This window comes from Salmo trutta, chromosome 8 (genome assembly GCF_901001165.1).
Source record: "Salmo trutta chromosome 8, fSalTru1.1, whole genome shotgun sequence".
In the NCBI taxonomy this organism is placed as follows: Eukaryota; Metazoa; Chordata; class Actinopteri; order Salmoniformes; family Salmonidae; genus Salmo; species Salmo trutta.
This window is the reverse complement of record NC_042964.1, coordinates 43,515,460-43,587,548: the sequence shown is the minus strand read 5'-3', so window position 1 is coordinate 43,587,548 and position 72,089 is coordinate 43,515,460. Positions and strand designations below refer to the sequence as shown.

General features: G+C 42.4%; 2 protein-coding genes across 5 annotated transcripts in view; both read left to right on the top strand.

The window, feature by feature from the left end:
• The window catches only part of LOC115199036 (anoctamin-4), a 45,074-nt gene extending 44,236 nt beyond the window's left edge, over window positions 1-838 (top strand). For both annotated transcript variants that reach the window (XM_029761549.1, XM_029761548.1), the window contains exon 29: window positions 172-838. The gene's annotated coding sequence lies outside the window, so the exon portion shown is untranslated. The remainder of the gene's footprint in view (window positions 1-171) is intronic.
• A 36,929-nt stretch (window positions 839-37,767) lies between these two features.
• Window positions 37,768-71,574, top strand: LOC115199035 (sodium-coupled neutral amino acid transporter 4). Of its 3 annotated transcripts, none has more exons than XM_029761547.1 (16): window positions 37,768-37,927; window positions 54,928-55,152; window positions 55,571-55,667; window positions 55,939-56,054; window positions 57,488-57,561; window positions 57,702-57,794; window positions 57,876-57,957; window positions 58,183-58,265; window positions 58,427-58,485; window positions 59,355-59,591; window positions 59,883-59,962; window positions 60,073-60,173; window positions 60,422-60,546; window positions 66,934-67,078; window positions 67,357-67,454; window positions 67,828-71,574. In XM_029761547.1, the coding sequence occupies exons 2-16, from the start codon at window positions 55,040-55,042 to the stop codon at window positions 67,930-67,932; spliced, it is 1,608 nt and encodes a 535-aa protein (XP_029617407.1). In that variant the 5' UTR covers window positions 37,768-37,927; window positions 54,928-55,039; the 3' UTR covers window positions 67,933-71,574. The 3 variants fall into 3 exon arrangements, with proteins under 3 accessions (XP_029617407.1, XP_029617406.1, XP_029617404.1); XM_029761546.1 differs by having other exon boundaries at window positions 37,768-37,931; XM_029761544.1 differs by lacking the exon at window positions 37,768-37,927 and adding an exon at window positions 51,198-51,304.
• The last annotated feature ends 515 nt before the right edge of the window (window positions 71,575-72,089 follow it).

Here is a 72,089-nt window from a genome sequence, read left to right as displayed (position 1 = left end):
AGCTATCGAAGTAAGATTTGCCAATTGAAGCACCGGACGACAAGGGACCCGGTTGTGCGTGGAAGGGAAATAAGGAAATAAAATAAAAAGTAATGTCCCTTTTGTTCCTGTTGTCTAGAAGTTCCACTACTGTTGTGATTATCTACTGACACGCTGTCTATGACTCCACAGGTCATACTGGTGTCCATTTTTGCTCGGTGGTGTTGTGTGGGAATGACAGAGAACTGGCTGCATGCACGCCAGGGACTGTCCTGCCTGTCTGCGTCTCTCACTGGACCAGGTGAGCGCTCCCAAGAGGACCATCCAACAAACCTGCATTCAGCATGCTCCTCGCCATGGTGTTCAAACGTACTGTATGTCATTCTGAAACCGAGAGGCCAGTGGGCGAGGGGGAAAAAGAGGACATACATTGGAACATTTGACAATGGGTTTACTAATTTTTTTCCAGATTGTTCCTTCCACTTTGGACTCACAACTGTACATTTCTTGAAAACCTGAATGTAGATTTCAAAGAAACACAAAAAAACTAACTTTTGCAGTTCTATTGTCACAACTTAAAAAAAGATTCTGTCATCCGTGCGGTTGAATGACAAACCCTGTTTACAATCCTAGCCTTTTTATTTTCAGGACAAACTCATGAGGAATCATGATCAATTGTTTTTACAAGGCTGTAAACCTTCGGCCATGTTCTCTGCTTACGTTGTGTGCTGCTTACAATGTTATTTTGAAATGTTCCATCAGATCTGTGTTAGTGGACGCAGACTGCTCAAACATCCAATGCCTTCCTTTACAATGGATACTAATTACAAGAGTAATAAAAATTCATAGTTGTTACAAACCGGTTTTGTAATTGTCCCATTTGCACTTTGATGTGATTTTAAAACTGTCTCAACATGTTTCCATCTGACAGAATGTGCCACTATGAGAATCTCCATGGAGGTTAGCACGTCCTTAGCGGGTAGGTCAGGTTGTCAGAACACAGTATGCATCACTAACACTGATGTCTCCTCCAGCTCGTTTAGAGGCTGCCCAGTAAGTAACTGTAGCTGCAGCTACTGTCTGCCTCTAGTGTCTAGTGTGGTAACGCCTGATTCCCCCTCTGCAGTTCCCTACTTGGCCACCAAGGGGTGCCAATACACCTATCTTCTGATGCAGTCACAGACCTCAACAATGAGAGAGAGAAGGGAATAGGTGGGTGTACAGTTAGTTCTCACATTTTTTTGACAAGTGTCCAAAGATAAACACAGTCATGTTCTGATACTTTGAAGATGAGAAGTATCTTTATGTTTATTGTAGGGTGGGGGGTTTTTGTGCCCCTGGAGGAATTCTTGTTCGATTTACACCATTATTGGTGTAAAATATCTGTCAAATCCTTAAAGCTTTATGTTTATTTGAATGCTCTCTACTGTTGGCAGCTTTCTCCTGTACATTTATATAATTCCTAGTGTCTACATGTCTATGTAATAGTAATACACATTTTGCCAAGGGCAACAGTTGGTTCCCCAAGCACCGCCTCAATATCGACCACTTTCTTTCATATCCGTAGGAATTGTCAGGCTTGTTTCACACATTTGGCACTACAACAGCCTATCAAGGTGAACTAGCTTGTTATCCTTTTCTCTGATAGGTAACAGTTACATTGAGGATAAGATGTCATTTAAAACTGTTACAGCTCCTATTCATGATTGACGTTCAGGGGTCTAATAAGACAAAACAAGAAGATGGCTGAAGTGGCCAGTCAAGGTCATGTTGGCAGACAGAGCACACTGAAAGGCCTTTTCAGCAGCAACCACAGGGCTGGATTCAAGCAGAAATTGGATGTTCCTGTTTGAGCACAAAATACACAAATGTTGGGGGGACATTTCTTGGCTGAATGTCATTGAAGAGAGACAGCATTTTGGTTGGAAGTTGATTGTCTTGACAACGGAATCACACCCATCTTGCAACTGTCTTGACCCTGGAAGCCTGAGAAAATGCCTTTGTAATGCCACTGGGAAGTTCCAAACCATTCTGTATGTTTTATGAAAACCGCTTTTACAGTATTTTGTCTATGGTCATATTGTGTTATCATTATAAAGCCATTCTGAGGTCACATAAAGTATCCCTCCTTAGTCTGTCTGACCTTGACTGGAACTGTTACATGTGGAGCTGGAAGCTGTTGGAAATCACATTAGCATCTGAGTCGTTGAGATGTAGCTTACGTAATAATACATGGATGTACTAATCATCTAATAACCACCGTATCCATAAGGGTGTCTTTCTATATTGTTTTTAGCTTCATAACTTTTACATATTGTTCCATTTTATATATTCAAAATGCTTAATCCTCCTGACCCTTGCAAAATGCTTGTAATCTGCTGTTCAGATTTTTAACTTTCGCTTGTAAATGATGCACATCACTACAAATTGGAGGCTACAAGTTCTATGTAGTCCAGTGCCATGTCCTTCAGGGTGGATTACTGTGGTGTGATGGAGTTAGCGTAGGGTGCCCATCCACACACACTCTCCATTTTCAGAATTAAAAACAGGAGGGGAAACATGGCATGTTTGTTTCCTATTAAGGCACATTTTCACCTCTAAGAGGATTATCTCTGACACCGGCTTTGAGTTGCGTAAGGCTATCCTGGGAATCTGCGATCATATCAGCCATTGCCTCATATCCTGTATTTTTTCAGAACTGTCTAATACGAAGTGGTAGGGACCTGGGAACATAGAATGAATGAATGAATGAATGAATGAATGAATGAATGAATAGATTATATTTATATGTCCAGGCTCCTGTTTGATGGGACGTAAGCTTCATTTGAGTTTTCATCCATTTCGTTCAGACCAGTGACCAGTGTTCCTTGACCCGTCTGGTGTTTTTTTTCTTCAAATTTGTATCCCTTGCTAGTCTTTCTAATTTATCCATTCTAACTAATTTTCTAATACTTATTCATGCAGGACTACTCAGTCTACCTCTCCAGTCTGTCTCAGCCACGATTCAGACATCAAACACAGGGTCCCATGTTATACCCAGACTTATTGGTGTTCAATAACGTTTAATGAGTTCTCAAATATAGACTTTCAGATTTGAATTGAAGAGACCCCCTGCTTTGTGTGGTTCCTTGAATGTTGCTTGCCTAATGATCAACCATGCCTGATACCTGAAAACCCATGTCAGCTCCTAGAGCTAATTCTAAGGCTTTAGCTCGGTGGGCTACCACAGACAACTTGGATTTGATACTGGTCAAATTTGTATACCCCAAGATCAAGGCTCACGGGTAAAAGCTATTTTGTCAGGATCCGTAACTTCAATGTGAGGGTGAAAAAGCTCCAGCACACCTGAATCACACAGTGATGGTCCCTCAGACATTTCCCAACCCCAGTGAGAGCTTTGCCAGAATAATGCATAGGCCCTTTGAGCAACAGAAAGCTTCAACACACAACTGATGTTGTATTTTTATCATACGTCATAAATGATTTCAGCACTCCTGTTGCGACAGTGCCATGGTGCATGTCCTTGAATGTCAGGGCCCCAGCTGTCGGCCCTAATGTTGCTGATAAAGAGCCCTCCTCGCAGGCTGTTTGCACAAACAGATTAGATGTATGATTGTCTTCCTCTGTCCCTGCTACAGGGAGAGAAAGAACCACTGGTGAAAGTTGCAATTATGTCAACAGTGCACCATTCTTCACCTTCCCCACACAAGAAACTGTGTCAAAGGTACCACATTCTATTTATTGACTTGTCCATGGAACCCATTTCTGTTTATATGAAATGTTATGTCACCATTCACCAGTCTGTTCTAGGAAATAGTGCCACAACACAAGAATCTCATTCCCCTCACTTGAATAAGTCCACCAACCATACAAATGAATTCATTCTGAAAGAACACATAGCATTGTTATAAATTGATGCAAAAAACTAATTACGATATTAGTTCCATATTTAATAAATCAACAATTTAGTGTGTGCTGCGTGTGTGCTGCTTAATAGTTTCATAGCCAATCATGTTCGACCTTTTCTTGCACATGTAACTGAATATCATTTAGAGATTATGGTCAAATGTCAAACGTGAAAGCTTTCAGAGGAGGCATGTAAGAAATCTAAGTGAATAAATGTATAGATCTGGCTAAATTTGCTAATGCAGACCCATCATGACAACTCTTTAATGTATTTGTCTACATCTGTTTCACAAGCTCCTGCTAAACGAACCTGTTAATTTACTTGTTTACTTTCCTTCTTGCTGAATGTTTTTTGTATTATTATTATTATTATTTTTACCTTTATTTTAATAGAGAAGATGTGCCCTGTATAATACAACATAAATATACACATTATACACACACAATAAAATACAAAAAAACTGTAATGGGAAGCACAAATAAAACATCACAAATCAACCAGAAAAACAGTTACATTCATCCGCAAATAAGTCCAGTCCCATGTCAGGTGCATTGTACAGATGTCACAGGTCTCTCCTCTCACTGTCACCCCATACAGTGGCAAGAAAAAGTATGTGATCCCTTTGGAAATACCTGGATAGCTGCATAAATTGGTCATAAAATTTTATCTGAACTTCATCTAGGTCACAGCAATAGACAAACACAGTCTTCTTAAACTAATAACACACAAACAATTATACATTTTCATGTCTTTATTGAACACACCGTATAAACATTCACACTGCAGGGTGGGAAAAGTATGTGAACCCTTGGATTTAATAACTGGTTGACCCTCCTTTGGCAGCAATAACCTCAACCAAATGTTTTCTGTAGTTGCGGATCAGACCTGCACAACGGTCAGGAGGAATTTTGGACCATTCCTTTACAAAACTGTTTCAGTTCAGCAATATTCTTGGGATGTCTGGTGTGAACTGCTCTCTTGAGGTCATGCCACAGCATTTCAATCGGGTTGAGGTCAGGACTCTGACTGGGCCACTCCAGAAGGCGTATTGTCTTCTATTGAAGCCATTCTGTTGTTGATTTACTTCTGTGTTTTGGGTCGTTGTCCTGTTGCATCACTCAACTTCTGTTGAGCTTCAATTGGTGGACAGATAGCCTAACATTCTCCTGCAAAATGTCTTGATAAACTTGGGAATTCATTTTCCGTCCATGATAGCAAGCTGTCCAGGCTCTGAGGCAGCAAAGCAGCCCCAAACCATGATGTTCCCTCCACCATACATTAGTTGGGATGAGGTTTTGATGTTGGTGTGCTGTGCCTTTTTTTCTCTACACATATTCTTGTGTGTTCCTACCAAACAACTCAACTGTAGTTTCATCTGTCCACAGAATATTTTTCCAGTAGCGCTGTGGAACATCCAGGTGCACTTTTGCAAACTTCAGACGTGCAGCAATATTTGTTTTGGACAGCAGTGGCTTCTTCTGTGGTGCCCTCCCATGAACACCATTCTTGTTTAGTGTTTTACATATCGTAGACTCATCAACAGAGATGTTAGCATGTTCCAGAGATTTATGTAAGTCTTTAGCTGACACTCTAGGATTCTTCTTAACCTCATTGAGCATTCTGCGCTGTGCTCTTGCAGTCATCTTTGCAGGATGGCCACTCCTAGGGAGAGTAGCAACAGTGCTTAGCTTTCTCGATTTATAGACAATTTGTCTTACCGTGGACTGATGGACATCAAGGCTTTTAGAGATACTTTTGTAACCCTTTCCAGCTTTATGCAAGTCAGCAATTCTTAATCTTAGGTCTTCTGAGATCTCTTTTGTTCAAGGCATGGTTCACATCAGGCAATGCTTCTTGTGAATAGCAAACTCAAATGTGAGTGTTTTTTATGGGGCAAGGCAGCTCTAACCAACATCTCCAATCTTGTCTCATTGATTGGACCCCAGGTTAGCTGACTACTAACTCAAATTAGCTTTTGGAGAAGTCATTAGTCTAGGGGTTCACATACTCTTTCCAACCTACACTGTGAATGTGTAAATGATGTATTCAATATAGACAAGAAAAATACAATCATTTGTGTCTTATTAGTTTAAGCACACTATGTTTGCCTATTGTTGTGACTTAGATGAAGGTCAGATCAAATTTGATGACCAATTTATGCAGAAATTCAGGTATTTCCAAAGGGTTCACATACTTTTTCTTGCCACTGTAGGTCGTAAACAAAGTTGGATGGGAACTTTGAAGGGTGGGCTAAAGTTACACCTCTAATGTCGTAGCCTTGGTGACCCCTGACCTGCAGGAGATGAGGGGATGTATGAAATACCAATGACCCAGTACCACATCCCCTTACAGCCGTGACCTGCAGAAGACACTACTTACAAGACCCAATGTATTATGAACACTAACACATACAAATACACACGCATAGAAGTGCGCACACACAAGCACTTAGTCCAGCATCTACCTTAGGGGTTTGTACACGTGCAGTCAGCTGTTTAACATAATCTGCCAGTATTTCTCTCTGTGTTTTCAAAATCTCCCATGTGTTTTTCTATGGTAATTCACCCATGTAAACTTTATTTTTGTATTTCACTTAACCTTTATTTAACTAGTCAATTCAGAACAGAACTAGAACAAATTCTTATTTACAATGACAGCCCGGCCAAACCCTAATGATGCTGGGCCAATTGTGCGCTGCCCTATGGGACTCCCAATCACAGCCGGTTGTGATACAGCCTGGAATCAAACCAGGGTCTGTAGTGACGCCTCTAGCACTGAGATGCAGTGCTTTAGACCGCTGCGCCACTCGGGAGCCCAAAGGTGCTGCATGGAAAAAGTTGACAGTGTTGCAATTCATAACAGTAACCGCGTTTCCATCCACAGTTTTTATGCGCGGAAAGACATACCATATATAAGAAAATCATAACAGCTGTGTTGGAAACAGGAGGTTTTGGTACATTTTTATAACTGTTAACAGATCATTTGTTCTTTTTGTGTCGGTAAAATTAATTATGCGAGAAATGGCGGTGGAAACTCCTTTATGCGCAAATATTGATATAATAACCATCATATGGAAGTAAACTTGGAGTCACGCGATGACATGGTGTGTGGTCCTCCCACTACGACTCATGAAACCATGCCGTTTATTAGGCTACAGATGAAGTAAGTTATGATGAACTTCACAGGGTGGTGAAAGTGCACGGTATGAGCTTGATGCTCCTTTCCAATAAATGTTGGTCTTATTCTGTTGACATGATTATCAATGCTTGACTGCCATTTGACAAATACAAATATTATCGCTCTTATCCAAAATAATCTCATGTATTGCAGACTAACATACCCGCAGAGCCTACCCGCACTGTATCTGCTAGCTGTTGGCTAGAGCGCACGTGCCTAGACCAGAGTAGGATCATTTGCTATTTAACGCAACACATTTTGTGACAAAACTATTGGTGGAGTTGAAAATGTGATGGAATACATTGAACATTAGATTTTTATTTGGTACATAAAAACTAAGGCGAAAAAGTACAGGATTGGTTGACGTTTGGTTTCTTTGGCACGGAAGATAAAGTGTTACACAGGAAGGGGAAGAAGAAGGAGAGCCAGGTGGGAAAGATGGCGGGCAGTTTGATTTAGGGAAGTAGTATTTGGGCACAAGTGTTTAAAGACGGAAAACTTGGGAGACCATAAACATCAGAAGAGTTAGTAGCATAAACCAAATACATTTTTTTTCATCACATGCTTCATAAACTAACAGTGAAATGCTTACTTACAGACCCTTCCCAACAATGCAGAGAGAAAGAAAATCAGAGAAATAATAAAAGTTCAAGTTAAAAAATAATAGAAAAGTAAAACACGTAATAATAATTACACAGTGAGTAACAATAACTTGGGCTATATACAATGTACTCAAAGCATGCACGGGTCAACTGTCTTCACAGACATTTTCAACCTCTCCCTGACCAAGTCTGTAATACCTACATGTTTCAAGCGGACCACCATAGTACCTGTGCCCAAGGAAGCGAAGGTAACCTGCCTAAATGATTATCGCCCCGTAGCACTCACGTTGGTGGCCATGAAGTGCTTTGAAAGGCTGGTCATGGCTCACCTCAACAGCATCCTCCCGGATACCCTAGATCCACTCCAATCAGCATACCACCCCAACAGATCCACAGATGACGCAATCGCACTCCACACTGCCCTTTCTCACCTGGACAAAAGGAACACCTATGTGAGAATGCTGTTAATTGACTACAGTTCAGCGTTCAACACCATAGTGCCCACGAAGCTCATCACTAAGCTAAGGATTCTGGGACTAAACACCTCCCTCTGCAACTGGATCCTGGACTTCCTGATGGGCCACCCCCAGGTGGTAAGAGTAGACAACAAAACGTCTGCCACGCTGATCCTTAACACTGGAGCCCCTCAGGGGTGTGTACTTAGTCCCCTCCTGTCATCCCTGTTCACCCACGACCGCATGGCCAAACACGACTCCAACACCATCATTAAGTTTACTGACGACACGGCAGTGGTAGTCCTGATCACCGACAACGATGAGACGGCCTATAGAGAGGAGGTCAGAGAACTGCCAGTGTGGTGCCAGGACAACAACCTCTCCCTCAATGTGGTACCGGGACACCAAGTCTAGGACCAAAAGGCTCCTCAACATCTTCTACCCCCAAGCCATAAGACTGCTGAACAAGTAATAGAATCGCCACCGGACAATTTACATTGACCCCCCCCCCCCCCCTTTTGTACACTGCTGCTACTCTCTGTTTATTATCTATGCATAGTCACTTCACCCCCACCTACATGTACAAATTACCTCAACTAGCCTGTACCCCTGCACACTGACTCGGTACCGGTGCCCCCTGCATATAGCCTCGTTATTGTTATTCTTATTATGTTACTTTTATTATTACTTTTTATTTTAGTCTACTTGGTAAATATTTTCTTAACTCTTCTTGAACTGCACTGTTGATTAAGGGCTTGTAAGTAAGCATTTCACGGTAAAGTCTACACTTGTTATATTTGGCGCATGTAACAAATAAAGTTTGATTTGATACACAGGGCACCAGTACCAAGTCGATGTACAGGGGTACGAGGTAGATATGTACATATAGTATAACTAGGAATAAGTGACAGATAATGGGGGTGGCAGGTAGCCTAGTGTTTAGAGTGTTGGACTTGTAACCAAAAGGTTGCAAGATCGAATCCCCAAGCTGACAAGGTAAAAATGTATGTTCTGCCCCTGAACAAGGCACTTCCTAGGCCGTCATTTAAAATAAGAATTTGTTCTTAGCTGACTTGCCTAGTTAAATAAAGGTTAAAAAAATTATTATAATAATAAACGTTAGTAGCAGCTTATGTAATGAGTCAAAGTCATTTAAAAAAGGGTCAATGCAGATAGTCTGGGTAGCTATTTGGCTAACTATTTAGCAGTCTTATGGCTTGGGGGTGCAGCTGTAGGACTTTTTGAGGATCTGCGGACCCATGCCAAATCTTTTCAGCCTCTTGAGAGGGAAGAGGCGTTGTCGTGCCCTCTTCATAACTGTGTTGGTGTGTGTGGACCATGATCGATCTTTAGTGATGTGGACACCAAGGAGCTTGAAGCTCTCGACCCGCTCCACTACAGCCCATCAATGTGAACGGGGTGTGCTGGGCCCTCCGTTTCCTGTAGTCCACGATCATCTCCTTTGTCTTGTTGACGTTGAGGGAGAGGTTGTTGTCCTGGCACCACACTGCCAGGTCTCTGACCTCCTCCCTATAGTAGTCAATGAACAGCATTCTCACATAGGTGTTGCTCTTGTCCAGGTGGGAAAGGGCAGTGTGGAGTGCAATAAAGTTTGCGTCTTCTGTAGATCTGTTGGGGCAGTATGCGAATTGGAGTGGGTTCAGGGTGTCTGGGATGATGGTGTTGATGTGAGCAATGATGGAAAACCCATGTTTTACTGTAGCTAGTACGGTTCCTTTGGAGGAACTCCTAACAACTAATTCCACTTCATTGACTTTTCCATGTACATGTACATACTCTGTGGATTTTCTGAAGGAAGAACATTTTATATGCCATTGTTACTTGTTTTTAAAGGCCCACTACTGCAGCCACAGAGCTCACCCAGCCTGAGGATTCATCCATAAGAGTCTGGTCATCAGTTGGTGAGTCCATGTGCCAAGACTTTTGTTTAGTTTGTTGACAGTTGTAATAACAGGTATATGAACCCAAGTACTCATTGTTGCCAAGATAGTGAGTGAGGTGGAAACCAAGGCTGAATGCCTCTTGACACTCAGAATAATTTTTCATTGGGCAACTGAGAAACAGATTTAATGAATCTGTCCTGTCAAAAATGAGGATTTCCCTGAAATTCTATCATATTGGTACAGTTAGCATCACCAAAGTTTTGAAGTTCTGAAAAACAAAAGATAAAACTTCATCTGAAATAGCAAGGCTTCCAAAAAGCTGTTATATCTAACAAAAGATAAGCTATACAGGTTCAGATCAGTGAGACGCCCCTCGGCGTGACCAGAAGGTAAATGCAGCAAGGTGTCTGGGGTAAATCAGCCCATTTCTATCATTCAACCCTTAATGTGTCGTGGTGGTTGGACACTTTTGCAGCGCTCTTGACACCATCTCTTTTGATGATGATTGCCATGGCAACCGTCCCTAAGGCAGAGTGTGTCTGTCACAGTGTCCGGGATGGGAAACTCATAATTACAAGTGCATTGTGATTATAGAGGAAGTCTGGATTACGCTGTAGGCCTCCCATTCAATTCCTGTATGGCTAATGGAATTGGCTTCACTTTGGGTGTGGGAATTAAAAACTTCTCTGTAGTTTCATCAGGTACTATTGTCACTGCTTACTAAAGCATCACTTGTGATTCTATAACGGTGTCAGGTGCGCCAGTGCACATGCAATGGATGTCGTGACTAAATTTGTCTTTATCCAAAATAGAGGCCTGCTATCAAAAATGTTGTTTCCCAGTTTACCTATATAGTAGGACCTGTTTTGCTATTGATCTAAATGAATATCTGATCTGATTGCCAGCAACTATTTGGATGTATGCTGCATTCAAGTTTACAGCGGGCAAGGAGTTCACACTTAACTCTTTTTGTAACATTGTCCAGCACCTCAGAAAAGTTAAGACAATCATTATGGAAAGCAATGAAAGCTACCAAGTTAATTGTAAATTTTAAAGGCTATGTGATGGATTAAACAAAGCTATATGATATAACTTCACACATGGAGATATTATCTTGGCTGTTACAGTAAAATAAACCTACAGTCAGTGGTGTAGTGGAGGGTATACGCAGGTATACCCCGTATACCCACTTATTTTTCAGTGGGCATTACGTATACTCACTTTTGAATCCCCACGATGCATATCAAAGTAGGCCTAGTGTAGTGGAGGTACAGTATACACCGTATCAATTAATAAGGCTGATGGAACAGACCATTTTATCTTAAAATGTTGATAAACTATTATTTCTTCACATTTTAAGCGCACCAATGTGCACACAGAGTTTAACCTAATGTAGCAGGGGGAAAAGAAACGCCTGAAACTAGATCCCCTACATACTGCTCTTGACGAGAAGGGAAAAAAGCTGTCGGGGGAGGTTCTCTTCTGCACTGTTCAACCAATCCAGTACATGTGGAGGAGGAGTTAAGCTGGAGCGTCACCTTGCTAAAATCCAATAGAAAAAGTTGCATCACAGGCTCTATTTCCCTCAAAACTAAACATCTGGTTGTTGGGGACTCAGCAGAGGCTACATGGTGGTAGGCCTACTCGCAAATGTTCCAAAATGCAATTTGCGGGAAAACATTGTTCTGAAATGCCCACCGCACATGCGAGCAGTTTAATGGACAGAGATCTAAATATCCGTTCGACATTTTAAAAGAGGGGAGATCTAAAGATGCAGCATCATGGGTTGCTAATATGACTAGGATTATGCCTTTGGTTGCTAGACAATGAAAGAAAGTTTAAAGAAAACCAATAAAACAGGAGAATGCATATGAGGAAGTATTTTATAATGTAATTGCTGCCAATTGATGGGACTAACTGCCTTCTAGTAGATGGAAAGGCTTTCCCAAAACCTTCTCAATTAAATGTTAACCAGCTACAAAGTAGCCTACCTGGCTGAATGATATCATGATTATTTGCATCAATCCAGTGGCCATTTGTTTTGAAAACTCCATCTCATGTGCTACAGAAACACCGCTAACCAAACAACAGTGCTATGTGCTTGCACACTTGAATCAAAGGGTAACTACAATAAAAAATACATGTATTTGATTTTTCCCAGACCTCAAAAGTGGTCTCCTGATGTGGTTTAAGCATTGTTGTTGTGGACTTAGAAGAGGAGGATCAAAAGCATTCAATGGAGGGCCGAGTGTCAGCAGGTTTTTGTTTTTTCCTTTCAATTAAGACCTAGACAACCAGGTGAGGGGAGTTCCTTACTATTGAAATTAGTGACCTTAATTCAACAATCAGGTACAAGGGTGGAGCGAAATCCCACAGACACTCGGTCCTCCGTGGAATGAGTTTGCCAAGTGTGACTTAGAACTTCCAATTTAAAAAAAATATATATATATTAAAAAAGTGACTTAAAAACATTAAAAAAATATATAAATAAGAAACCTGTGAATTTCTGATTCAGTTGACAGACTCATTTATCTGTTTCAATTGAAGGCCTACTATTATCCTTCTTGCACAATACTGCTTGGGTAGGCCTGACTGTGAAAAACCAATATGGGATTTATCATTTTAGGTCATTCAGAGTCTCACCATTTCTCAGACGTTTTCACACAGGGTGCCTTTCCGTTGCCGGGTGGGCCATTTGGATTTTTTTCTTCTCACAATTAGAGTATATCCACTTCTCCAGGCACCACTATACCACTACACCACTGCCTACAGCGATTCACATCATGTCCTATTTAGGGAGGGAATCTGTGTAGGATGGGTTGTATCATTCAAGCTAATCAGATATTTTATATTCAATGCTAAAAGCTGTTAGGTGGGTGAGAAGTGTTTCATATTGGTTATGCTGATCAAACCCTTCAAAGTTAGATTTATACCATGCACTGAATTTGTTAATATAACGTTATTCCTAATAGGATATGTGGGTAATACTACCCCTGTGGGAGGCATATAACATCAATATAACACCACCAGGCATTGGTCATGTCAGCGGGACCTTTTCGAAGCACACAGTCACAGGAAATGAGGTACATGAGTCAGGGGTATGGGCTGAATTTAAAGCTCCATGGTCTTTAGATTGTCCCAAAAGACTTGAAACGTTGCCAGATAGGCCTAATAACTGCTGTTCAATAGGCATGGCATACACTATGTCCTTTGTTGTGACAATAAGAGTACCTCATATTCAATTATGAAATATATAATTTTTTATCCAAAGTAGACAAGTTCAAGCGTTGATTATTTTGTATAAATATATACTGTAGGCCTATAATTATCTTCTTATACAATCAATCTATTGTTCCCTTTTCCAGGTGCTAAATCCAGTTCAATGCACCAGTTTGTTACAGTGGATGTCTGTTGAAATACTTCTCCACTAAAGACTGTGGTAGAAGACATATGGTGATTTCCACAACCATGCTACTCTCTATTCTGATTTAAATAGGCCACTGTCTTCGTATGACTTAAAGGGAAAGGGGGATGCCTAGTCAGTTGTACAACTGAATGCATTCAACTTAAATGTGTCTTATGCATTCAACCCAACCCCTCTGAATCAGAGAGGTGCGGGGGGGCTGCCTTAATCGACATCCACGTCATCGGCGCCCGGGGAACAGTGGGTTAACTGCCTTGCTCAGGGACAGAATGAGGGTCAAACTGCAGTTGCTACATCCATTTTTGGATTTATTAATTAACTATATATACCCATTCTTGAAAGATATAACATAATGCCTCATGAGCTTAGTTCGAACTGTCACACCCCATCTGAACCCAAAATATAAGCTGGTTTTACTACAATGATTGTAAACATTGTAAATGTATAGCCTCAACACTGTATAGCCTCAAAACATAGTTAAAACCTGGTATTAATGGTTAAAACAACACCTTTGATATAATGTATGGTCAGTCCTCTGTCAATGAATTTAAATGGTTACATTTCTCAAGGCCCATCCCTCAGCTTTTTGCCAAAACAGAGGCAGGGTGGACGTTTTGTTATTGTTTCAACAGCGGATTGGCCCTTTAAGTGGAGATTTGAGAGATATGGGATAGGCCACCTAATTGTGTCTGCGCAGGATCCTTTCAATGATTTTATAATATGAACAACAGAGAATGCAATGCAATAACATGTTTGGTAAAAGAAACATCCCACTGGGCAAAAACTGGTTGAGTTGACTCAACGTTGATGACGTTGAATCAATTTGGAAAACTGATTGGATTTTTCAAAAATCATCAACATATCGGGGTGTTTTCACCCAACTTTTAACCTAAATCCAATGACATGGTGAATTTTTTGTTGCTGAATTCACTTTAGTTGACAACAAATGTAAATCAAAACTAGACGTTGAACTGACATCTGTGTCCAGTGGAATGTAGCCTACATAATTTAAGAAAAAACCTTTGATTGCACTTACTGATTATGGATTTGATCAATATCTGTGATTTCTCTTCGCTTTCATAGCCTACATTTCTTGATTAGACTTGTATATTACAAATGGCATTTGATTAGCCTTTAGCAACTAACTGTAACTCGTGTAGTAGTACCCACCCACTTGGAAGCCATGTCCACCCACAGGGAAGCCAGGCGCAGCCAATCAGAATTCGTTTTTGGGTTACACGTGGTCTGCGGTTGTGAGGCCTGTTGGATGAACTGCCAAATTCTCTAAAATGACTGGGCGTCTTATGGTAGAGAAATGAACATCCAATTCTCTTGCAACAGCTCTGTTGGACATTCCTACAGTGAGCATGCCAATTGCATGCTCCCTCAACTTGAGACTTCTGTGGCATTGTGTTGTGTGACAAAACATTCTGATCAGTGTCTGGGAACTTGCCAGCTCTAGCCCCAAGCCTCCCATGATCTATATACTATTGTTGTTCTCGGTTATTTTTGCAGGTGTGACTGTGAATAGAGTTTTTCAAGGTGAGGAAGGGACTGATATGTTACTGCTGGTATTAATATATTGAACTAACTTGGATATTGACATTCATTTAGAAGAACTAAATTCCATTGTCTCAATGTTGTATCTTTTCAGTATATATGCATTCCAGATGAGTAGGCTTTTTTTCTGTCAATGATCTCGAAACAGTGCAGGAGACCTGCTATATCTTGCAGACCCCATTTTTAGAAAGAAATCACTTAATTTTATATTAGCGTTAGGCTGTAATGGAATAAAGCTTTACAAAGTGTTTTCACATCCTTAGAGGTAATGGAGTGGACAGGAACTGATTGCCGAGATCTCTTGGCTGTCATTACCATAACTGTATGGGAGTTAGCGGAACATGTAGGATGAAACTCCGCCTCCATGACAGTTATATCATTGATGAAGGGGCAAGACACGGCAAGCATTTGTGTACAGCAACTCACAAATTATTTTCTCATGCAATTACATAGTTTAGATTAGAGCACAGTATGGCCACCGGGTACTATATTCTGAACTGTGTCGTTTTGAAGTACTCCCTAAAACACACATTGCCCGCAAACTGATGTGAAAACAACAATTCATGTCTGGGCTTTCTTCTCCTAAGAAGAAAAGGGAACATTTTCCCAGCAATGGCAGGGAGCTACCACCACACGGACTATAGACCTGTCTTCTGTAATAATGACAACTCAGAGGTTTAGTATGTGTGCCTATTGGTCAATGACTGGATGTTATGATGAGCCTGTGAGATCTATTAGCATATTGTATGATATACTACAATCACACACACAAAAAAGCAATTTTTGTAAAATACATACAAACGTTACAACACGTACATGTGTTAAATTGGCATGTTGACAGGTGATTTGTAAGTGTTAATATGTAATAACTAAGTAATACATGTGTTACGGATACAGGTATCCTGTGTGTGTATCCTGTGTGTGTATTTTCCTTCTGCCCTATTCACAGGTGCCGCCAATCAGTCACCAATCGGTCGCTAATCTGAAGACAGACCTGCTCCTTTTCTCTTACCCAATCACATCCCCTTTCCCTTAGTTTAAAAGTATCCCAATCAGTTCCCTCTGGAGATCTCTTTTTTGTTTTTGCAACTACATGTCACTTTGTCCGTTATCCTGTGAGTTTTGTTATGGTGTTTGACTGTTTGTTTGATGGTGGGAAAAGGGGGTACCAAGACAAGTCGCCAATGGGCATACACTACACGTAGGTAAATATTGTCTAAAGAACACCAGTTAGAACTGGGCGGACCACCCACTGTATTTTATTGGTTAGTGAGCTAGCTGTTGTTGAAGCAGGTAGACTAGCTTAGGGGTGTTTTTGGATACTTATTATTTCTTTCCTTGGGTCCAGCTCAGCTTTTCTTCCCGACCCCCTTTACCGTGTGTTTAAAAATAAACCTGAAGTGTTTGACGGTAAATTAAAGTTGTCTGTGGTTTTTGTTCTCACTGTTCCTTTTCACTGTTATAATTTGCATGAGTTATGTTACGGGTCTCGTTTCCATCCCCCTTAGACTGCAGGGCCAAAGGGATTCGTAACAGATGTAACTGTTGAAGCCAACTTTTCGCTCAGTCAGTCCAAGGTTCTCAACATTAGCAGTGTAGCAGCACATTAGCTATGTAACCATAAGTAAGTGAAAATTGAAAACTGACGCATTGAGTCACTGACACTTCATATGCTTGGAGTAAATGTCCTTATAAAGTAATTGATAGAAAACAGAAATATTAAATTGTAAAGGAGGAAATATTTCCATAACAAATGTATGAATGGCCTCCCGAGTGGCGCAGCAGGGTAAGGCCCTGCATCGCAGTGCTAGAAGCATCACTACAGACCCGGGCTTGATCCCAGGCTGTATCACAACCGGCCGTGATCGGGAGTCCCATAAGGCGGCATGCAATTGGCCCAGTGTGGTCCGGTTGTGATACAGCCTGGAATCGAACCAGGGTCTGTAGTGATGCCTCTAGCACTGAGATGCAGTGCGCCAATCGGGAGTCGTCATTGTAAATAAGAATGTGTTCTTAACTGACTTGCCTAGTTAAATAAAACAATTTTTGAATCATTGAAATAGTTGTTGGAAGCCCATTTGACGCAATCTTCCTGGGAAAACACTGATGTCATGTAATCTAAATATATAGTGGTGCATTTCTAAGAATTACAAGTGATGAAATTTCCATTCGCAGAAACTGAAAATAACTTTGGAGTGCTGTTTCTGCAGAAAGCTTACTTGAGTCTAGGTGGATCTGGAGCCCAAACACATCTGGAGCCCAAATGCATATAACAGAGAAGGTAGTTATTCCAGAATACCTACGTTTCATTTCAAAGCAATTTAAAATGTTTTATCATTCAAAATATCCAGGGGTGCAACTTTCATTGGGAGGGGGAGGGGGACATGTTTCCCCCACATTCTGAAATTGCATTTTTGTCCCCCCCATGTTTGTCATTGGAATGTGATACAAAACGAGGCAACAGTGTGCTTTAGAACCATGCGGACACCTGCGAGCGGTCGGGTAGGCTGTTTGGAGAGTCTGTCTGACTGGATTTTTAAAAAAAGTTGTCCCCCCCACTTCTAAAACCAAAGTTGTGCCCATGAAAATAACTACCACTGAATTTCCATTCTATTAAAACACTACAAAAGAGTGAATTGACAACACTTCCGAATATCCAGTACATTCCATTTCATAGAACACTCCCCGTTCTCTATTTTCAGCTAATGCATGTCTGTGGTGTGACCTACCTGAGCTCCTCTTAACAGAACTGGGTTTCTTGATGTTTACTACATGAAAGTTTGCCCTTTACAATGCCCACTGGGCACAGACATCAATTCAACGTCTATTCCACGTTGGTTCAACCTAAGTTCATTGAAATGATGTGGAAACAACGTTGATTCAACCAGTGTGTGCTCTGTGGGTGGTTTGCTATCTCCCTCTGTTTTGTTCATACTTGGAAGGTTTTACACTCCTGTGTAACTCTGTCATGTCACACTGCTTAGTGTACTATTCAATCCCAACTTGAGATATGCAAATCTGAAATGACACATTTCCTGTTGATATCAATGAATTATTAGCGCTTGAGTAATGAGTGCATCATATCTCAATGATTCTACCTTCTGTATGTGTACGGTAGGCATATTTTCTCTGTAGCACAAAAAAATGAACAGTACTGTTTTGCAGTGGTGTAAAGTTCTACTTTAGTCGTTTTTGGGGTTATCTGTACTTTACTATTTATATTTTTGACCACTTTCACGTTTTACTCCATATATTTTCCCTGAAACCCAAAAGTACTTGTTACATTTTGAATGTTTGGCAGAACAGGAAAATGGTCTAATTCACGCACTTATCAAGAGAACATCCCTGGTCATCCCTACTGCCTCTGATCTGACAGACTCACTAAACACACATGCTTTGTTTGTAAATTATGTCTGAGTGTTGGAGTGTGCCCCTGGCTCTCTGTAAGTAAATAAAAAAACACAAGGTACAGTCTGGTTTGCATAATATAAGGAATTTTAAATTATTTATACTTTTACTTTTGATACTTAAGTATATTTAAAACCAAATACTTTTTTTCACCCAGTACTATTGTACTGGGTGACTTTCCCTTTTACTTGAGTCATTTTCTATTAAGCTATCTCAAATCAAAGTTTATTTGTCACGTGCGCTGAATACAACAGGTGTAGACCTTACAGTGAAATTCTTACTTACAGGCTCTAACCAATAGTGCAAAAAAGGTATTAGGTGAACAATAGGTAGGTAAAGAAATAAAACAACAGTAAAAAACAGGCTATATACAGTAACGAGGCTATAAAAGTAGCGAGGCTACATACAGACAGGCTGATTGAGGTAGTATGTACATGTAGATATGGTTAAAGTGACTATGCATATATGATGAACAGAGAGTAGCAGTAGCGTAAAAGAGGGGCCGGCGGGTGGTGGGTGGGACACAATGCAGATAGTCCGGGTAGCCATTTCATTACCTGTTCAGGAGTCTTAAGGCTTGGGGGTAAAAACTGTTGAGAAGCCTTTTTTGTCCTAGACTTGGCACTTCGGTATCGCTTGCCATGCGGTAGTAGAGAGAACAGTCTATGACTGGGGTGGCTGGGGTCTTAGACAATTTTTAGGGCCTTCCTCTGACACCGCCTGGTGTAGAGGTCCTGGATGGCAGGCAGCTTAGCTTGACATTTATTCAAGTATGACAATTGAGTACTTTATCCACCACTGCTGTTTTGACTGGTATTTACCTGGTATTTGATAGGAAATAATGTGGTAACATTGGGTATTTTCTGGTACTTTACACCTCTGGTGGCATGCGTTTTATTCATAGCCTAGTACGGTAAAGAAATGGTGCCCTCGTGCTTTAACTGAGGGTGCCACACGTTCTGACTGAGATGTACTGTTAGGCTTATTCCTTACAACATATAAATGCAACAACCACACTAAATAGTAGGCTACACACCACAACAACACTAGGGTATGAGTTACAGCTATTATTGGGTAATAACGAATAGCAATTGGGTAATGGCAATACAATACCATATGTACTGTAAATATATTTGTAAGTAACCACTGGTTGGAGCTAGTAAACTTCATAGACCTACTATCTCACTCTGCACATTGTACAAATCAGGGGTTTGCTACAGTAGATCTCAGTGTTGTATGTGCAGTTCAAGCGCAGGCTGTGACAGTGACATAGTTCCCATACGTCAGTGATCATTTAATATTCATTGATTTAGTTTTCATTAGGCATATAAATCATTAGGAGGGCAAACGTGTTGAGTTGGAGAACATGAGCATTCTTAGAAAATGACTCGCATTGTGTCAACGCAGCAAGTGATTTCCATGGCATTCTACCTTTTGACATTTCTTAACTGGTTCCCTTTCTCTCTTACAAGAAGTCAGATGCCTTACCAATTCAGTGCTACATTAGTAACACTATTACAGATTGCTATTTTGGGGCCAAGAGGAGGTTGTACATATTGAGATGCAAGCCAGTTACAGCATCACAAGACAGTCCGTAATTGTGATCATCTCTGTTCATGGTTGCTAATGATTGGCGTCACAGAAACCAAATTGTTCACCACGAACAAAGGAAAATAGTCGTTAGTTTCAAATTGTTGATCGTAAACTTTACCGCCAAACACCAAATCAGCATACATCCAACATCCTGCTACTTGTAACATGTTCTCAAAATGTTTATGTATGTAACTTTTTACTCATGTTGTCTGTTATCTACATGACACAGAAAATACTAAGAAATGAACACGGATCAGATGATAAGAGCTGGACAAAGTTGTGAAAGGAAAAATTTAAGGACGTCCGTAACACTATACTCATACAATGTATTCACATTGTGAGTATTGACACAGATACACGAGTCCATTCTGTATACCAACTCTGTGACCTCGTGGTTAGTGTCAGCCCTGAGATTTACATTTTTGTCGTTTAGCAGACGCTCTTATCCAGAGCCACTTGCAGGAGCAATTAGGGTTAAGTGCCTTGCTCAAGGGCACATCGACAGATTTTTCACTTAGTAGGCTCTGGGACTTGAATCAGCGGCCTTTCGGTTACTGGCCTAACACTCTTAACCGCTAAGCTACCTGCTGCCCTGGAAGTTAATTAAGGACGGTTGGGAGTTTGATCCTCGGCCGAGTTATACTAAAGACTGTAAAAGTGGCACCTGCTTGGCGCTAAGTATTAAGGAGATAGATTGAGTGTAAGGCCCTGCGATAGACTAGCGTCCTTTCCAGGGGTGTACTTCTACATCAAGCTGCCTCCCACTACAGAAACAGGAGATAGGCTCCTGCCTCTATTAGCCATTCTGGCTCACACAAGCCAAGGTTCGTGCAAGGCTACTTACTTACAATTCTGTATGGATCTTTGCAAGGAATAAGATCCACCGTTGTATCAAAGTCAGTCACTATTAAACTATAGGCAAATTCTTAGTATTTGATTAGCTCCTTATTTTTATAACATCTCACTCATGTTGGAACTGGTTTCAAGTACTTGTATGTATTTATGAGTGTGTGCATGCTCACTTCCTGTGGGCCATGTCAGTTTAGTGTTATTACTGTATGTAGAGGTGTGTGTGACTCCTATGGTTTAAAAGTGGACAAACGGGCAACTTCCTAAATCTTTGTCCACATCAGACATCATGTTATGATCATGAAGAAAGACTTCTGAACCCATTGGGACAGAAAATACCCGTCCTGTATCCTGTATTTACACAGAGGTAAATAATAACACCTGTTCGTCAGAGAGAAGGAAAGGTGAACCCAGGAGGTCACTGTTGCCCCCTCACTTGGAGAAGTGGGATGAAAGAGAAGAATACAGCTCTCAAGAAGAGCATGATAGTGCTATGAAGCTAGACAGACGTCCGCATTTTCAACTGCTTTATGGAAGTATAGCGCTACGTTCACCCAGTGCCAACCCACTACAACCACCACTGAAGCCTCCCAATCTCCAGTGCTGTTTGTTAAATTAGCGCAATTGAATTTATGAAAACAACAGGCGCATGATGCTCATTACACAAAGTCCTGGTTTGTGCAAGCGCCTCACGAGGGGCATTCTTGAATTGCTCAGTGACACAGCATAAAAACGCCCAGAACGGAATACCTCTTATCTCACTGAGGAACTCTCTCCAAATCTGCCCACAATATCCAATTAAGTTAGGCAGGGAAATGTTAGATAGCTGTTCATTCAGTTTTGTGAAAGCCATTTAGTGCAAGCACGCTCACACAGCCACTGTAGCCCATGCCAAAGGCCTCTTCTAGGAGTTAGATTTAGCAGGCTTTCCCAAACCTCTTCTCAAGTTGCCCTGGCTAATGTCACTGTTTTGATCTATTCCTGATCTAGTTGACCTGATTAAAGTAACACGCCATTGGTCAGTTCAATCAGGTGTGCTAGTTCATGAAGTAGTGACTATTTTGCTGCAGATCAAGAAGGGTGCATAAAATTCTCCCCTCTACCCTGGTGGTACATTAGAACACACTTGTAACAGTCACATGATTGTGTCAATAGCATTTCTGTGAGACACTCGCATGCCAGTAAGTTGTGTAAAGCCAGTAGGCCTACACATTAATCTCATTTGGGGATTGTCACCTTCCCACTTGTTTTTGTAGTGGTTTGTCACATTTTGAATGGTGACAATTTGTTAGACCATCAATCAATCCCGTGTCATGAAGTGCTTAACAACATGACGGTGACAATGAAAAATGAACACCAGAGGGGGAGTTCATCCTCTCCTGTCTGGCCAGATAGAAGTTCAGAGTATATACACTGAGTATACCAAACATTAAGAGCACCTTACTAATATTGAGTTGCCCCCTCCCTCCCTTTTTGCCCTTCGTCAGGGCATGGACTTGTAACGGTCGTCGTATGAAAGGGACCAAGGCGCAGCGGGTTGAGTGCTCATTTTAACTTTTAATTTAGAACACTGAAAACACAAAACAAGAAAACGCACGAATGTACAGTAATACAGGCTACACACAGCAATGCACAAACAACTTCCCACAAAGGGACAGGTGAAAACAGGGCTACCTAAGTATGACTCTCAATCAGCAACAACGATGTACAGCTGTTCCTGATTGAGAGCCATACCAGGCCAACAAAGAAATACACAACATAGAAAAATATAGAAATACAAAACAAGAACATTACCCAAAAACCCCGGAACACATAAATCAAACACCCCTCTTACATAAATACATATCCCATTAAACCCCGAACTACATAAAACAAATACCCCTTGCCACGTCCTGACCAAACTACAATAACCAATAACCCCTTATACTGGTCAGGACGTGACAGGACTCTACAAGGTGTCGAAAGCGTTCCACAGGGATGCTGGCCCATGTTGACTCCAATTCTTCCCAGAGTTGCGTAAAGTGGGCTGATGTCCTTTGGGTGGTGGACCATTCTTGACACACACGGGAAACTGTTGAGTGTGAAAAACCCAGCAGCGTTGCAGTTATTGACACAAACCGGTGCGCCTGGAACTTACATTTTGCCCATTCACCCTTTGAATGGCGGACACAATCCATGTCTCAATTGTCACAAGGCTTAAAAATCCTTCTTTAACCTGTCTCCTCCCTGTCACGTCCTGACCAGTAAAATGGGTTATTTGTCATTGTAGTTTGGTCAGGGTGTGGCAGGGGGTGTTTGTTTTGTGTGTTTCGGTGTTTTTAGTTTAGGTTCTATGTTTTCTATTTCTATGTTTAAATCTAGTTTTCTATTTCTATGTTGGGGTTTTGGTAGGACCTCCAATTAGAGGCAGCTGGTTGTCGTTGCCTCTAATTGGAGACCATATTTAGTTGGGGTTTGTTTCACTTGTGTTTTTGTGGGTGGTTATTTTCTGTATAGCCTGGGAGCCTTATGGAACTGTTATCGTTGTTTGTTTATGTCACGGTTGTCGTCGGTGAAGGAGGACCAATACGCAGCAGGTACGTGTATGCTCATTTCGTTAATTTATTACTTCAAAAAATGAACGTACAAAAAGAACAAAAAAACACGAGAACGAACGAACAACAACAAACAGTCTGGCAAAGCCTAAGGCTGAACACAGAACAATCACCCACAAATAACAACCACAAGCACACCCTAATATATGGGACTCTCAATCAAAGGCAGATAGACAACACCTGCCTTCAACTGAGAGTCCCAACCCCAATCAACACAACATAGAAACACACTCACCAGACTAGACATAGAAATACATAAACAGACTATAAACCAAAACCCCGGAAATACTAAATCAAACACCCTTTAACCAAACACACCACCCTGAACCACATAAAACAAATACCCTCTGTCACGTCCTGACCAAACTACAATACTAATTAACCCTTATACTGGCCAGGACGTGACAGTACCCCCCCCCCCCCCCCCCCCTTAAAGGTGCTAACCCCGGAAGCACCTTTAAAACAAAAAACAAAACAAAAACAACAACCCCAAACAACAAAACAAAAATTCCCCTCTACTAAAGGGAGGGAAGGGAGGGTGGCTACCGTCAACGACGGCACTGTGCTACACCCCCCCCTCCCCAACCCACCTATATCAGGAGGTGGCTCCGGTTCAGGCCTTTCCCGGCAGTCGGGCCACTCTGGCAGTTCGGGGCAGTCTGGCCAGTCTGGCAACTCGGGGCAGTCTGGCCAGTCTGGCAACTCGGGGCAGTCTGGCAACTCGGGACAGTCTGGCAACTCGGGACAGTCTGGCAACTCAGTCTGGCAACTCGGGACAGTCTGGCAACTCAGTCTGGCAACTCGGGACAGTCTGGCAACTCGGGACAGTCTGGGCAGTCTGGCAACTCGGGACAGTCTGGGCAGTCTGGCAACTCGGGACAGTCTGGGCAGTCTGGCAACTCGGGACAGTCTGGGCAGTCTGGCCACTCGGGGCAGTTCAGGGCAGTCTGGCCACTCGGGGCAGTTCAGGGCAGTCTGGCCACTCCGGCAGTTCAGGGCAGTCTGGCCACTCCGGCAGTTCAGGGCAGTCTGGCCACTCCGGCAGTTCAGGGCAGTCTGGCCACTCCGGCAGTTCAGGACAGTCTGGCCACTCCGGCAGTTCAGGGCAGTCTGGCCACTCCGGCAGTTCAGGGCAGTCTGGCCACTACGGCAGTTCAGGGCAGTCTGGCCACTACGGCAGTTCAGGGCAGTCTGGCCACTACGGCAGTTCAGGGCAGTCTGGCCACTCCGGCAGTTCAGGGCAGTCTGGCCACTCCGGCAGTTCAGCGCAGTCTGGCCACTCCGGCAGTTCAGCGCAGTCTGGCCACTCCGGCGACTGTTGACTGGCGGGCAGCTCCGACGACTGTTGACTGGCGGGCAGCTCCGACGACTGTTGACTGGCGGGCAGCTCCGACGACTGTTGACTGGCGAGGCTGGGTTTACGCACTTGCAGGCTAGTGCGGGGAGCGGGAACAGGACGAGTCAGACTGGGTTGACGCACTTCCGGGTCCGCACGAGAGACAGGAGCTGGAAACCCAGGGCTATGGAGGCGCACAGCCGGTCTAGATCTTACCTCCTGCACAACCCGCCTTGGCTGGATGGAACTAGTAGCCCTGTACGAGCGGAGTGCTCGTACAGGGCAGACTGGGCTGTGCAGGGGCCTGATGGTAGCCGTGCGTAGAGCGGGAGTTGGGTAGCCTGGTCCTCGGAGGCGTACCGGCGACCAGATGCGCTGCGCAGGCATCCTCCTACCAGGCTGGATGCCCGCTCTAGCACGGCACCTGCGAGGGGCTGGAATTTCTCGCACCGGACTGTGCGTGCGTATGGGTGATATAGTGCGCTTCTCAGCGAAACACAGCGCTCTCCACCCCATACGCTCCTCCATATAACCACGGGTAGCTGGCTTCCGGCTCTTCCTTCGCCTAGCCAAACTACCCGTGTGCCCCCCCCCAAAAAAAAATTCTTGGGGGTGCCTCTCGTGCTTCTCCCTCAGCGCGTCTCTGGCCTCGTACCACCGCCTCTCTGCCTTGGCTGCCTCAATTTCCCACTGCGGGCGGCGATACTCCCCAGCCTGGTGCCAAGGTCCGGCCCCGTCCAGAACTTCCTCCCAAGTCCACTTCTCCCGCCAGTCCAACTCGAACGCCGTCTGCTCCTTCCTCTGCTGCTTGGTCCTTGAGAAGGTGGGTGATTCTGTCACGGTTGTCGTCGGTGAAGGAGGACCAATACGCAGCAGGTACGTGTATGCTCATTTCGTTAATTTATTACTTCAAAAAATGAACGTACAAAAAAAACACGAGAACGAACGAACAACAACAACAACAACAACAACAACAACAACAACAACAACAAACAGTCTGGCAAAGCCTAAGGCTGAACACAGAACAATCACCCACAAATAACAACCACAAACACACCCTAATATATGGGACTCTCAATCAAAGGCAGATAGACAACACCTGCCTTCAACTGAGAGTCCCAACCCCAATCAACACAACATAGAAACACACTCACCAGACTAGACATAGAAATACATAAACATAGACTATAAACCAAAACCCCGGAAATACTAAATCAAACACCCTTTAACCAAACACACCACCCTGAACCACATAAAACAAATACCCTCTGTCACGTCCTACCCTCTGTCACCAAACTACAATACTAATTAACCCTTATACTGGCCAGGACGTGACAGTTTATTTTGTTTAAGAGTTTTCTTTAAATAAATTAAGAAGATGAGCACTTTACCCGCTGCGCCTTGGTCCAATCCTTACGACGCCCATGACACTCCCCTTCATCTACACTGATTTGAAGTGGATTTAACAAGTCACATCAATAAGGGATCTTAGCTTGCACCTGGATTCACCTGGTCAGTCTATGTCATGGAAGAGCAGGTGTTCTTAATGTTTTCTATACCCACTGTATGACCATGTGGGAAGGCCAATCGGTTGTCCTCAGATCCCAGCACGTGCTAGTAGTTTTGTCCATCACGTTCTAGTCCATGAGGTGTGTATTGACTGTGATCCAGCGGTGTAGTGAACTTCACCTCTGAGTGGTGATAATATAGTATTCATAAAGCCTTTATGAGCATGACATAGAGGATCATAATGCTCTACATAACATTAGACTCTTTAATATACGTTTATAAAGCCTCAAAACAAATGTAGCCTCTTATGGTATGATGAGACACCTGTTATGTCCTTCATAACAACAAATAAATAGTAAGAAAGTGAGCCGGGTCTGGTTTCAGCAGACACGTCTACAGTTTCATGCGTCGGTTCGTTGCACTGTGGATCAGCACGTTACTGGCGGTCATGATGTGGAAAGTGGACTGGCACGTGTTGCTGCATGTTGTGGACAGTTCTGTTGGACACGTGTACTTTTGCAGTTCTCCTCCAATCTGACCTGACCATTCGTTTGGGTGCCTTGTGAATAAAGCCCAACAGCAGGAGATTAGCTGGGCTCTTATCATGGCTATGTGAATGTCAACAGAGGGATGCGACCCCCTAACCCCTTCCATATTAGAGAACAGGAACGTCTGAAAAATAGATTACATAATGGGTTTTACATAACGACCTCAACAATTAAAGAGAGGGTAGAGGAGCGGAAGAATTTGGAAATTATGCAGATGACCTTGGCATTGAGCGCCCAGACTGGTCATTGAGGCACAGCAGAGGCCTCCGAAGGGTTAGTCTCTAATGAGGCTGGTACAGTGTGCCTACATGCAGTCATAACAACAGCTATATATGCCTTATCTAATTGGATAATAGGGATTATGATTTTCACTCAACAGAACTCTGTATTGACAGTTAGGCCTATTCCACCTGAACTGCCATTTTGATAAGGTACAAAGTGTTGTGAATAATGACATGGTGAAAACTAGTCCAATGGTCATTTGACAAACAACTATATTTATACGTTTCTATGGTGCCCTTATGTTGTGACAAGATTTGCCACTTCTGCAAAACAGTAAACATACACCTGCTGTGGTATTTTCAGTGTACATGACCCCCACTAGTCATGACCTTCAGAGTACTGACACTTACTGTTGCCCCCCCCCCCCCCGTCATGGTCATGGTTAGACCGTAAACATAAAAGATATGCAGTGGCTTGCGAAAGTATTCACCCCCTTGGCATTTTTCCTATTTTGTTGCCTTACAACCTGGAATTAAAATGGATTTTGGGGGGTTTGTATCATTTGATTTACACAACATGCCTACCCCTTTGAAGATGCAAAATATTTTTTATTGTGAAACAAACAAGAAATAAGACAAAAAAAACTGAACTTGAGCATGCGTAACTATTCCCCCCCACCCCAAAGTCAATACTTTGTAGAGCCACCTTTTGCAGCAATTACAGCTGCACGTCTCTTGGGGTATGTCTCTATAAGCTTGGCACATCTAGCCACAGGGATTTTTGCCCATTCTTCAAGGCAAAACTGCTGCTCCATCTCCTTCAATTTGGATGGGTGTACAGCAATCTTTAAGTCATACCACAGATTCTCAATTGGATTGAGGTCTGGGCTTTGATTAGGCCATTCCAAGACATTTAAATGTTTCCCCTTAAACCACTTGAGTGTTGCTTTAGCAGTATGCTTAGGGTCATTGTCCTGCTGGAAGGTGAACGTCCGTCCCAGTCTCAAATCTCTGGAAGAGGGTTTCCCTCATACGGTTTCCCTCAAGAATTTCCCTGTATTTAGTGCCATCCAGCATTCCTTCAATTCTGACCAGTTTTCCAGTCCCTGCCGATGGAAAAACATCCCCACAGCATGATGCTGCCACCACCATGGGGTGGGGATGGTGTTCTCGGGGTGATGAGAGGTGTTGGGTTTGCTCCAGACATGGCGTTTTCCTTGATGGCCAAAAAGCTCAATTTTAGTCTCATCTGACCTGGGTTCCTTCTTCCATATGTTTGGGGATTCTCCCACATGCCTTTTGGCAAACACCAAACATGTTTTGCTTATTTTTTTCTGGCCACTCTTCCGTGAAGCCCAGCTCTGTGGAATGTATGTCTTAAAGTGGTCCTATGGACAGATACTCCAATCTTCACTGTGGAGCTTTGCAGCTCCTTCAGGGTTATCTTTGGTCTCTTGTTTGTCTCTTTGATTAATGCCCTCCTTGAATTCTGTGAATTCTGGTGGGCGGCCCTCTCTTGGCAGGTTTGTTGTGGTGCCATATTCTTTCCATTTTTTAATGGATTTAATGGTGCTCCGTGGGATGTTCAAGGTTTCTGATATTTTTTTATAACCAACCCTGATCTGTACTTCTCCACAACTTTGTCCCTGACCTGTTTGGAGAGCTCCTTGGTCTTCATAGTGCCGCTTGCTTGGTGGTGCCCCTTGCTTTGTGGTGTTGCAGACTCTGGGGCCTTTCAGAGCAGGTGTGTGTATATATAGATATATAGATATATCTATATATATATGAGAAAGAGATACTGAGATCATGTGACACTTAGATTGCACACAGATGGACTTTATTTAACTAATTATGTAACTTCTGAAGGTAATTGGTTGCGCCAGATCTTATTTAGGGGCTTCATAGCAAAGGGGTGAATACATATGCACGCAGCACTTTTCAAAAAATGTTGACTATTTTGTGTATGTCCATTACATGTAATCCAAATAAAAATCCATTTAAATTACAGGTTGTAATGCAACAAAATAGGAAAAACGCCATGGGGGTGAATACTTTTGCAAGGCGCTGTATCCTCAATGGACCTAGAAACAGCTAGAGGAGGACAGACGTATGTGACCTAATTCTGACCCAGAGCCCGCTAGCTGTTGAATTTAATATTCTATATACCACAGTACAGACTTGTGATGTTTTAAAGTGTCATCATGGCTCAATGGACGTAGAACAGATAGCATTTTTCCCTCCATGAAAGATGATTATTACCCAGAAATAGAGAAGAGGGAGGATATTGTTGGGGCTTCCCTTCATCCTATCTCACGTTAGTGCAACATATTCTGCCGATTGTCTACCGTCCAAGGTGAATTAGCTGAGGACGACTATTGGAGAAATATCCCACCCAGCAGATACTCTTAGCCCATCGTTTTGATGAGAAAAGAAATGTACAAATACTGACCTGTAGCCTCACAGCTGAATTTATAGGGTTAGCTGAAGAGACTATTTGTTTTCTTTTGTCCAGATGCTGACCTAAACTACAACCTGCTCTAACCCTAGAGGGCATATCAACATACAACATGTAAGACGCAAAAATTATGGCTTTATACCTCTGGTAGGTTTTGTGTTGCTTGATATTAGAAATTAACAAGTTTCGGAACTTCCAGAACCATTAACATTTTAATGACTAGGGTACAAAACCAATGGGCTGTGATGCATACTTTTTATGACAACAACCAATCACATAAGGCAACAACCCAGTTCAAGAAGTCAGAGGTCATTCTAGGGTCAGATGATGTACACAACAGCATGTACACCAGAATAAGCAGAAGTCATCTGTTAGTCAGTCACCACTGTGTTGATAACAGATGTGACACAAAACTTGGAAGGATAATACACACTTCAAAGACTGAGAGGACATGGCTAAATGGTAACCCTAATGGTGGCTAAATGGTAACCCTAATGGTGGCTAAATGGTAACCCAAATGGTGGCTAAATGCCATAATGGTGGCTAAATGGGGCCTAAATGCCCTAATGGGGCCTAAATGCTAACCCTACTGGTGGCTAAATGCTAACCATAATGGTGGCTAAATGCCCTAATGGTGTCAATTTCCTCCATGCTGGATACAATGATGTATGACTTAAACAGACTTCTGAATGTGTAATGCAGAAACCCATTAGGCAACTTTTGAATTACAGTCAGAGCAACCAACTGTGCAATTCGAGATTGATTGAGTAGATGTCATAAGACTGACAGGAATCATAGTGCAGTGTGTTATTCTTTTTTTTAACTTATTTTAACTAATTTGTCTTACCGGTAATAATTTTCGGATGGAAATTGACAGTTCTATAATTATTCAGATAAAATATATAAATAAATACAACGTCCTATGGGTTATGGAGTAGCTTTTTAATAGTTGTTGTGGTTAAAAAGGTGAATTAATTTAGTAATTGAAAACAGGAGACTGGAATTTGATAATTGGTCTGAAGTCAAGCCAGAGTCCCCAAAATAAAAATATGGTCATGAAGAGGGACTGAACTGAGGCACCTATTACTGTATAATTACATTTATGACCAAGACTGTGGAGCCATTACTATACCATTGATCAAAACCTGGTGTGCATGAATGAGCTTGCATGCATGGATGAAGAATACATATATTACCCAGACATAATGACAAGAAGTACACCCAAATCTGAGTTGAGGAGACAGTAATCAATGTTCTGATCAACAGTCTAATTGTAATTTAGGCAAGTACTTTGCAAAAGACGTTTGCTGAAGTGCGACATGATGTAATGGAAATGATACCTCTCAGATGTGTCGATGTCCGTGTTATTAGGGATGTTCTAACCATTCATAACGATGGCTTGTTTGTCAGTGCCCCTGTTATGCATGTTTGGATCTAAAGGGGCCATCATAAGTGGCAATGCCTGTGAACAAATTGCTCTGCTGAGCCCTGTCTTAAACACTGATCCCAGAGCTGCGACTGAGTGGCCCCTACCCACCTGAGTAAACAGCTAGGAACAGGGACAGGGAGCCGTAGGGTGCCTTCTATTTTTCAGTTGGTTGGGGAACTTCCTCTGTGTCTGTCTGTGAGATGAACTGAGTACACAGATGTTCTCTCATGCAAAAATAGACACATTTTCACATTCACTCTTGAGTGCTGTTTGTCCCTCAAACAATTAAAGTCCAGGTCATGTTGAGAGCCAATAAAATACAGTTGTTTATTATTCTACAAGAACAGCTGGTGTCTGCTTTTTGACAAAGAATAAAAATGCTTGGTCTTCCTATATTTGACTCAACACATCCATCTGAAGCCTGATGTTACAAAATGCATGTTCATTTTTCATCCTGATTATTGACTATATTGAATACAGCCTAATGTATTCTACACATCAGAGTTGTAGTCTTGACTCAAAGTAGAAAAAAATATGACATGACACTCCACCCAGACTTACCAAGTATTTCATGCCTTAAGACTGAAACTTTTTTTTAATGACTGAACAAATTACGGCAAACCTTACACTAAGACCGAAAGGGTCTTGAGTAAGACTAAAACTGATGACTGAACAGATGACAGCTATGCCATTTCAACACTTTTTTTGATACAAATACCCCTCCCACTTTCACTATGTTCACAGGACGTCTTCTTGAGAGTTGACCCTCTTAACTTGGAAACTTCTTGAGACTTGACGGTCAAGACGAACTGCTTCACTACACCAGAGGTATTGGGTTAGCATGCAGTGAGTATTCTATAAAGTTTAGTTATACACAAACTTCTACAACCTCAGGCAATCTCAGAGGGATAACTTGTCTGAGCCTGAAGTAAGACACTGTGTATTTATGCTCCATAGAAAATAGACTTGATACGGAGGAATACAACAGGGATGTAAGTCTGCTTGCATGTGTTGCTGCTGCATTGTGCATAAGAACAGCCCTTAGCCGTGGTATATTGGCCATATACCACACCCCCTCGTGCATTATTGCTTAATTCTATTCTACTGTATTTAGTCAATGCCACTCCGACATTGCTCATCCTAATATTTATATATTTCTTAATTCAATTATTTTACTTTTAGATTTGTGTATTGTTGTGAATTGTTAGATACTACTGCACTGTTGGCGCTAGGAACACAAGCATTTCGCTACACCTGCAATAACATCTGCTAAATATGTGTATGTGACCAATCAAATTTTATTAGATTTTTTTAAAGACATATGGGCACAGTCATGGCTAAAAATACATCAGAACTTGTATAAATATTAGACCTGTTTCAGTGGAGTGACTCCCATTTGGCTAACAGATCAAAACATGCAGTATTTGTTGCATAAACTCTCCTGGTATTTATAGATCAATACCTCCAAGCTACAGACGCACCCATATCTGATCAATAATTCTATGTTGAAAACCATTCACCTTTCACAGAGAAAGATCAGGATAAGCTTTTATTTTATTTAACTATAAATTGGTTGCTTTATCCCCAAGAGCAAATTAGGGATTTGTTGGTATAAAAAGGTGATAGAATCTTTCCATAATACAGATGGTTTACTATTGTTTATCTGGCAAAATGTCTGGCAATAAGTAGATTAAACAATGTAGCAACTAAATGGCATTCTTCGAAAATGGCATTCTCCAAAAATGCTAGCCAGGAGATTTTGTACGTTGCTAAATAACCAGCTAACGAATGTAAAAATGGGTTGGAGGAAATGATAACGTCCCAGGGAAGTCAAAAAGAAGCTAAAATGTAAAAAGAGGGAACTATTACTTTAAGGCGTTATTAGATCTCACTAAATCAGACATCTTATAATGGTCCAAATTACCATTCTACTTTTACAGGTTGTACTAATTCTGGGCTGGGTGGTAGCCTAGCGGTTAAGAGGTTGGGCCAATAACTGAAAAGTTGTTGGTTTCAAATCCTCGAGCTGACTAGGTGAAATCTATGCCTTGAGCAAGGCACAACCCAAATTGCTCTTGTAAGTCACTCTGGATAAGAACATCTGCTAAATGACTGAAATGTAAAAAAGGGTCACATTGCACAGATTGTTGTAAGTTTTATAGTTTTTATTCCAAGTCTTTACTAAGTCTCCCCCCCATATAAAGTTTTTTGAACACCTGCTAAAATAGTATTTAAATCCAATTCACCATTATTACTACAAGGGAAATTCAATGGCAATTTCCGATACATCATGAGAAACAATTATTGAGAGGTTTTTGGGGGGTGGCATAGGGAGTAGGGAGGGTCTCGTTTTGAGTAGGAGAATTGAGTATGGGAAGGTGGCGTGAGCATTATACCATGCAATGCCATGTATGAGGTCACTCTGGAGACTGTGACCCCAGTCACACCTGTCACTCCTGGCTGTACCCCCGCACCCACCGAAACCACTATCTGTGCCCCCTCCCCAAAGCTGAAATAGACTGGCTTCAGATAACTGGGTCAGCCACCTCTGCAAGCCGAGTTTCCCACCTCTGTGAAATTCCCAACGCCTCAGCCACTCTGACGCAAGAACTTGAGGAGTGTGTGCACTCAATCCCACATAGAAGTCATCATTCTGCTATATCACCCTCCCCTTTTAAAACAGGCTGTTTCTTCTTGTTATATCATACCCACCCCAAATACTGTTTATACTTCCTTTATCATAAAGCAGAACTTGTAAAAACATGGTGAATTATTGATGTAGCACACTGTTACTGGCAATACATATTTAACTAGTATGTTTATCAGAAATGCTTGGTGCCATAGCTAAATATACAAAAGAGATACTTATTTCAAAGGGAATAGAGGCACCCATGCCGTGTCTGCTCTGGCGTCACCTGACTCCTATCCTCAAATGGTTCCCTAGATCAGACCTACATGTCTTAATTGCAAACTTCATTACAGTGTAGGAGTCTTTAATGACTGTCAGCTGGTAGGCACCGGCCCTCCTCCTGTGAGTACTTTAGTAAGTATCACTCTCTAAACCAGAGCGTGAGACAGCTGACCCCAGATAATGCACGACAGAAGCCAGCCTCTCCATGGACTTCAGTGAAATTGTTTCAAAATAATTTAGCCATTAATCATAGAAGATCCAGAATAAGAATCCTGATAGGGAAACATTAGAGTAACATACTCACCATCTACTGATGTACTGTAGGGTGGCAGGTAGCCCAGTGTTGGGCTAGTAACCGAAAGGTTGCTGGATCGAATCCCCAAGCTGACAAGATAAAAATCTGTTGTTCTGACCCTGTACAAGGCAGTTAACACACTGAAAATGTGGATGTCGATTAAGGCAGCCCCCTGCACCTCTCTGACTCAGAGGGGTTGGGTTAAATGCGGAAGACACATTTCATTTGAATGCATTCAGTTATACAACTAACTAGGTATCTCCCTTCCCTGTAAGAGTTTGCAGATGTTCAGCTGTACAGATGTAGGATCTTAACAGGAAATGTAAAATCTGTAGTGTATTTGAGGTTTAAAAAGGCTTCTGAAGTTCATAATTTCCACTTTGAAAGACTTGATTTTCCCTTACAAAAAATATCAACCCCTACAAAAATGTCCATTAATTATAATCCACATTTCCTGTTGCTGCAGGATTATTTTCCTGCTGTAGCACATTGCTCACATTAAGATCCTACATCTGTACTGTATGTTGACATTTGATGTCTATGTGATAGATCAACATGAAGTTTGGGACCAAAACGGCATACCGTACATATGGATTATGTAGTTGTCACTTAGATCAGGGGTTCCCAAACTTTTTCACTCAGGGGGCCCCCCCTTCCAGCATTGGGGAACATTCCGTGCCCTCCTACATCTGTACTGTATGTTGACAATTGATGTCTTTGTGATATATCCCCCACGTCTATTTCTATGGGAACAAGCACTGTTCATGACACAAACTGTTGACACCCCTCTTGTTGGTGTAGAGAATTTTGCTTTCCTGCAATTCTACACATTTTGTCATGGGGTAAAAATAAATGTTGCTGTTTTAAAGCTAGTTTTCTTGCAATTCTATACATTTTGCCATGTCTAATGTGTATTAATGTGATATTTGAGTGAAAAAAAATGACAACTATGTCTATAGCTAAAATAAAGGTTAAATAAAATACTGTCGTATACTCAGTCATACAGACAGAATGGATCAAATATGAAATGAATGTCATATAAAACAAGGTCTCTAGAAGCCATGCTTTTCAACCCAGAACACAAAGGATAATGCCAGAATAGCATCTCATCCTCACAAGTAAAAAGCAGAAACTGACTGACTTCACTGACCTGATTAGTGATTTTCAAGTATGTTTTTAATCTGAGCAGCATTTGTTGTTTTTAGAGAGACTGTAGGGTCAGGCAGAGTAATCATGAGACTTTGCTCCCAAATCATGGGGAATGTGTTTTTGCCAGTAATCACATAAATGTGAGGACTTGTCAAAGTCCTGCCATTGATCAATATGGCATGAACCACTTTATAATGTATGGCCGTCGCAGTAAACGCATAGTTGAAATAGTGCACATAGTGGACTCAACCTTGAACCCCAAGATAATGGTGTGCAAGGTAATAAGGTCATATTGACCATGTCAATAGCCAGGCCTTGTTTAATCAGACCATTATTCAGGGCAAGTCCAGAAGAGGACTATTTTGCACTTGAAAACAACATATATAGTGCAAACGAAAATAATTCTACATACTAATTTGTGATTAGTATGAGTGCTTTGTCACTGAACAGGAAATCGTTTTTGACTTATCAGGAAACCAAGTATGGTTGAATATGTCCCTTTTGATTGATTTGTGGAGTTATTGATGAAACCTTTTTGTCATGCCAGTTTTAAATCTGTTGTTAATTGCAGGAAATTAATTTGTCAATATCACCTTCAGTGCATGAATGGTGATTTTTCTCATTTTGGTAATGTATTATATCGTTTTTAGTATGCTTAGCAGGCTTGCTCTATCGGTTGGTTGCTGACTCATAGCTTTGAGAATGTGAAAGCTGATTTTATGAGCTGCTGAGACAAGCAAAGTATAGCCAGTTGAGCTGGTTATTTTATGTATCCAATTTATACAGCTCACTCAGTTCTTTGATTACATTGGCTCCATTAACGTCCTCGCATCTGACATGCTACTGTATAGAACATTTTCTATTCAACTCACCACCTATGAGGTCACTATATGGGTGTTATTACCTTGTAGCAATAATGTAAAAATACAGACAATTGCATACAGATGTAGGATCTTGATTTGAGCCAGTTTGCTACAGCAGGATAATAATAATCCTGCAGCAATAGGAAATTTGAATTATGTGGATTCTAATTAATATAAATATTTGTAGGGGTTGATACATTTTTCGTAAGGGAAAATCAAGTCTGTAATTTCCACTTTGAAATGTCAAACTTCAGAAGCATTTTTAAATCTGAAATACACTACAAGAAAAGTTATCACGCAACAGGGTGATTAAATTACGATCCTACATCTGTAGTAGGTTGTTAGGCAATTTATGTAGCTAGAAAATATAAAAAGTTAGCACCATGCCTTTATGAGATCTTTGTATTTTAATATTTTTTGTATTTAACCTTTATTTTAGCTAGGCAAGTCAGTTAAGAACAAATTATTTTTTACAATTATGGCCTACCAAAATGCAAACATAATTAAGCTACTTGTCCAATATCAACATTTTACCTGAAATGATAGTTACTGGCCTGATTTTTTTGTCATTTAGCAGAGGTTGTTAGGCAATTTATGTAGCTAGAAAATATAAAAAGTTAGCACCATGCCTTTATGAGATCTTTGTGGCTGTATATATTACACATATATTAAACCATTCATAAGCTGTTGTAAAGTGGAGCGAGCGTATGTATTTAATATTTTTTGTATTTAACCTTTATTTTAGCTAGGCAAGTCAGTTAAGAACAAATTATTTTTTACAATTATGGCCTACCAAAATGCAAACATAATTAAGCTACTTGTCCAATATCAACATTTTACCTGAAATGATAGTTACTGGCCAGATTTTTTTGTCATTTAGCAGACGTTCTTATCCAGAGCGACTTACAGAAATGCATACATTTCATACATTTTTTCTCCGTACCGGTCCCCCGTGGGAATCGAACCCACAACCCTGGCGTTGCAAACACTATTGCTCTACCAACTGAGCCACACGGGACTATTTATTTTGGTGACTGGCTAGATGGCAATTGTTTTTAATGCATTATTACGATATCTGGGTTACGAACATGTAATCTATATTAATAAACTCATTGTCTTCATTTTCAGGATAGCCTGCCCTACAGTGATAAACTGCAAAAAACTTTCCCTAATGAGTTCTAGGATTACGAAGACAAGACATCTTTAGAAAAACACTGTAGGTTGTTGCATGTTCAATTATTTCATACAAGTAATTACTTTTTTAATCAGTTATCCAACTGAAATTAATTTGAAAGTGAACGTGTTGAATGAAAATGCATCCACAATTGAAGATTTTTGGAAACTTTATAGAGCGCGCGCAAACAATGGTAACCGTGCCCACTCCTTGAGTGCGTCTACTCTACAAACATAATGTGAAATGTCAACAAAGATAACACACCAACGTGAAGGCGCTCCAAAATCAATTTTGCTCTTCATATTGCCTACGTTTTACATATTTTAGTCGGCCACTGTCCATCATACAGCATACAACCACCATGTTCTGCCATTGCCTATCGACGAGGGCGAGATGCAACAGCCAATTGGTTGCGTTCAGTCCGAGGGTGTCTTGGTAGTGAAACATGACGCTTGAAGAGTTGCCATCACACGGTGGAAATTTCCACTGTGTCCCTCGGTTGTTAAATGGGAAGGGTCTCCCTTACTGGTGTTCACTACGCTTACTTGTCTTCCACCTATGAAGTCCCGAACAATTAAAATTTATGTAGGTAGGTCCCCATTTAAGCTTTTTTCCAATGTTTAGCCTGTATATGTTCTCCCGTAGTTGTGTAGGTATTGCATACTTGTTTGTCAACGTCGGTATTTTGAAACACTGTATCCAATTTCAATTCGCACCGGAAAGCTAATGGTTAATGTTGACATTATTGACAAAACATCTACAAGAGTAATTAACCAAGGCTGCAATGTAATCTCTCGGGTAGTCTGTTTAGCCAATTCATGTGTCGTTTAAATGAACTATGGATATTTAAAACACCTTATGTATTAGCCATGACATCTAATCAAATGTCATAATCCCTGGAGTATATTTGTTGTGTTGGGTGTAGCCGGAACGTTAAAGAATAATGTTTTTCGCGCAAATAATGTGTCGTGTAGCCTACATGAAGGGCAAATCTTCTATGGTAGACCGTTAATTATTCTTATAACGCCAGTAAGTGATATTACATGTGTAATTCACTTACTTGCCAAATGAAGTAATTCTTTTGATGTGTTTTGGAGAAGAAAGAATGCAGTTGCTTCCAATATTTGGAACTGCCCCGCGTGTGTATTTCGCATACTACAAAGGAACGTAAAAATTACTATTTTTAACCATTCGATAACCTTCACAACGACACTGTCGGAGTTATAAAGTTTACAAAGGTTTAATAGTTATTTTGAATAATAATTTCTGTAAGTGTTTTTTAATAGTTGTACAATTATAAATAGAGTGGAAATATCTGAATTAAATGAAAAATCGAGGTATTTTGGAGTGTGTGGTTTAGCCTACACACTGTTTCCGCCTTCTTTCGTTGATTTGGGAGGTGCGCATTTCAAAAAGATTCCTCAAGGGTTAAGTCATTTTAACCCTTAAGATTTTTCTTTATCTTTATGTCGTTGATGGGGATATGCTTTGAGAATATTCAGATTTAATTTCACCTCTTTATTTGCTACTTTATTTGAATATGTAAACCTAGATATATTATAAAAGTACATAGGGTTCTCAAATCCTTGTGGTTTAAAAATTGCCTCTCTGTACCAGCATTGACGGAGGGTTGTACATTATCAGCCTAGTGAGCCTACCTTAACAGAGGCTCAGGCGTGCCATATCTTAAATAGAAATAAAGTAAGTGATTCAGGGAAAGAGATAATATATATATATATATATATATGTCTGGTGAACTCACACGGCATGCATTATTAGGATACCTTTGCCATCAGTAACATATTTTTATAGTAGCCATGCAGACTACTGTGAGATGGGATTATTTTAAGTAATATTGTTTTTGAGTTGGGCAACCAAATTCAGATGGCCTGACTTCAAGTTTGTCCCTAAATGGTAATGTTTCACACACATGTAGACAAATTCTGATGTTTACAAGTGCAGCACACGTATAGGCTAGTATTGGAGCATAATTTCCCAGTTTAGTTAAATGTTTTTATGGCGTGAAGGTTCAGGAAGTTAGACATGAAGTTAAATCAAAATGTCCAACTTCCGAATGTGTCACAGCGATAATACAGGTCTGTTACATAGAGCATGCCAAAAGGGTTCGTACAGTTCCTGTTTTGAACTTTACAATGCAATTTTAGGTAGGTAATGCAGTTACTAAATTGTTGCTTGGTAAAATCCTACCCACATCTTGGGTTGCTGACTGTTTTCTAGGTATCCATAAAATAAGGTCCATTTGTAATATGGGTAAACTATCTCTATCTCTCTGTGAAGTCTCTTTTGACACCTGTCAAAAGGACTATTAATAAAGTGTAAAAGTTTGTGGTGTTTTTAATTTATTCTCACAAATGGTAACACAAATTATAGAGACAAAGATCGGAAATTACTTGCAAATGTGAAGTGCTTTTCACATTTGATAAAATCTTGATTTCACAGCTAATCTACAGATGTAACCATTGGTGACAGTCAGAAGCCTAGGCTATTACAGAGAACACTGTACACCTTTCATTGTTTACGGTCTAATAGAAAATGGGTTCATTCTATGTCAAAGACTTTCATGTCAGCAGTGTGCAGGTGTGTTTCAATGCAGGGGCAGGCCCTGGCACCTTTTCTCTGCACACACCTGTCAATGGAGATATAGAAATGGGCATGCTCTTTTCATTGGTCAGTATGAGGTGTGTGATGCAGGGGCTTGAGTGACAGAACAGATGTAGGTCAAAAAGCCCAGAGCTGTTCATGTTCGAGCAATGACGGCTGATGCAATTGGGACTGTGTGGAACAGAGCAAACTTACCCTTAAGCCGGTCGCAAAGTTGTGTTGTAGGTGTGTGGTGCATGGCAGCTACTATTAACACTATTCCACTATTATTCCGCAAAGGAATCAAAGGATTTCGGGGTGATTTTCTAAAACACTGTCACTATGTCCTATTGAAATCTGAGAAGAGCATACAATGTGAGGGCTGGCTATTTTTACCACTACTGTTGTATAATGCAATGACTAAATAGATTGAACAATAAGAATATGGAACTTAAATACACCATGCACTAGCAATGGTAAGAAATATTTCTTAGACTAGCTTTAATTTTTGTGAAATGGCTTTGAACCAGGTCTCTTGATAATTGATCTTATCTCTGAGACTAACCTGCATTGATAAATCACATTATGTAATACCACATCCTACTGCATAACCAGTTTGCTCATGGCCCCCTCAGGCAGGCTGATAGTCAAATCTCTATACCATCTATACATTTTATATGCAGTACATTAAGAGCAGGTAAGGTGCATAATTAATGCAGACATAAAACTGCCTCATATCTCACAGTTCTTACATGACGCAACTGTGTTGGCTGATTTAGTGCCCAATGCTATTAGGTAATGCAACCCAAGTCCTGCCACATGCATTTAGCCAACCTTTTTGCAAATCATTCCACAGAACTCAATTGGGAATGTGTTACCTTTGGTAGCATCAAAATCATCAGTGATGTAGTGGAGGGTAAACACAATTCATCCACCTTTTTTTGCCCAACAGTTTATTCACCTTTTGCGGAAAAATGCATTGAAAGAATAGGAAGCTTCACTTTTTCTCCACGACTGGTGATCAAAGTTTACCCACCTTTTTTCTTACCACTACATTATTGTGTACAACATTGGCTAGCATTATGGATGAATTGCATCGAATTCAAAGGCGAAAGGGTTAGGTGATAGTCAACATAGAGGATCGTATGAGATCACATCATCTTATGTAAGACTTTGGTTTACTCAGGTAGCACAGTGATAAGACCACTAAATGAAATTACGTAGTGTCAAAACATACATTTCCAATGGTACAAAATGTAAGTCACTCTGGACAATTACACAAATGTCTCTCCCAGCGTTATTCCACCACCTCTGTTTAGTTTGGCAAGTTCTCAAAATGTCATAAAGCAGTGAAAGGAAAACAGGTTTGCTGATAGTGCATCCCTTCCCTGGAGGAACCTGGCATATCTCTAAATGAACATACTGTCCCAGACTAGTGCATCCCTTCCCTGGAGGAACCTGGCATATCTCTAAATGAACATACTGTCCCAGACTAGAGCTGGGCGCTGCCAACCACATGAGTCCGCTCAGGGTTTTAAGAGTTTGCCTGATAGCCAGTCACACACAAATTCGCCAATGGGTTTGAAACAGAGATACTCTGCAAGTGATTACTTCCTGTAAATAACTAGCATGGAGGAATTTGCCACTCCAGTTTATGCTGGATTGTGAGATTTCCTTGCAGGTTTTACAGGAAGAAATCGCTCGATGACTCTCGGTTTCAAATGTCTCAGTTGCCAGCACGTACTGGCTCGAAAATTGCGCAATTATGAGCAAGTGTCTAATGACATGCAGGGCCTCATCTGGCCCCGAGAGCACCCTCTTCCCCTAGCAAATTCAAGGCCACTCAGATGTGGTTCTACGTCAAGCAGTGCAACTTCGTCATCAGCCAACAAAAGCCATGGGCAGATCAATATGGACTGATAAGACCATCGGAACATGGGGGACCTGGGGAGAGTGTTCACAAACAAAGTTAGGACGGACCATGTACAGTACCAGGAAGCAACAACGACTACAGCCTGAACCCCATCAGGCCAACAAAATAGATCTTACTGTGGAGGTCCAGCTCAAACACACAGGGACCATGCTTCAGGTGATCCTCTTCACCACAAACCTGGTCACACATTGTTGTATTTAATTATACCTTATATGAGGCCCTGCTATTACTATCAGGCTCTTGTGCTGACCTGACCAATACATATCACCACACCCTTCACAAGATCATTATGAGTATGTACATTCATTATTTTTTGACAAAAGTATGTACAGCATGATAAATGCCAGTATTGATGCTAAGGCTTGAGCAAAGAAATATGTATAACAAGGCCACTGAGTCGTAGGTATGTACATAGCCGCATGGAGACCATGTGTTTGATGTATTTGATACCATTCCACCTATTCTGCTCCGGCCATTACCATAAGCCCGTCCTCCCCAATTTAGGTGCAACCAACCTCCTATGCTTAGTACAGTACATGCTTGTGACTCTAACTCATACAGAACCTTTGTTACATTGATGGCTAATATTTTCTTTGATGAATCCCAACTCCAATTCTGAAATACCTAATGGCTCAGACACACCGGTAGGATTGTCAAACGTTTGCCTGCCGACAGTACTTAGCGCCTCTGAACAGAGTGTTGGCAGTCAGTCTCTTCTGTGTTCAGACAGCAAAGACCTTGAAGTTGTCAGCCACTCAGCCTTATTAAAATACACCATACCAGAAGGTGGCAGTAGCATTTTTTGCCAATGCATGTCTGTGTGTGTTGCTTTGTCTAGTCAATGTTAGCTAGCTAGATGCGCTAATGTTGCTATTGTTGTAAAAAGCCCTTGTTGATACTAGCCAGATGGCCACAGCTAGATAACTAGCTAGCAAGATTACAAAACATTGTTTTATTTACTCTCCATAATCGCATACAGCCCATATATACAGTTTTAGCTAGCTGGTTAATGTTAGCTAAATGGTTAGCATGATGTGCTAGCTAGGCAAAGTAAAGATACTGCATTCGCTCTCAACAGCTACAGGCAGCTGCCTCATGGAAATAAATCCCTTGTGATTTAATCATAATGTTTCTAGCTACAGTGGCTTGGTAGCATGCTTGGTTAGTGTTGTGTGTATTGTGCTGCACTTACCACCCCATTTGTTTCATATGAAGTGTGTGTGACTGCCTTGCTCACTTAGCAAGCTAACGTTAGCCAGCTAGCTAACTAATAAGCAAGTGCACATTTATCAAACCTACCAAAAAAGCACAAAACTCCTTCGCTAGACGTAAAAGATGTAAACACTTGCTCTAGACTTTCTATTTTTTATGCAGCTTTATTGTTTCAGGTAGAACAATTCTGATTAAAAGTGTGGATTAGCTCTCTTTTTTCCTTCTTATTGTCACTCCTGTCGGCTCCACCACGTGGGGGTTTATGCTCTTTGATTGGCTCAAAGTCAAGTTGTTGGCCACCGCCAGCCATTGTGATTCTACAAGTACACAGAAGGTACGTCTTTTGTTCTAGCAAGAGAAGGATCGGCCTCCTACTGTGATAAGTACCCAATCGGCAGTCAGATTCTCGTGTTTTTCATGCTTAGGAGATTTCACTGAGAGATTGAACTTGAACGATATAAATACTTTCACATGGGATGCCAAGATCTTTTAGACTAAACCAGATGTTCTCTTGAACACTTCTACAGCACTGTATTGGTTTGGTAGATTCAGGTGTAAGTGTTGCATGAAGTGGTAAAAGCATGGCAGTCATGTCACAGCTAGTGTAGAGATGTGAGGTTCTGAGGAATGGCTTATATTTAGCTCTGTTACTATGTGGACTTTGGCCTGATGGGAGTCTCTCAGGCTCTATCAGATCATTTCTCCAACTCCAGTCCAGCTATGCTCTCAGTCAAATCCCACAGATGAATCCAACCCTGTGTTCTCAAGGCTAACCTGTGTTCTCAAGGCTAAACTGTGTTCTCAAGGCTAACCTGTGTTCTCAGTGCTAACCTGTGTTCTTGAGGCAATCTTGCTCTCTCAATGCTAACTTGTGTTCTTTGGGCTAACTTGTGCTTAATGCTAACATGTGTTTTTTAAGATAACTTGTGCTCTCAATGCTAATTTGGTTCTTAAAGCTAACTTTTGTGCTCAAGAGTCACCTGTGTTGTCCAACTAGCTAACTTGCATGGCTATTTTTATGCTCTGGTTCAACTTGCATAATGCTTGTGCATTGTAGGCTAGTTAGTACTCTACACTCTTAGAAAAAATAGTTATTCGGCTGTCTCCATAGGATAACCCTTTTTGGTTTCAGGTAGAACCCTTCTGAGTTCCATGTAGAACCCTCTGTGGAAAAATTGTTTTGGACAGCCGAAGAAAAACAAGTTTTAGGTTCTAGTTAGCAACTTTTTTCTAAGAATGTAGAAGCGAAACCTCAGCACTGTTGGCTAACGTGGACATCAAGGCTAACAAATGCACTATTTGGCTGTATTTAATCTGTATGCAGATCCTCATGGAAATATTTGCATGTTTTGGAGCTTACCCTCAACCCACATGTTCAGCTCCATAGACGCCAGCTCACATGCTCTGACCTGTGGGAATGCTAGCGAACACACCTACTTGTTAGATGATATTGGCAAAGGCCTAACCAAACACCTTGCAAGTTTTTGGATGGAGAGAGAGCTGAGAATAGAGAATATTACCGCTTGGTATTTACTGATACCGGACAGGTGAATAGCAGCAGTGTTATGAAGCAACCATTTCTATGTCAATAGCTAAATGCTGCATTTGCAAATTTGAGTTCCTGACGTTCAGAAACCATTCTTGCGAGTTGAATGGGGAGAAGCGACACCTAAATTCAACATTGGGTTTAAAACTGATCAGTGGCCAACATTCAAAGCTTTACTAGTTGTACAGATGGATACAAGGACTCACACAGCCAATAATAGTAATTAGCTAGTGTAGATAAGCAGTTGATCGGACACATCTCAAAGTAGGCTACACGAGTCGACCCCATCTTGAACTGGGCTCCCATAACACCCAGGCATTTATGGTGGAGCTGAAATTGTGGCAGGGAGCCTCGGAGAGGGGACATGTGGAATGTGTCACGTCTGTGAGAGAGAAAGAGATGTACATGCCACTCATAATTAACTTGCATGTGCAGACAACATCTAAATAGTTGATTTGTGGGTATCAACTTGACTGACAGGGTGGTTAGGACACTTTTAATAGGTAATGATAATAGTAATTACTAAACATTGTGGGGATTTCAATGTAATCCCCGGCCGAGTCATACTGTAAAAATGGGAACCGATGTGTCTCTAGATGGCGGTGCTTCATAGATAGGCCATGCGATAGGATACCCTTGACTTTCTCCTAAACTACCCTGAGGTGCTCAGCTGATCACTGTAACCTGAGTCTTTTTCGACGTCATGTTATACCCAGACTATTTGTATTGACCCCTCTTTTTTTTACGCTCCCGCTACTCGCTGCTTATTTTCAATGCATAGTCACTTTACCCCTACCTACATGTGCATATTACCTCAATTACCTTGACTAACCTGTTGCCCCCCACATTGACTCGGTACCGGTAACCCCTGTATGTAGCCTTGTTATTGTTTTTGTTTTTGTTTTTTTAACTTTTGTTTATTTAGTAAATCTTTTCTTAACTCCTATTTTTCTTAAAACTGCATTGTTGGTTAAGGGCTTGTAAGTAAGCATTTCACAGTAAGGTCTACACCTGTTGTATTCGTAGCTAGGGTGTGGAAGGGCTGGTGTATCTCTTGCACTGTATTCATTCCTTATTGACCTTTCAGCATTTGAGGGATTACCAGAAGGAGCATTGTGTTCATCTCGTCTTTGCTTTTGAATGCCAGTGTTACACACCTGATAGTACACAGTCTAATGGCTTCTAATGGTTCACCAGACGTAAGCATAGAGTTACATAGCAAAGATGAAAATGTGCCTCTCAACACATTCTAAACTGTTATGATGTAAGGGCCCAGACATTCTTCCAGCAATGTTGATGTTGGACAGAAAGATATGTTGGTTTGTTTGACGCAACGAAAGCGAGACTTTCCATTACCTTCCTGGTGATATGTTATCTGGCCAATCATTCACCGCCTACCGGCGATATTTGCAGCAAGTCACATGGCGTCTGAGGTACCAACTTATTTTGGTTGCTTTAAAATTCCTGCTTTTTATAATTGGTTAGAGAGCTGTGGAGGCTGCTGGAATGAGGCTAGTTGGACGACTACACTGGCAAGAGTCTGGTGACTGGAGTGCTGTCTACAGTTTGTGAGTGTGCATGCGTCTTTCTTGGGACAGGACCCTGTATTCACCCTATTAGAAATGCCTGTAGTATTGTGGTGACATGGTGTTTCAGCTGTTCCAGTTACCTGCTGATGCCAGTGGACTGGTTTGGTGTTTTTGTTTTGGAAGATAAGAGAGGTCAGGAGGCCCCTTGACCTGTAATTGACAACCCCTGTTTACCAGCTGCTGTTGACCCAACCTGTGGGTCTCCTCCTGCAGAAATAACCCCACTATAGGGCATCTACAGGCCAGATCCTACTCTGTCGACGTCAGAGACCCCTCGTAAAAAGTTAATAAGTTGGAGGGGGAGTATTTGCCTCCAGTCCAGTGGGTTTTTGGGGGACCACAGTTGAAGTACTTCCAGTAATGCAGTTAATGCAGGGATCTGGCTCTTGGTCTTCACAGAGGGAGAGAGAGTTCAAATTACTGAAAAAAATACCATAGAAAATTCAACCCATGTAGCTGAAACTTCTGATATACAGCAGGAAAACATTGCCTCTTATTTATAGCCCGTTATCCACAATGCTAGGTACTGTATATTCCTCCAGGTAGATGCTTGAGAGCTGGGGTAAGGAGTGTTTGAAGATGGGAATGTTTTGACATGGGGAAATAGCTGGGGTAAGGAGTGTTTGAAGATGGGAATGTCTTGACATGGGGAAATAGCTGGGGTAAGGAGTGTTTGAAGATGGGAATGTCTTGACATGGGGAAATAGCTGGGGTAAGGAGTGTTTGAAGATGGGAATGTCTTGACATGGGGAAATAGCTGGGGTAAGGAGTGTTTGAAGATGGGAGTGTTTTGACATGGGGAAATAGCTGGGGTAAGGAGTGTTTGAAGATGGGAATGTTTTGACATGGGGAAATAGCTGGGGTAAGGAGTGTTTGAAGATGGGAATGTCTTGACATGGGGAAATAGCTGGGGTAAGGAGTGTTTGAAGATGGGAATGTCTTGACATGGGGAAATAGCTGGGGTAAGGAGTGTTTGAAGAAGGGAATGTCTTGACATGGGGAAATAGCTGGGGTAAGGAGTGTTTGAAGATGGGAATGTCTTGACATGGGGAAATAGCTGGGGTAAGGAGTGTTTGAAGATGGGAATGTTTTGACATGGGGAAATAGCTGGGGTAAGGAGTGTTTGAAGATGGGAATGTCTTGACATGGGGAAATAGCTGGGGTAAGGAGTGTTTGAAGATGGGAATGTCTTGACATGGGGAAATAGCTGGGGTAAGGAGTGTTTGAAGATGGGAATGTCTTGACATGGGGAAATAGCTGCGGTAAGGAGTGTTTGAAGATGGGAGTGTTTTGACATGGGGAAATAGCTGGGGTAAGGAGTGTTTGAAGATGGGAATGTCTTGACATGGGGAAATAGCTGGGGTAAGGAGTGTTTGAAGATGGGAATGTCTTGACATGGGGAAATAGCTGGGGTAAGGAGTGTTTGAAGATGGGAATGTCTTGACATGGGGAAATAGCTGGGGTAAGGAGTGTTTGAAGATGGGAATGTCTTGACATGGGGAAATAGCTGGGGTAAGGAGTGTTTGAAGATGGGAATGTCTTGACATGGGGAAATAGCTGGGGTAAGGAGTGTTTGAAGATAGGAATGTCTTGACATGGGGAAATAGCTGGGGTAAGGAGTGTTTGAAGATGGGAATGTCTTGACATGGGGAAATAGCTGGGGTAAGGAGTGTTTGAAGATGGGAATGTCTTGACATGGGGAAATAGCTGGGGTAAGGAGTGTTTGAAGATGGGAATGTTTTGACATGGGGAAATAGCTGGGGTAAGGAGTGTTTGAAGATGGGAGTGTTTTGACATGGGGAAATAGCTGGGGTAAGGAGTGTTTGAAGATGGGAATGTCTTGACATGGGGAAATAGCTGGGGTAAGGAGTGTTTGAAGATGGGAATGTCTTGACATGGGGAAATAGCTGGGGTAAGGAGTGTTTGAAGATGGGAATGTCTTGACATGGGGAAATAGCTGGGGTAAGGAGTGTTTGAAGATGGGAATGTCTTGACATGGGGAAATAGCTGGGGTAAGGAGTGTTTGAAGATGGGAATGTTTTGACATGGGGAAATAGCTGGGGTAAGGAGTGCAACTGGTCAGAGGCTAAGCTGTTGTTATTTCCCTGGTCAATCCATGTGAGGTCGAGTAAATATGCATCTTCTTGTGTATGAGAGATGTAATATGACATGAAAAATGCCATGATAAAACAATGTTTGGTTAGAATGTTTCACTGGCTTCTAAAATGTTCAGCTTTGCTTCAGCCAATGCAGTAGTTATTGTCTTAATAACGTTGATGTCAAGGCTTTTTGTGTTGTAGTTTAGAATTTGTGTTGTAATGACTAAGCATGTCTCTGTGCGTTTGAGTAGTGGCTGGAGCAGGCTTGGTCCAGTCAGTCGCTTCTCCTGTGTGACCTGTGCAGGTCTAGAACAGCACATGATTGGCTCAGAGACATTAGACTGTTTGGTGTGAACCCCTTGCACTTCGGAAGTGTGACGCCATTTTAAGGAATGGCCCCGTAGCCAGAAGGAAGTCTGTGAAGATATCAGGCATGGTCAGTAGGACTTTCACTAGAATTAACCTTTTCATTTCATTCTCCCTGTAGTCATTTCTCTTACCTTCTCGTTAAAATTTCACTCTGATTGAGCGCTGATTGAATTTCTGAGCTTCTTTTTATAAATTGCACTCAACTCTGAATAGGCCGGATATTTTCCATGTAATTTGCCATAGTGGTGATGCATTACCAATGGTAGCATAGAAGAGTATTTTTGTTTGTGTTTTCGGTCTATTGGTCGTTAGTAGCAGATCATTTTCCGTGAGTGATGGTTGAGGTATAGATGGAGTTGACATATCTTCCAGCTTTGGACCATCTTGACTGACTCAGTCTTTGAATGGTTGAGATAACGTACTTGCAAAATTGGTTTGTTTTGTCTCTTAACTTGTAACTAATTACAAATACTACATGTGAATATACGACATGCTATTTAGGTTATTCTGTGGAGATTTTAGATCTGTATGTGTGAGTGATGTTATGTGACTGTACTGCTCTGCCTCTGCAGATGTGTTGTGTGGACCAGACAATACTCTCTGCTGTAACAGGTGTGGACCAGACAATACTTTCAGTAATATTTATTTTATTTCAGAAAATGTGGAGGTTGGTTGTGGACTCAAAAGAAGCATTTCATATGTCTGATTTTGAAGTTTCTCTGTGTATAGTGTGTGTGTGTGTGTGTGTGTGTGTGTGTGTGTGTGTGTGTGTGTGTGTGTGTGTGTGTGTGTGTGTGTGTGTGTGTGTGTGTGTGTGTGTGTGTGTGGGATACCAAAACAAAACTGTGTGTGAGGGGGGTTGCAAAGTTGGACTGTTAAGGGAGGAAGTCAGAGACCTGGCCAGGTGGTGCCAGAATAACAACTTATCCCTCAACGTAACCAAGACTAAGGAGATTATTGTGGACTACAGGAAAAGGAGGACCGAGCACGCCCCCATTCTCATCGACGGGGCTGTAGTGGAGCAGGTTGAGAGCTTCAAAAGTTCCTTGGTGTCCACATCAACAACAAACTAGAATGGTCCAAACACACCAAGACAGTCATGAAGAGGGCACGACAAAGCCTATTCCCCCTCAGTAAACTAAAAAGATTTGGCATGGGTCCTGAGATCCTCAAAAGGTTCTACAGCTGCAACATCGAGAGCATCCTGACTTGTTGCATCACTGCCTGGTACGGCAATTGCTCGGCCTCTGACCGCAAGGCACTACAGAGGGTAGTGCGTACGGCCCAGTACATCACTGGGGCTAAGCTGCCTGCCATCCAGGACCTCTACACCAGGCAGTGTCAGAGGAGGGCCCTAAAAATTGTCAAAGACCCCAGCCACCCCAGTACCGGAGTGCCAAGCGGTACCGGAGTGCCAAGTCTAGGACAAAAAGGCTTCTCAACAGTTTTTACCCCCAAGCCTGAACAGGTAATGAAATGGCTACCTGGACTATTTGCATTGTGTGCCCCCCCCCCCAACCCCTCTTTTTACGCTGCTGCTACTCTCTGTTTATCATATATGCACAGTCACTTTAACTATACATTCATGTACATACTACCTCAATTGGGCCGACCAACCAGTGCTCCCACACATTGGCTAACCGGGCTATCTGCATTGTGTCCCACCCACCACCCGCCGGCCCCTCTTTTACGCTACTGCTACTCTCTGTTCATCATATATGCATAGTCACTTTAACCATATCTACATGTACATACTACCTCAATCAGCCTGTCTGTATGTAGCCTCGCTACTTTTATAGCCTCGCTACTGTATATAGCCAGTCTTTTTACTGTTATATTTCTTTACCTACCTATTGTTCACCAAATACCTTTTTTGCACTTTTGGTTAGAGCCTGTAAGTAAGCATTTCACTGTAAGGTCTACACCTATTTTATTCAGCACACGTGACAAATAAACTTTGATTTGATTTAAGACCCCATCCTTCAGCGGAGTGTGACCTTGCACTCAGCGGCACACTCAGCTCTGGTCCCTGATTGGCGGGCAATGTCACAGCCTCCCCGGTGGATTCCAGTTGTCTTTGGCAGGCTCTGAACGCTTAACGGTACGCTGAGTCAACCCATGGTAGTAGGGAGTAGTGAGAAGGGAGGGGTGTGTGGTTGAGGGCAGGACAGGACAGGGTAGGACAGTGACCGCAGCATGAGGACGGTACCGTTTGCTCCCAGGGATGACCACCCGGGGTGTGTGCTCGGCAGGCCATCACAGAACAAACAGCAGTTGATGCAACAACCCTCACTGTGCAATCTTGGCCGAGCTTTCAGGATGTCTGTGTGCTGTCTCTCTCTTTCTCTAACTCCTCCCTTTCTTCTTCTCCTGATTCAGTCTCTCTCTCTGCCTTTTTCTCTCTTGATCCTTTTTCATTGCCGGGGGGGCGTGGTTGGCTTCAGGCTCCTGACGTGATTGGCCAGGGTGGGTCCTTCCCCTGCTCTTTAAAAGCCTTCCTCTCACCTGGGTTACAAAAAAGCAGCAGCTCTTGCCTCTCCCGGCTGCTCATTAGCACTGTCCTCATTCTCCCCCCCCCCCCCCAAAAAAAAACTCTCTGTCATCTCTGAATGAGTGAGTATGTCTCCTTTTCCACATGATTTATCTGCTTCTGATGTCTGGGAACTTTAGTTACCTTGGTCTAAGTTTGTGATTCAAATAGCCACTAAATTGAATCTGCTCAGAAAATAAAATGTTGTGGAGAATTTTCCACAGTTTTCTTGAGAAACTGTAGATGCACCTAGCTGAATTAGTTTTTGTGCTTTTGAGATTGGGGGAGGTATTTCATTGGTTGAAGTATTTAGTTGGTTTCCTTTGAGCATTTTGTTTGTGGGTTTATTAGATGTTTTGTTGGGTTGTTGAGAAAACCTAGCCACTGCTGAAGTGGGACTTGCATAACTTGAGTGGTAGCTTGAGTTGGACAAAGCTAATCTTTGAGCTAATGATGTGTTGTGTACCTCCAGTAAGAATGGGATCCTCTGGTACTGTACTTTTATTGTGTCCTTAAACTTAGAGTTGAGTGTTATGTAAGTTGCATAGACTCCTTTTCTGCTACTTCTAGACATATAAAACTAATGAAGTTCATGTTTTTCCTATTCAGATGATTGATGTCACGCTGTTGGCAAATTGGATTAGAAGAATCTCAAGTTTTGATAAGTGTTTGTTGTGTCACAGAACTCACTTTTCTATTAAAAGTGTTGTAGCCTTGTTGTACGCAAGCACACTATATTAGATTTAGGCGTTAGGCATTTTCAAGAAGGTTCTTTATTTGCACAATGTACAAGGCTTGGTATCGAATATTGTGTTTGATAATGCAATAACCGATTTGGCATACAGATGCCATATCCTAATTTGATCATCCTGTTGTTGCAAGAATTTTCCTTAACAACAGGACATGCAAACTTGTAGTGTATTTGAAGTTTAAAAAGACTTCTAAAGTTTGTGATTTTTACTTTAAAATGTCCGACTTGACTTGCCCTAAAGAAAAATGTATCAACCCTTACTCAAAATGTCCATTCATTATAATTGGTTTTATCAAACAGCAAATGCACACACAGACACATTGACAAACACACTTTAACTCACATTCACTCAGTTATTGTTATTCAATATAAAACGTGTTTCAAACAATCATATGTAAAAGTACCAGTGGTTTTAACTACAGTGGGTAAAGCATACATTTCAGATGTGCATGAAAGGCAAAGGTTCAAGGATTTTGCTGGGGCTGGGTCTATGGCTATAGGTAGCTTAGTCATAGCATAACACAAGGTATATGCACAGGGAGCAGTGGAGTGCTTAGCTGCATGGGTGGAGGGTGAAGTCTGGTTGAGCAGGTTCCTTCTTATATGCTCGCGGGTAGCACACTGGGGAGGTGTACAGTTGGGACAATGATTGATAGATTGTGTGCATTGCATACAAATACTATCACAAAGATGCAAATATCTACCAATATGAAGATATAGGCCAACCAGTCGATCTAGAGGAGATATAAGAAATGTACTAGGACACACAGCAGTTCCAGGAACGCAGCTGGTACAGGCGCAGCAGGAACTAGAATGCGATCAAACCAGAACTGTGTAGAGTAGACAAGCTAGGCAAAACTAAGTATGCAGTAAAAATGCTTCACAAATATCTAATGATTGGCTTGGCTATACATTTCCATGCAGGGCAGGTGACAGCAGTCACAACATAAGAGGTGTGTGGTAAGATACAGGTTCAGTCTGTCTAGGACTTCTCCAAGGCATGGAGTTAAAGGGACCTGTTTCAGTCCTGAAGGCCATGGATCTCTGTCCTGACTGGGTACAACATGGAGGACCTACTGTGCATAGACTCCCTTACGTAATGCCTTATTGACTGTAAACGTGGCGTGCTTTGACCATCATGTGAGGATGATGGATTTTATACTTGGCCCAGTTTCATCAACACCTTTCAATGGCTAAGGCAAGAGTTTAAATAGCCAGAGTTTAAATAGCCAGAGTTTAAATAGCCAGAGTTTAAATAGCCAGAGTGTAAATAGCCATGGTGTAAATAGAAAGTGTAAATAGCGTGTGACTGAAATGTATTTTCTAGCACTAAAACTTCCTTTCGAAGAGTTTTTACAATGCTTGTTTTTTGATGGGCAGCACTGAAATGTTAATTAATTAACTTGGATTGGTGGATGAGGTATGTTCCATAGGTATGTTCCATAGGTATGTTCCATGGATTGGTGGATGAGGTATGTTCCATAGGTATGTTCCATAGGTATGTTCCATTGATTGGTGGATGAGGTTATGTTCCATAGCTGTTTGTTTATGGCTTTGTCACAGCGTTGGACATCCATGTTTGTTACTAGGGTTTAGATGTGTTTCACCGTTGTGTTTTTCCTGGGGTGTTGGTCGGTAGGACAGGGGAGGGAACAGGGTGCGACTTTTGGGAACCTGGCTGGACAAGGGCCCTGGCTGCTCGGCTGTTTTTACCCATTCCTGTCAAAGAAGCCTTTGTATGGGAAGAACAGCACTGTGGGTAATTGGCTGTTAAAATCATTTAGCAGAACGCTGTGTGCGCTGCCCAGTGCCTCATCTTGTTGTTACGTAATAGCAGCAATCAAATGTTCAATAGAATGGAAATATGAACACATGCCTCCTGCTGGCCTGCTACTTCAGTGCACTCGGTGCGTTCAATTGAATTGGCTTTACCGTGGACAGCAGTACAGACAGGCCTTTGTAGCTTGCTCTCCCAGAGGTTAGGAATATTTGATCGGAAAACTTGCCTGCCTCGAGGCCTCATTAGCCGACCTCTTTGACCTGAATTTAGGATTCAGACGCGTGTTTAACATAATGTTGAGACTTGCTTTCACCCGCCTGAAATGAATGTGGTTATGGTATCATAAAGGAAACTGCACAGCAGCAATAGAACATGGATGTGTGTCTGAAAGGGTTACTTAGAGGTTCTTTTAGGGAAAATAATGTGTGCTAATCTCTAAAAATAGATGATATGTCAAATTGAGGTCACAATTGTTATGGGATTTTACGGTCTGTCAAGCAAAAAAATACTACAATTACTTATCTACGTTGAACTTGATACAGTTAGAGGCCATTTTGTTAACTCTCAATGTACAGCAGAGTACAAAAGGTATCCAAAACCAGTCAGCATGGAACGTCAAGATTCCAATGCGTGACAGGAACAGTGATATTGTTTAAGAAAGACGCCATAGTTAAAGCACACTGAAGTGCGTGAGCTACCAACATGTATCGAATGGGGAGATAAAATGGTGCTGCGGGTTCTGGGGAATGCGACACAGAAGGGTGTGTGTAGAATGACATCTTTTCTTCCCCTTGAAGTGTCCTTTGTCAAGGCCCTAGAGTTCTGGCTAGTCAGATAAGACTCATTGAATGTATCTTCATAACATTAACAGTAACTAGCTCATTGTTGACAGATTACACAGTCAAATCAGAGAATACTTGTGGCCATGACCTTTTTGAATGGACATGTACTACTTTGTATCTTATTAGGGATCTTGTCACTTTTTATAGAGGGCTAGTCAAAGTGTAATTACAAAGAAATGATGGCTAGTTGAGGCCCACAACTTTTAGTCAACGTTTAGACAACATTGAATGATTGGTTGTATATTTGCTGGTGATAAGGGCTTCCCGCCACATCAGCAGCTCTCTGAATATTCTTAGAACGTTTACTATCTCCCCCTTTGCCGTTTTCTGCAGGTATTTGCCCTATAGTGTAAGGCTGAGCTAAAGCACGCCAACCTACCGAGTACAACTGCTCTGCTTTGGACCGTGACCCCTTCCCCAGCCCCGCACCACTATAGCCGTAACCATGGACCGCATGGAGCTGAAGAAAGTCTGCACGGAGGCAGACGATGACAGCACAGCCAGTTTGGACGACCGCTTCACAGAGCCCATCGACTCAGAGAAGGCCACCATCAACAGGTGTGGTTCAATACTGTATCAATTATTTTATCTGAGACTTTCGACAGAAAAAAAGTGGAAAGAAAGTGCATTGCCTTAGTTGTGGCAACAAGAATGTGTTCTTTGCCAAACTGTACAGAAATTATGTTCTTTATCATAAATGTCTTATCTCCTACCTATCTTTGTCTAATGTACACAATGCTATTCAATAACCTGGTTAGGAGAATCTCTCAAGTTCATAGCTTCACTGTAAACCGCCAACAGATTAGCTACACTGTAATCTCATTTCTTCCATCACCCCAAAAAATTCAAGAAATAGAAGCTGGAACTAGCCTAACTGACCCTGTAACCACTCATAAAGTCCTAACATGGCTGTCATAAACTAGTCATAAAGAAGTATTTTAAACTAGAGATTGATTCAATGATTGTACATCTGCAGTCACTTCCTGGATGAGGATGGAGATGCAGAGAGCCACAAGTTTCTCACTAATGGGATTATGAAGAAGAAGAAGTACGAGGAGTATCAAGAAGAATACGTAAGAAGACTGATGATGAACTATCGATGACAACACGTGCATGTTTGCTCTTGCTTAATGACACTATCTCTTAGCTTTTGAGGTCAAGGTTGTTGCTGTCTGCTTTTATTCAAACCTTCATTCCGAGGAACCCTTTCGTAGGAACTGATAGCTACGTGTGTGTGTGTGTGTGTGTGTGTGTGTGTGTGTGTGTGAAATGTTCTTGTTTATGATCAGTTGAACTCATGGTGATCTCTCTCTTACCCTCTCTCTCTAACGTTTTCTCTCTCAGCACCCAGGACATACCTCCTTTGGTATGTCGGTCTTCAACCTGAGTAATGCTATAATGGGCAGCGGCATCCTGGGTCTCTCCTATGCCATGGCCAACACGGGGATTGTGCTTTTTGTGTAAGTGTGTGTCAACTTCTGCCATAGAGACAATGTGGAATGGGGTCAATGTTTGTTTTCTGCAACAGTCAAGTGATTAAAGCACCAGCTAATAAAGTAAACTAATCTGTCTGCATCGTATAGTATTACTGATAGGACTGAAATAGCTTCAAAGTCCTTGGTATAGCAAGTGGGGTTTGACAACAGGGTGAGTGGTGGGGTTATGTATTTGGGAATAGACAGACACTGACTTTGGCTCGAAGTTGGGACCTTCTTGTGACATGCCATCCCCAGCATGCATGCAAAGGTGGCGTGAGCAACCATGTCACAGCCCCGCCTCTGAACCCCATCCATTCCCAGCTTTCCCGGATTGTGTTGACGGTCCATAACAGCCTGTTCAATCAATCTCTATAACCAGGTTTCTCCAATGTCCAAAACAGAATGGTGAGGCTTTATTTCAGTCCTGTTTCCACTGTGTATGGCTGGGCTTTACCAAGAAATGATTTTGTGACTAAGTACTTTCACTAAGCGAAAACATTGTCATTTTCGGCATATCCCTGAAAGTGATTGAAGGACAGGAGACAAGAAAATAGATTAGGAACCCACTTGATGATTATAGTGGTGCAGCCGGTTTGTTTCCGGTCCTAAGGCGTTTACAGGGAGTCCCCAAACGTCAGTCCTCCTCGTCAGTTGCGACATCTTACTTCCTCACCATCTATTCTGGGCTTCCCTGACATTCTGGAAGGTTGTATCACATAACACCCATTTGATACAGTCATTCACCTGCTTGCCTGTCTCGGGTCAACAATAGTGAGGGGTAGAGGGGCGACTCTCAATTCAAAAACAACATCTTTAATTCAGTTAGTTTAATACGTTGGAGCCCATTGGAGGCTGGATGATTGGGTTAAAGGCTCCTTGGTGATGAAGGCCCCTTGTGAACTCTTTAGGATTTATGGCTGATCATGTTCAGCCGATGCGGGAAACCCATACATCCCCTCCCGGAATAACTCCCAAGTTACTTTATTGACTTATATAATAGCTCAGAGTTTAGTCTGGTCTCTAAGCACTGGCACGCATTGGTCTACCACTATTTTGTCTGAGCTGACACATATATTGACATGTCTTTGACATATGCTTTAGACATTGGAACATGGTCTTCTCAAATAGGCAGTAAATGAATACCAGAGTAAGCATCCGGACCTCCCCCCCCCCATCCCCCACCCCCACCCTCAAGTGAAATACGACTGCGGTTCTAAAGCTAAGTTTACCTCCCTAAATAGGTAATGGGGAAAACAGAGTGAGAGTGACTAGGGGGGAAACTAGTGAACGTTATTATGTAGGGTGTTTTGTAACCCAGTTGATTCCCCTCCAAGTGTTGTTCATTGTGATTTGCGTAAGATTTCCGTATGGTATAGCCCAATGCTAATGTCTGACTGGTTTCTATCCCAACATAGAGTCCTTCTCTTGGGTGTGGCCATCTTGTCGTTGTACTCCGTTCATTTGCTGCTAATGACTGCAAAAGAAGGAGGTAGGTGTCATTTTTTTATTCATGGAAATGTCTGTCTTTCATCAGCGTCTGTCTGTCTGTCTGTCTGTCCTCGCCTTTCTGCTTTTTTCCCTTTATATCTTTGAATATCACTCATCACCACATTGCCGTTGTTCTAACAGGCTCTCTCATCTATGAAAAGTTGGGAGAGCGAGCTTTTGGCTGGCCGGGGAAAATGGCTGCGTTTGGATCGATAACCCTTCAAAATATCGGTGGTAAGTGAACAGCTAATGTTGCATTCATTGTAGTGTTATGATTCTATATTGAAATGTACATTTGTGTTTGTTTGCACACAGCCATGTCCAGCTACCTCTTCATTGTAAAGTATGAGTTGCCAGAAGTGATCCGTGCCTTCATGGGACTGGAGCAGAGCTCTGGGTAAGTGTCTGTCTGTCTGTCTGTCTGTCTGTCTGTCTGTCTGTCTGTCTGTCTGTCTGTCTGTCTGTCTGTCATTGGTTAACTATTTCATAAAATCCATTTATTTGTAGTTAATTTGACACAGGTGGCTCAACACACTACACAGTCTGGTTGGTATAGATAGATAGATGGATGGATTGATTGATGCTCTGTGTGTGAGACCTGTTCTCTCTGCGTTGTTTACAGTGAATGGTACATGAACGGAAACTACCTGGTTGTGTTTGTGTCCATCGGTATCATCCTGCCTCTCTGCATACTCAAAAACCTGGGTAAGTGGTGTGGGTGTGTGTGTGTGGGCATGTGAGTGCGTGTGGGTATGTGTGTGTTGCGTTTGTTTCAGATTCAGTCTTTGTATACTTTGTTTCCATAATGTGTGTGAGTGTTTGCGTGATAGTACATGAGTTTCTCTCTAATTCTCTCTCGTCTCTAGGCTACCTTGGCTACACCAGTGGATTCTCTCTATCCTGCATGGTGTTTTTCCTGGGAGTGGTAAGTTTAACCTGCCTCCTTTTGCTCTGCTAGTTTAGCATTTTTAGCCCTCTGAATGACTGAACGATGACGGATGATGGTGTTGATATTATATAAAGTACCATCAGATGTGAGATAAGACGGCTACATTTCACCTTCTGTCAATATGCCAACAACTACAGCTTTTTATAAACTCTGACATTCTTTTTCTGTCCAGTCATGTTTCAATGCAGACAGAACATACTTGTTGCCAAAATAGTACATTTTGCCTACATTGCTTTTGTATTCTTGCCACACGGCGTCTTGATCATGCCTACTTTCTCCTCCTTAAATGTCATCCTGACCTTTTGTAGGGTATTATGCCAGTGCTGGCTTTGCTCTCACAGGCAATGTGGGCGATTTGCATGCCATGGTAGTTCCTAGTAACATTTAGAATATGCCTGGTGTGGTGCTCAGCTGGTTAGTTACCGTACATGAGATTAGAGATGAGTTTATCAATAGCCTTCTTTTGATATCTTAAACTCCACTTTGGCCCACTTGCTCTCTACTGGTGTATCATATTAAACACTGATACAGTCTGTATCATCATTAATGAAATAGAACTGTGCTTGCGGCCACAGTCAGCTTTACAAAGGGTTTATACCATAGTAGCTATCAGAGAGACATCCTATGTAGTTAGTAACCCTGAAAGTACATAGTTTAGCGTTCAGCGTCTGTTTCTTTGAAGACAGAATGAAAGATTACAGGATGGAAGGGACTCATTGCTCTGCAATATAATGGAATGCTGCCTATGTAATATAATGTGTTTCTATGTTTGCTAATCATCCCCATCTCATTCCTCTCCCCCCTCTGTCCCCATCTCACCCCTCTGTCGCCTCTTTACCTCTCAGCTGATCTATAAGAAGTACAACCTCCCCTGCCCGATGCCCTTCATGTACCATCATACCAACCACAGTATGAACGGAACAGCCCTGGGGCCCCACGCCCTGCACAACGGCACCGTCCTCATGGACATGTCCCCCGCCTCCTACCTGGACGGCCACCACACATCAGGGGTCCGCTTCGAACCACACCCCGACGACGTGGAGGAGATGTGCACGCCCAAGTACTTTGTGTTCAACTCTCAGGTGAGTTGGTGAGGTGTGGAGCTACTGTATGTGGGTGGGGGGGTGGAGGCATGTGGGTGGGGTGTGAGTGCGTACGTGTGTGTGTATATGTGGTGAGTCGGAATGCTTCATGTCATAATTCTGTGTTTTGGAAACAATATCCTTTGATAAACAGTCCCAGAAACAGGATTCATCAAGGTTTAGAAGAACCCAATTCTTAACGTACATGAATCAAACCAAACATAGTTAGCTGCTGTGAGTGTGTATCTGGGACTGTGTTTCATTCCACGATCTCTTCTCCTGTCATTGCAGACTGCTTACACTGTTCCCATCCTGGCCTTCTCCTTTGTGTGCCACCCTGAAATTCTACCCATCTACAGTGAACTCAAAGAGTAAGTGCATCCAAGTGAATTACAAAAGACACGTTTGCATAGACGCTCATAGAAATTGCTGCGGTACATTTTCTCCATACAACTCACATCTCAACTTGCGTCTTCCCCAGTCGCTCCCGGAGAAAGATGCAGAACGTGTCCAACCTGTCCATCCTGGCCATGCTGGTCATGTACATGCTCTCAGCGCTGTTCGGCTACCTCACTTTCTACGGTAAGATACACACACGCACAATAAGATACATTTGCAGCAATTGTATTACTTTGTTTCTGCTTTTATTGCCGTTAAATGTTAATTTTATGAGTCAACTGTTTGAAAAAGAGCCAGTAGTATGTATTAAAACACTAGTAAGCTACCATAACCATTGCGTGTTTGTTTACCATATCTCTCTCTCACCCAGTTCAGGCGTTTGTATTGGTATGTCTCTGACAGCTTGTATTCCTTCTTTCTCCCGAACACAGAAAACGTGGAGGCGGAGTTGCTCCACACCTTCACCAAGGTGTATAAGTTTGACACCATGCTCCTGCTGGTCCGTCTGGCTGTCCTGACCGCTGTCACCCTGACGGTCCCCATTGTCCTGTTCCCTGTAAGTACAACGAGGCATCTGCTCAAACGCATGCATGCACACAGACACACACACACCCACATACACAAAACATATGCACACAATCTCACGCATACAATTTATGCAGACACATTCACACGCCGCTCAACACCTAGGTCATTTTATCCAAATGAGATAAAAATCCATTCATTATTTTAATACCAACAAGAGGGTCTCTTTCTGTATTGGCTGAGTGAGTGGGTGTGTTGACAAGGCTGGTTTTCTTGCTGAACTTGGTAAAGCACATACTGTTCTACTGTGACGTTAGATGACTCATTATTGGACTTTCAGCAATCCCGTCAATCCAATTCCCCAGGTCCCAAATGAGAACCAGCCCAGGTTTTCAAAGCTCTGTTTGTCTGTCGTAAGCTTCCTTACAAGAGCACTCTGTCCCTCCTCCAGTCATACTCTCGATCATACTTTAGACACACAAATACAAGCATAAACAGAAATTAACAGGCACACACGTACACAGCTTTAAAACAATTACACCCCTACACTGCTCCCCACCTGATGCCAGACGTATTCAGTCCCTTCCTTCTGGGAGACACATTGATGGACACACATCAATTGGCTCAGCATGTGAAAGCATAGAAATGTATTCACTCAATCTCTCTGGATAACAGAGTCTGATAAATGACTAAAATGTCAATGTGAAAAAGCAGTGGTACAATAGACGTCTTGTTCGTCACAAGGTCTTCAGCCTGGCTGCCAAGGAACACAGTGTAATGTTCACAACTCCCCTGTCTCCCATTTCCCACTCTGCTCTAAGTTGCACATTGTCACCACATGCTGTCCTAGCAAATAAATGCAGTGAAGTCACTTGCTACCGTCCTTATTTTTGTTAAAGTGTAAGCTGCAGTTTAGCCTTGGTTTGTACAGTTTAGCCTTGGTTTGTACAGTTTAGCCTTGGTTTGAAGCGTCAGTTTTCAGGTCTGATACTGTGTTTCTGTTCCACTGGTTATTATGTAATATCCTGTTCATGCGGCCTGCCTGCCTGCCTGTCTGCCTGTGTGGTGTGTGAGTCACTGAATGAGAGTGTTGGCCTTGCATGGCATACCTGACCCCCCTATATGGCCGTGGGCTATATTTGTCTTGGCCTTAGCCTGGCACAGGAGCCCATAAAGGGCTGAGGGTCTGAGGTGTCATGGACCTCCTTTGTAGCCTACAATGAACCATGCATTAGCACGTAACAGTGCCCATTAGAATTGATCCTCTCAAAGGACTTAGTTGACCCAAGGAACATTAAGATGGTAATATTAGAATGGAATGTTTTTTTTTCTCCAGTGAGCAAAGTGCACCACAATTCCACTGTTTACCTACAGTCACTGTAGCTTGCAGGAGTTGGGAGATGGGTTCTTGTGATGGGAGAGACAGTTTTAGGTTGGAAGGGTTAATGGACTATGTGGTGGTGTTGCACTGAGCCACCAGCAGAGGGCAGGGAAGAACTGTCAGCCCCATGGCTCTAGTCAGCCCTGCTTGGAAAGAGAGGTGGGTGGAGTATGCGTTTTGTCTGTGGGCTATACTGATACTCCCACACTCTTACACGCCCACAGAAACACTATCTTGCTCACACACACACACACACACACACACACACACACACACAGAGAAACACACACTCACCAGCTCTCTCACTGTGGGAGTGAACGCTTCTTTGGTCATGGGAATGTGCGAGTGAATCTCACAGTCCCAGTGGAAGTTTACAGGAGATAAGCCCTGAGCAGACAGTGGAAAAACCCTCACTGTGACCTCCACCTTAGAGAGAGGGAGGAGAGAGAAAGATAGAGGGAGGGAGGGGGAGACAATGCACTCACTGACTACTGCAGCTGACACCAAAATGCAGTGTCAGAAGGGAGGCTATAGGAACACGCCTAGTGCCCAAATGAATTATGTTTCTTGCGCACCGAGAGTCGAGTAGTGAGAGTCGAGTAGGGACTAACGGATTGGGTTCAGTCAGTCCTGATGAGCCCTTCCCAGCTACCTAGTTTATGCTTATGGCTAGAAACTTCAGCGAGAATTTGAAACTTGCCTGCCGAAGTTGAAATAATTTTGTTTTTATCTGAGTATATATCTTTTTTTTATGTAACGTTAGACGTTAATGCCGTAGTTGTACATTTTTGGTGAAAACTACAATAAATGTGCTTCAGCTGTCACCATGGTCTGTTATTGGCTACGCTATCCAGCTACCCTTTCCTTACTGTGGCAAGTGGGAGCGAAGGACACTGTTCCCTGTGACGTTGTGTTGCCTGCTTGCAGCGCAAACTCTCCCCATTGAGCAGTAGATTGTATCCAGATGGTTACTACAAACATTACAAGTTATTTCTTGTCTAGGCTTCTATCCTACTCGGAATAAAATCAAGTTGGATGGAACAAATTGGAGATGGTGACCAATAAGACAAGTTATTTCTCCCTCGCCCATCGACATAATCATCACGTTCTTTAACAGGTTTTAACTAGCGCCATGCTGTTGCCAGGTAGCCAGCATTACCTATCTGTGAGGGGCTTATCAGGACTGAACCAAACCCCTTCGTCTCGACATGACTCTCAGCTGCGCCACATACACTTCATGACCAAAAGTCGCCGAACATCTCATTCCAAAATCATGGGCATTTATAATATGTTGGTCCCCCCTTTGCTGCTCTAACAGCCTCCACTCTTCTGGGAAGGCTTTCCACCAGATGTTGGAACATTGCTGCGGGGACTTGCTTCTATTCAGCCACAAGAGCATTAGTGATGTTGGGCGGTTAGGCCTGGCTCGCTCGTGGTCAGCGTTACAATTCATTCCAAAGGTGTTTGATGGGGTTGAGGTCAGGGCTGTGTGCAGGCCAGTCAAGTTCTTCCACGCCGATCTCAACAAACCATTTCTGTATGAACCTCGCTTTGTGCACTGGGGTATTGTCATGCTGAAACAGGAAAGGGCCTTCCCCAAACTGTTAGCACAAAGTTGGAAGCACAGAATCGTCTAGAATGTCATTGTATGCTGTAGCGTTAAGATTTCCCAGATTCGTCCGTTGGACTGCCAGATGGTGAAGCCTGGTTCATCACTCTAGAGAACGCATTTCCACTGCTCCAAAGTCCAATGGCAGTGAGCTTTACACCACTCCAGCCGACGCTTGACATTGCGCATGGTGATCTTAGGCTTGTGTGCGGCTGCTTGGCCATGGAAACCCATTTCATGAAGCTCCCGACAAACAGTTCTTGTGCTGAAGTTGCTTCCTGAGGCAGTTTGGAACTTGGTCGTGAGTGTTGCAACCGAGGACAGACGTTTTTTATGCCCTACACGCTTCAGCACTCTGTGGTCCCATTTTGTGAGCTTGTGTTGCTCCTAGACGTTTCTACTTCACAATAACAGCACTTACAATTGACTGGGGCAGCTCTAGCAGGGCAGAAATTTGACGAACTGACTTGTTGGAAAGGTGGCATCCTATGATGGTGCCATGTTGAAAGTCACTGAGCTCTTCAGTACGGGCCATTCTACTGCCAATGTTTGTCTATGGAGATTGCATGGCAGTGTGCTCGATTTTGTAAACCTATCAGCAACGGATGTGGCTGAATTAGCTGAATCCATTCATTTGAAGGGGTGTCCACATACTTTTGGTCATGTAGTGTACATCATCCATTAGGGAAAGTGAAAGGGGGATACCTAGTCAGTTGTACAACTGAATGCATTCAACTAAAATGTGTCTAGCGCATTTAACCCAACTCCTCTGAATCAGAGGGCACCAGGTGTGTCTGTGCAGCCTCTCCCATAGCCGAAAGGCTCCTTGAGCAGGCCGTAGTCAAGCACAGAAACTAAGGGAGGCGATGTGAACATAAAGCAAGTACAGCATGTCGAATACATGTTTGGACGCAATCATGTCGATGTGTCTGCTGCCGTGTGCTCTGTAGCCATTGGCTACTGGTCTGTTACACCTGTGGGGCATAGCATATGCATGGCATCTTTTCCAAACACATTAGTCATGGCCTAGATAACCTATTTCCCCCCCTTGACTGCTGCTCAGGTTTCAACAAAGCATCACGGGCACCTCAGCATTTACAGTGCAGTGAGTTCAGTTCACCGCACAAGCTTGAGGATATAGTTGTGGAGACATAGGAGAGGTGAGATGAAAGTAACCAGTCATGCTGGCATCACGTTGCCAGGTGTCCAGCCCTCTGAATCACGAGACGTGACATTTGAGATCTTCCCTTGAAAGTCCTTTGCCCTTCATTTGGCAGAGAAGCCTTCAGCACCCAGATTAACGTTTGCTTTGTCTCTCAAGCACTATGTCCTTTATTACAGGCAGGAGGGCTGGGGTTGTGTAGGAGGGGAGCGGGGAGTGGAGGTGAAAGGGTGGGCTCAAACAGTAAAGAACCTAAAGGCAACAGTAAAGATGCTTGGTCACGAACCAGCAGGTTTTAATGAAACAGTGTTTAGATGTAGTAGGTAGACTTGTCTAGTTCCCATGCTCTCTTTGTTTCATGGCTCCTCAATAACAGGAACACAAATATTTAAATTACCTCAAGTCAACTGTTCATTTTGATGTTTAAAAAGTCACTTAAAATGTTCTTAAGTATAATGATTCCTGTTTTCATGAGTCATTTTAATTTACCAACATTGTTTTTGAATGTTGGTGTGTGATATGATCTGTTATATTGTGATATTCTATGGCCTCATCTCAAGGGGGTTGACCTTTTCTTGATCGTATTTCTAAATAAAGCAGTGGGACCACTTGTCTGAGAAATATAAACGCATGAAATAGGGCCTTCTAACTATTAACCTTGGTATTTTCTGGTGCTTATGGCTCTGTAATAAGAAGTGATTCTGTTTGTGTTGCAGTCAGTTATGATGGTTACGTTGGCCTAGTAGTGATGGTACTCTTGTGATGAGGTTGTTAGGCTGCTGCTGAGGTTTCCACTAGAGGGCAGGTCAGAGAAGGCAAATCCTGTGGTGCACAAGCACAATGCCCAGTTGGCTGTGACTAAATGTAGCCTGCCATGCATGCTGTCTTTTCACAGTGACTTCATGGAAAATAAGCTTATAGTCAGTAAGTTAGCTATATATCTGCCCTTGTTATTGCTGTGATACACTATTTTCAGGATCATTTGACTGGCTTTACAAAGTGAACCCTGTCACCTGTCTTTGACAGTGGTTGAATAGGCTTGTTAAATGTGGTGGGAAAGGGTTTAAAATGGGTTTTATTTCTGATGGTCAGTCAATTGAGGATTTAAAAAATCTCAAATTAAAACCTGTCTATCTTATTCCTGACCTTATGGTGTGCTTGTTCCTCTTAATCTTGGATTTACCTTTTTTGCCCTTCCCTTTTTAATGTCTTCCTCTATGAAAAAAGCAGGGGCAAACCAAGGTGTAGTAATACTATGCCATATATCTAGCTGAAGCTGAAAAGGTTGCAGAATCTTTCACTTGGTTGGAGCCCAGTTGGCTCCCTGGTTTTGGGCCATGTTGCTAGCTTTTGGCTGGCCTGGTAGACCCAGGTACCTTGGCAGCAGTGGCGCTTTGCCACATATCTCACCCCAGTGGGAGCTGTCACAGCGGATGGAGGGAGGGAGATGCAGGCAAATATTGCATGGTGCACTCCAAAGGCCCTGCGCAGGATCTCTGTTGGGCGCTGAATAGTTCAGAGCCTTGGCGGTCAGGTGGGTAGAAATGTCACGCCCAGGCGCCAGGTTTTCACCGGCCCAATTATTTAGACTGAAACATGAATCAGCCAAGAGTCTCGTCTTTCTGCTGTCTAAATGTCTACGTAGGAAAGGTATCATTAGTGAAAAAAGCAAATGAGAGGATTTCAAAAAAGGGAAACTTAATTGACAAGCGTTGCCTGGGGGCAGAACACGCCTATCCTGCTGCCTTCAGTCCCGCCTTCTCTGGCCTTGGCTGATGCAATCCCAGGGTGCCGTTGCAGAAGGCTCTCCCAGAGTTAATCCTCTGCCTTTTGAATGGCGCTGGCCCATAGCAGTTCCTTTTCACCTGATACCCGTGACCTCTCACCCAGTGAAGTCTTTAACTCAATGCCTTGAGCTGTGCTGCTCTCAGCCTCTTAGCTGGTGGCCTCCTTCCCTGCCTCTGCCTGGCTGCCTACTTAGACTCTCACCTGCTGCCGTTGACACACTTCAGTCAGCAGCCAACTGTGGAAATTGGCCTGTGGGCTTAGACTAGTTTGTAGACATGACTGATGATATAGTTACCTACTCGCCCTTGAATTTGACTGTGTGGGTGTAATTGTGTTTGTGTGTATGTGTGCGTGTGTAAGAGAAATAAAGACAAAGTGCTGTATTAATCAATACATAAAAAAACACTTTACAAGTGGTATCAACTGATCGTCAGTATGTAGCGGTTGATCAGACGTTATAAAGAGGTTTGTGTTGCAGATCCGTTCCTCCATTAATACCATGCTGTTTAGCCAACGGGAGTTCAGCTGGGTGCGTCACATGCTCATCGCCGCCTTCATCCTCCTGTTCAACAACCTGCTGGTCATCTTCGTCCCCACCATCAGAGACATTTTCGGCTTCATCGGTGAGTCCTCCTCAACCACAGCAGTGGTCCCCAAACCCATTCCTGGAGAGCTACGGGGTGTGCAGGCTTTTGTTCCCACTAAGCACTAACATTGATTGATGTCTTGATGTGGAGGTATTTCATTGAATGAGGTGTGTGTTGCGTGTGTCATAGCGGCTCAAATTCCTGCTCAAATTCCTGCACACCCTGAGGCTAGTGCTGTCTAAGTGAGGACATTTGTTTAGACAGAAAAAGCTAGATTACTGATGGTGGTCTTCTTCCTGTTTCCCCTCTGACAGGCTCCTCTGCAGCCACCATGCTCATCTTCATCCTCCCTGCTGCCTTCTATCTACGCCTGGTCAAGTCCGTGCCGATGCACTCCGTGCAGAAGATCTCAGTAAGTGTGCAGGAAACGATGGTGCATGAACACACACACAAATACTCAACTCAAAATCACATATGGTGACTCACACACAGAACATCCACTCTGACACACGCAACATATGACACACACATGACATAGCCTGACGAAATTAGCACCCATCAACATGCCTATACAGACACACCGTAGCTGTTATTAGAACAGACCCCCCACCCCACAGCACTTAGACAACAACCCTGATTTACAGAGTTACAGTCCCCCAAAACAGGGTTTCCCAGAGGCCCACTGAGATTCTTGGCAAAAAATTATTGCACTGAATGTACAGATATGAACACTTCACACAACCTCCTCTCACAGTGTCGTTATTATTTTTCCTGATGTCTTTTAGGCGGCCATTTTCCTGGTGGTGGGCATCATCTTCATGTTTAGCAGCCTGTCGCTCATCGTGATGGACTGGATCCAAAACCCTCCCGGCTCCGGCGGTGGTCACTAAGAGGACCCCCCTTACCTCCACCCCCTCTCACCTCAAACCCCCTCCCCTGACTGTGCCTTGGGGGTAAGGTAACCGGGCCCGCGGGGTGCCCCCACACATCACCTACAGACTGAGTACGTCAGCGACGTAAAGGGGCGGTTCGCTTTTCTCAACCCCACCCCTTTCCACAAAGTATTACTGGAGGGGACTACGTTCTTCGACTGAAACGGACTCTTTTAAGTTTGTTATTCTTTTTCTTTCTTGTTGTTGTTGGATGGTTTAGTTCTAAAGAATCCTCCACAACAGGGACTCGCCGAAAGGACACAAAGTAATCCCGGAGGACGGTCAGAAACGGGAGAAAATACGTCAGACGCTGCGGCTGTTGCTGGGCGCCCTGCCGTAGTTTTCTAGATAGCCCATCATCCCTACTCTGTGATATTACCTGAGCAAAGGAAAAATACGAGCAGAGACCTCAACCATTAAACGGTCAAGAGAACCCAAAGAGAACAAGAGCTGATCTGAGCGCTGCCACTATTGGAGCTGGTTGTGACTGCAGGCGTGGCTTCAGGGCCATGGGCTCTGCACACTTGAAGATTAGAGAGAGAGAGAGGTGGGACAAGGGTTCAAAAACAAAGAGCACTTTTAGCATACGTTTCGAGTTTTAATGTATTTTTAACACATCCAGACACACACAAGGACACACAAGAAACACACACACATACAGCATGCCATCTACACTAATTGGAGCTATTTTGCTTACTGTCAAAATATATTTTTGTACACCTAGGGGGAGTAAGCAAAGTCGATGTAACCGTACATATGACAGCTGTAGTATCTTTTTCTGAGCTAGAGACTGGAAAAAGTTGTTCTGAGTGATATTTAAAAACTAGGTTTGGTAAAGTAGTTTCTATTTTATTTTATACTCTTACAATCAATCACATCACCAAAGTTTATGTGCGCACAGATATTTCTCAGTGGCCAGTGTGTTGCTCTCAAAACATCCCTTGACAGCAATCATCAGATCAGACGTTGGCAATCATACACAATGACAGACACATACACCAAGTCAACATTTTCAGCCATGTCCATTCTCCCAATCAACACTTAATGTGATGATCAACACACACTGTCAGCCATTTTGAAACCGCCGTGTAGACTGAGCTTCAAACAAGAGACTGCATTCATTCAGTGTTATTGTCGCAGAGATTTGAATGTTGCCAAGTTTTGAATGTACCGGTACTTGGCCAATGGTCTACTGAATGACAGTTTACGTGTTTCTTTCTTTGCCTTCTTGTTCACTCTTGTCCAATGTGTCACGCTACAGACCCCTTGGGTCAATTGCAGCCAACATTACCAGGAGATGAGCTCATGTTGTTGGCTTGAGATCATTTTCAACTTGTAACTCCATCTCTTCCTAAACTTCATGTGAAGTGAACTGTGCTATGAAATACAACTAGTGAAAGCTAGTTTCAGTGAAGAGGAACAACAACAGAGCTCTATGAGAGTTAAAGAAGGTCTACTGGCAGTATACCATACAGGTTATTTAGCTATTTGACTTGGCACAGCGATCCTATAACCCATGAGAATGTTTTTCTTCTATCCCAGTGTGTAAAACGATATCTTGTGACAAAATTCAATTGTGAAAAAAAATATTGTGGGTAAAATAAGCAATGGATTGGACCTCCAGACTGTGCTGTTTCTGAGACACAAGATAAGTTGTTTTATCACCTTAAAGGGGAAATCTGCAGTTGCTACATTTCTGGACTTATAAATTAATCATTTGTACCCATTGATTCTTGAAAAATATCACTTATGAATGCCTCAAGCTTAGTTTAACCGTCGTACCCCATCAGAACCCAAAATATATGATTGGTTTCCTCCAATGTTTGTAAACAACGTAAATGTAAACGATATATAGCCTCAAAACATGGTTAAAACCATAATTTTGATATCATGGATGGTCAGTCCTTGCATCCGTATATCTCATCCTTCAGCTTTTTCCAGAACAGACGGGGACTACACTTTGTTATTGCTTCAACTGCTGATTGGCCCTTTAAGTTCAATATGGGTCATAATGTCAAATGTGGAAAAGATTAGAGAAATGAAATGCATCCACTGTTACTTAGCAGGCTTGTCATTTGGTGATGTTTTAACCAGTGATTTGTTTATGGCAGACAGTATGTGTTTATTACTGTGATTGTGACTCTTGTTACTGTAATTTACATCATTTCAACGGACCATAATTTGTTAAAATGCCCTAATTAATTAATTAACACCACGATAATTGAATTTCAAAATATTGTGCCGTGCTGACAAAACATTTGTCAGTAGGTGGCTACATTAGCAGTTTGCATTCAAAGCAGAGAATACCTGTTTTCTAAGGTATTGAAGCAGATACGTGTTCCAAATTGATATTTCAAATGAAATGGTATAGTATGTGCATGTTTTGGATTACAAACATGGTATTTTCTGCCAACTTGTATATGCTTTGTAAATAATCTTATTATATGGTACTCACTGAATTATATGTGTGGGGGGTTGTAAGGGATTTTACCAGAAGTCTTCTACAATCTACAATGTTATTTTAGTGTTCAATGATATCGATTTTTCTCTATGATATTTTTTTTTTTATGGAAGCTTGTACATTTGTAGAAAATCTCTATCCCTTTTCATTTCTTTATAGTTACATATCTGGAGTACCTAGACCTTGAATTAATGAATGGTTTGTCGGTAATGTTGTCTGATGCCTCAGTCCTACAGTGGCTGCAGGGTCCGAGTAGAATCTCAGTGTTGATGTCTTGCGAGACTTAGGTAGATATTGCCTATGTTGAGCTGAAGTACTTGATTCATGCCATGCGGGTGGGTGCGCTGTCAAAAGATCAATGACGTTCAGATCACATGCTTTTAGTAAGAACCACCCAACAGTCACATTTTAGATGCGGTCCGCATCGATAGGGGCTGCTGGGTCTTTGCTGAAATTCCTCCTGAGCCTCAGTTACTGTATGTGAAGATACATTTCATGAAGTATATTGACAAAAACCTTACTATTGTATGAGAATGCAGAAACCAACCTTTGCCTTAATAATTGCAAACTTCAGTTCATCTAGGGAGCAAACCTTAGGGTCAGGCCCGGCACCAGATGTAAGACCTTGGTCATACAGTGATTTTGTCATTCGTTTAACATTCAAAGGTGGCATGCTTTTTTCCCCCAATGAAGGACTAGAGCGGAGAGCACAAATGTTGGGGTCTCAGACACTCAAGAAGGGGGTCAGGGAGGGGCTCTTTCAGCGCTATGCCCTCAATATCACTCAGGTACAACTTTAGACTGTCGTAGCATGACATGCTGTAGTCACGACAGCTGACTTTAATATACGTTAAATGACCAAACACTCTGGCATGCGAACTACATGTCATGCGTTTGATAACGTAAAGTAGGCTTCACGCCGGAGGGTTTAAGTAATGTGTTACCCCAAAAGCATCTGCCTTATCTGTAACCTGGCCCGAAAGAAGCACTGGGTCAGCACCAGTGTCCTGCCGTTCAGTGTCTGCTTCCTGTGGATCAACTAACATTCAAATTGTATATTTGCCTGAACAAAGGGGATTTTTGTATCAGTGAAGCTGTTTCAATATCACGTAACATGAACAATAAAAATGTGAAATAAACTTGGCTGCATCTCTTTGCTGTTGAAATGAGGGAAGAACTGTAACGGTCGTCGTACGTAATGGACCAAGGCGCAGCGGGTTGAGTGCTCATCTTAACTTTATTTGAACACTGAACAAAACAAGAAAACGATCGAACGAACAGTATTGCAGGCTACACACACAGCTATGCAACAACAACTTCCCACAAAGGACAGGTGAAAACAGGGCTACCTAAGTATGACTCCCAATCAGCAACAACGATGTACAGCTGTTCCTGATTGAGAGCCATACTAGGCCAACACAAAGAAATACACAACATAGACAGAGCATAGAAATATAGAACATAACCAAAACCCCCGGAAAATTCTAAACAAACACCCCTCTACATAAACACATATCCCAACAAACCCCGAACCACATAAAACAAACACCCCCCTGCCACATCCTGACCAAACTACAATAACAAATAACCCCCTTACTGGTCAGGACGTGACAAGAACAAGGCCTTGTGCCTAGAGTCTGCCAGATCAGAGGCA

Bases quoted from the DNA above. Each gene is read 5' to 3' on its own strand.
- LOC115199035 (XM_029761547.1), top strand. From the start codon at position 55,040: ATGGACCGCATGGAGCTGAAGAAAGTCTGCACGGAGGCAGACGATGAC. The intron at 56,055-57,487 runs GTAAGTGTGTGT...ATCCCAACATAG, and splicing joins ACGGGGATTGTGCTTTTTGT to AGTCCTTCTCTTGGGTGTGG. The intron at 59,963-60,072 runs GTAAGTGCATCC...CGTCTTCCCCAG, and splicing joins ATCTACAGTGAACTCAAAGA to TCGCTCCCGGAGAAAGATGC.